General features: G+C 45.1%; 3 protein-coding genes across 5 annotated transcripts; 2 read left to right on the forward strand and 1 right to left on the reverse strand.

Moving 5' to 3' along the window:
• Positions 1 to 11,546: 11,546 nt before the first annotated feature.
• Positions 11,547 to 14,313, forward strand: RPL29 (ribosomal protein L29). Its single transcript, XM_054281036.1, has 4 exons — positions 11,547 to 11,622; positions 11,811 to 11,855; positions 13,076 to 13,140; positions 14,064 to 14,313. Exons 2-4 carry the CDS (start codon positions 11,819 to 11,821, stop codon positions 14,187 to 14,189), a joined length of 228 nt encoding a protein of 75 aa, XP_054137011.1. The 5' UTR covers positions 11,547 to 11,622; positions 11,811 to 11,818; the 3' UTR covers positions 14,190 to 14,313.
• A 5,697-nt stretch (positions 14,314 to 20,010) lies between these two features.
• TNNC1 (troponin C1, slow skeletal and cardiac type) lies at positions 20,011 to 26,133 on the reverse strand. The gene is made up of 6 exons (XM_054281075.1): positions 26,110 to 26,133; positions 22,566 to 22,596; positions 22,125 to 22,271; positions 20,840 to 20,954; positions 20,598 to 20,734; positions 20,011 to 20,050 (listed from the first exon to the last, which is right to left on the reverse strand). Exons 1-6 carry the CDS (start codon positions 26,131 to 26,133, stop codon positions 20,019 to 20,021), a joined length of 486 nt encoding a protein of 161 aa, XP_054137050.1. The 3' UTR covers positions 20,011 to 20,018.
• A 5,129-nt stretch (positions 26,134 to 31,262) lies between these two features.
• NISCH (nischarin) lies at positions 31,263 to 60,748 on the forward strand. 3 transcript variants are annotated; one of them, XM_054280793.1, is made up of 21 exons: positions 31,263 to 31,429; positions 36,888 to 36,971; positions 37,697 to 37,879; positions 41,171 to 41,219; positions 42,837 to 43,000; positions 44,347 to 44,442; positions 46,023 to 46,118; positions 46,433 to 46,588; positions 47,866 to 47,934; positions 48,382 to 48,567; positions 48,776 to 48,904; positions 49,315 to 49,428; positions 50,271 to 50,379; positions 52,940 to 53,061; positions 53,913 to 53,968; positions 54,450 to 55,757; positions 56,170 to 56,344; positions 57,536 to 57,689; positions 58,227 to 58,355; positions 58,715 to 58,876; positions 59,352 to 60,748. In XM_054280793.1, the coding sequence occupies exons 1-21, from the start codon at positions 31,343 to 31,345 to the stop codon at positions 59,978 to 59,980; spliced, it is 4,257 nt and encodes a 1,418-aa protein (XP_054136768.1). In that variant the 5' UTR covers positions 31,263 to 31,342; the 3' UTR covers positions 59,981 to 60,748. The 3 variants fall into 3 exon arrangements, with proteins under 3 accessions (XP_054136768.1, XP_054136769.1, XP_054136770.1); XM_054280794.1 differs by lacking the exons at positions 53,913 to 53,968; positions 54,450 to 55,757; positions 56,170 to 56,344; ... (2 more) ...; positions 58,715 to 58,876; positions 59,352 to 60,748 and having other exon boundaries at positions 50,271 to 50,387; positions 52,940 to 53,028; XM_054280795.1 differs by lacking the exons at positions 50,271 to 50,379; positions 53,913 to 53,968; positions 54,450 to 55,757; ... (3 more) ...; positions 58,715 to 58,876; positions 59,352 to 60,748 and having other exon boundaries at positions 52,940 to 53,029.
• The last annotated feature ends 7,367 nt before the right edge of the window (positions 60,749 to 68,115 follow it).

Here is a 68,115-nt window from a genome sequence, read left to right on the forward strand (position 1 = left end):
CACAATGGGGATGTCAGAAGCCTCCAGAGGAACAGAAAGGCTTTGCCCAGGCAGCAGTAGGAGCCCTTCAAACCTGCAGCCAATAATCGTTGCCTGGAGCTGGTCCCTTTGGCTCCAGGCACTGCTGAATTTGCTGGTGGAGAAAACCACTGCTTTGGATCAAAGCACTGTTAAAGGAGACTTCACAAAAGTGAATAGCTCGTGGTCAAGAAGAGCTGCCAGACTCCTGCTTTCTCAGTAACTAATAAAAGTGCTTTTTAACACAATTAATGTGATGTCCTGCTAAAGACCGAGGGAAATTGGAATTGAGACATTTGTATTTTGACAGACTTTGTGGAAAACTTCTGTTCAGACTGGTAGGAATGAAACCAATAAATTTCTGAAGAAACTTTCTGAATTGAGCCTTCAAGATAATAGATAGGCTGTTCTAATAGTGGATAAATAAACTCTGTTTTTATAAGTGCCCAAAGACCTTCAGGATGACGAAGTGGAACATACTTCAAGCCTCCAAAGATGGGAAGTGGCTTCTGAGTCAAATGCCCTCCCGTGCCAGGGCTCGTATTTTAGACTGAGATCACTCTTTTGTGACTTGTTGACAGGTTTTTTGTTGTACTTTGAAAAAAAAAAAAAGAAAAAGGAAAACGTCCCAGGCTGAAAATAGCAGTGAAACATTCCCCAACTGGCCAACCTGTTCTTCAAGAAAACTTCCCAGGGAACATAAAGCTCCAGCTGCAGCCCCAAAAACACTGGCTTAGAAATGGCACCTTAAGTAATGATTACAGTGGAAAAAACCTGTTTTGGGTTACTACAGCCCCTGCCTGAGCATTGCTCATCTCTTATCTTGTGGTGCAGGTGATCACCTGCAGGAGGAAGATTTGGTTCCCACCAGGAAATGCTTAGAGGGTGGACTCTGAGCATGGGAAACTTAACTCACTCTCTTTTTGCCTCCCCCTCTCATGAAGAACAGCTCTCCTTGCAATTCCTGCCCTCCCTGGCAGCCATCCCAAAGGCAGGTGGTAAAAAGGCTGGATCAGAGCTCATGGCATTCTGGAAAATCAGGGCAGGTCTCTGCATCTGTGCAAGGCCAGGGCTGAACTCTGCAATGAACCCAAAGGAGATGCAAGCAGGGCCATGGGTGATGAGCAACATGGAACCCTTAGCACCAAACTTTGCTTGCTTTGTACCTTCACCTGCCTGCTGATGGGAACTGCTGGATGCCTTGGCCAGCAAGATATGCTTTATTTGAAACAAAGAAAAAGTCAGTGGTGAAGGAAAAAAGAGATGTCACATATTCAGAGTGGAGCCCAAGCCAGGCTGATGGACTCTGAATGGGTTCCTGCAGTGGCCACAGGATGGTCCTGACACAGTGGTGGGACACTGGAGCAGTGTGCCTCGGGATCAAACAGCAGTGCAATGGCCAAGGAGCTGAGGCTCAGAGGAGAGGCACCAGCACATTCTCAGAGCTGGCTCAGGGAACTCTGTTCCTCTGGGTTCAGAGAGAAAATGGTGGGAGAGCAGGTCAGGGCTTGTGATGTGCAAAGGTGATGGAAATGGGGGAGTAACGGGATTCAGGAGAGTAAGTCTTATCAGGTGGCAGGAAATGGGCACCAAATGAATCCAGTCCATGATAAGGGCTCTACTATGTAAAAATCATAACCCAGGGAAGTAACTTTGCAAAGCTTATGCTGATCCTCCTCTTCTGAGAATGTTTTGATCACGACCGGTCCCTCCCCACCAAAGCAGATTCTCTGTTTCATGTGGAAATGAATTCAGGCCTGAGTTGCCCCAGGGATGAGCCTGGATAGCTGCAGCAACCCACCCTGCCTTGGAGCCTGGATTAGGGAAAGGCAGCTTGTCCTTGCCAAGGAGCCGAGGGGGATCAGAAGAGGGTTTCAAGAAGGGGCTGAGGCTTTGATTCATGTGCAGAAGATTTCCCGGGAGCAGCCAGACGCGGCAGCATCCCTGCGGCTCGGCACTGCGCTGGTGCCCAGGCGCTGTCTTTGGCCCTCCTGGGCTCTGGCTGCTGGGGGTGGGGAGGGCAGAGGGCGGCTTTTTTCTTGCAGGAGAAAAAAATCAACCTGCTTTCAGTTCAGCAGCTCACACTCGGGCAGGCTGCAAGAAACGTGTGCTCTGCCGCCAGAGACACCGCAGTTGCTACAGCAACTGCAGAGCGAGGAGACACCCTCCCTCTGCCACCCTCCGCTCCCCAAAATAGGGCAGAGCAGGGAAAATGATGGGGGGGGAGCCAAAGGGACTGGCGGGGACGAGCCACGGCTGCTCCGCGCTCTGCTCCCGCCCCACCGCGGCCGGGGCTCGGACAGCGCTGTGTTCCCATCCGTGCTGACAAGCGCTGCCTTCCCAGGTCATTGAGATTCCATCAGCACATCTGCAGCCCGGGACGCCCTGGCAGAGCCCGATGGCATCGCAGCCAGCCCACCCCACGCACCGCATGCAGCGGGCCGGGGCCGCGCTGCCGGGGATGCTGCGGGGAGAGGGGGAGCAAGGGGAGGATAAAACCGAGCTGTGCTGCCATCTCATTACTATTTAAATCGGGCTCCGTGTGGTTCCCAGCACTGTGCCATCCTGCCTCCATAAAAGCTCATGGTTTCCCCTGGTGCTGCTCTCTTAAATATTTAATGACAGGAGGAAGAGCTGTTTTAAGAAACACTTCAGTGCTTCCACCCGAACAGGAGGTTGTTTCAGGTGGCCAGAGCAGGCAAGAAAAACCTTTAGCTGTTAATTTTTCAGGATTCTGCAGCAATTGAAGGGGTGGCAGCATGATGACGCAGACATGGGGGGAAAAGAGAGATATTCTGGAGACAGTAAGGACTCCTGAGGTCTATCCTGCATCCTCTCCCTGACTACCTGTCAGCCTGGCTTGATGTCTTATGCTAAAACACTTAAGGCTGCAGTTTTGGAGCTCTAGTGAAAAATACTTGCAGTTCACCTGTCTCCAGATCTTAGCCAGGCACTCTGCCCTCCCCATCCCCTCTGATGTATCAGATTTGCTGAGTGCCAAGGATATTTGAAGGTGTCCACCTGCCAGAGACTTCCGAAGGATTTATTTGGGTTCATGAAGTGTTTGAAAAGCTTGAGTAAAACTGCTCTGGAAGGAAATGTGTTTTAATGCAAGCCAAATCATAAATCAGGCCATCCCTAACACAAGTGAGACAAGGCTGATATGGGAGGGGAGGGCTGTGCTTCTCCTTCCCTGGCAGCCCTGTGTCCCAGGGCATCTCTCCTGTGTGGACCAGCTCAGTTATTCTGGTACTCAGCTGTCAGGTGGTGGGATGGCAGCAGGGCTAATGGAAGTGTTGCCATAACTCATATTATTTTCCTAATAAAGCCCGTTTTGTCATAGGGATGCAGCTGGTATCAGGCTGAAATCAGTGCCTGATATAATCAGTGACTTATATTTTTTTTATATTAAAAAAATCAGAGCACCATTTCCAGAACAGGTTGGGCACATGCACTATTTAAAGCAGTCAGGTGTCCCAGGCACAGCCCCTGAGGTGTCCTGCACCTCACTGCTCCTTGGTGGGAATGGGGAACTCTGCACCAAACCTGTTTGCCAGCCCCAGTCCCTTCCCCTGCAGCCGTGGTGCAATTAGATTTTCATTTGAATTATGTAAAAAGGACAGTGTCAGTCATTTCTCTGCACTGATTTTGTGGAAGGGCAGCTCAGTAATATATGTGTTTAATATCCAAGGATAGTGTTTGTGGAACCTTCTGTTGCTGCCACCCAGGATGAGAAGCAGCCTTTCAAGAGAGACAGGGTGGCTGCAGTGGGCCCCAAAAAGGTGCAGGGAGCACCAACAGGTGTTTGCATTTGTGGTTTCAATGGGGACAGGATTTCTTAATTAGCAAGACCTTCTGAAAAGATCCTGGTACAAAACCAGGGCTAAAATCAATCAGCAGACAAAGCCAAGTAGATTTCTGCACATCTAAAGGCAGGAAAAGAAATAGCACAAGATCCTCTCAGTGCTGCAGAGAGGAGGATTTTACTGCTGCTGAGCAAAGCCTGTGTGCAGCATCTCTGCATGCCGGCAGAGGTGGGATGGCCCAGTGGCTGGAACAGGTAATGCATCCAAAAGAAAGCGGGGAGGGCTGGGAAAGGGCAGCCCTAGTTTTGTGGAGGGTCATTAATTCTCTCCCACTTTGAGATGTGCTTCAAGAGTGCTGAGGATTACTGGTTTGTGTTCCTTGCCACCAGGTGCCTGGGTTAGAGAGGCAGGAACTGAAGGCAGGGCTGGGACCCCCATGCTCTGCCTCCAGCCCTGGCTCTGCAGCATGGCAAGCCTTTCCCTAAAGGTGTGGAAAGGGATTGTGTGCAAGTTCTTTCCAAAGCCCCCAAATCAGGCTGCTAGCCAGGGTTTTAACCCTGCTCAGAGGGCAGAACACACAGAACCTGGCAGGATCAGGCCCTGCTTGTCTCTTTATCCCTCCCCAGCTCTGTTTGAGCAATAACCTACTTTTTTTGCTTTGCAGAAAGAATATCTTGGATTAGGTTGCTGCAAATGAGAGGTTTCAGTCATGGAATGGGATGAGCTGCAGGTAAGCAGTGGGTTTAATGTCAGCTTTTTTGGCAGCTTCTTTATTCTCTCTCTACTTTGCACAAACAAACCATCTCTGGGAGGAAGTTCATTTTCCTTTCAGCCACAGCATTTATCAACATGGCTTCCCAATAATCCTCCCTGTGCAGATAAAGGTGAGCTGGCAGCACACCAGAGCCCTCACCTAAAGCCTGCTGCCCACTCTGGTTCTTTAAGGGATTTTCCCTCTTCTTGCAGGGCAGAAGCTGTGCCTACATGAGGGAGCCTAAATCCCAGCGTGACACTCAGCTACCCTTAACTCCATCCTAATCAGCCCTGTGCAGTTAAGGTGCCAGGGAACAAAACCCCAGGCCCCAGAGGGTGTGGGATGTAGGGCCCTTCTGCCTCATTAGGCAATCTGGGGTATCACCCACCAAAATCCAGTCCAGGGTATTGGGAGGGAAAGAGAAACTTCAGATCACTTGGGCTGCCTCTGTCCTTTCCACGTTCATTCTTTTTGGCCTTGAAAGGCTCTGGGACCAAAGTCGCACTTTATATTAAAAACAGCTACCACAAAGCCCTTCAGATCAAAGCCTGACACGGGCCAGGCTGCACACCCTGTGGGCTGCCAGCACAGGACCCTGCCCAGGATTCACCCTGCCCCAGTTTAACCAGTGAGGGCAGAGAAGGAGCTGAATGTGCCAGGGAAGCAGCACCTACTTTCCCAGCCCCACGCCCAACTGTTCCCCTTCAGTGCCTGCTGCTTTGGAAGACTTTAACTTGCAGCCTCCTTGACTGCTTCATTTCTGCTATTTTGCACTATCCCACTCCCAGCAACATCACCAAACTCTCCAGCAGTGTGAAGGCGGGTGAGCTGAGATGCCCCTGCTGCCAAGCTAAACAGCATCAGGGCTCATTTTACTGCTCAGAAATCTGCAAGGAATCAAGCAGGTCGATGAATAATCCAGTTTAAAAATCACAACAGAGGGGCTGGGTAACTGTATACAACACTGGCCTAAATTCATACATCAAGTGACAAACTGTAATGAAAAATTAAAGGGCCCTGCTTGGCACAAGGTGGGTGCTGCATGATTTGAATCCTGGGAAGGTTCATATGGAGCAGCTCTGCCCATGTCCCTCGTGCCTGCGCAGAAATGGTGCAGGGGTTCAGACAATCTGCACAGGCATCAATTTTTTTTCCCCTCAGCTTGTGGCTGTTCAAGCTCAGCAGTGCTAAAACGTGACATGGGCTCGCAGAGGACACGTGCAGCCCGTGGGGTGAACTGCAACCTGAACAGCTCTCCCAGCAGCTGAGGCTCCGTGTCCTTCTAGTAATAAATTCCTCCTGGACAGTGTTTCAGGGGATTGCTAGGATTTGAGGAGAGAGGAGGCTGGCTGGAAGCAAGAAAGGCTCCAGGTTTATCCTTGAAAGCCCCTGTGCTGCAGAGCCTTGGGCTGCCTTTGGCAGTCTGCCTGGAGGAAGATGTCAGTGGAGGCTGAAGGCTGCCTCGTGCTGTATGAGCCCACCAATCCCCTCCTCGGCCAGCTAAGTTGGAGATAAATCTCCCTATTAGCAATGCGTAGAGCAGGCCAAAATTCGAACAGCTTCTTAAGCAGGAGGTGAATCAAAAGCTCAAAATAACTTTAAATAAGTCCTTTCTGTGCTCCGGGCTAGAGAGTGGTTGTTTTGGAGCTTTCCCATAGTGTGCCTGGCCTGCCTGCCGGGAGAGAGGGGTTGCTGAGCAAGGCAGCAAAATCAGGTAAAAAATAACCCCATCCCCAACGTCAGCAGCAGAGCTGAGAGGAACCAGAAGTCCTGAGCTGTTTCGAAGTTGTGTTAAATAATAAAGCAGAGAAATGAATAAATTAGCTGAGCATCTATTTAGGTCAGCCCTCTCCGTTTCTCCCCGCCGCCTCCGTGTGCCTCCTCCCCGCAGCCATCAGCTGCTCAGTGCCTGCGGCTCCGCTCCCTCCGCGGGAGCCGCCGGGCTCTCGGCAAGTGCGGCTTCAGCAGGTGCCACATCGCCTGCACACGTTCCCCCAGCCTTCGGAAGCGGCAGGCCAGCTCCCCTTTCCGACACTGGGGCAAAAAGTGCTTTGGAAAATCCCGTTAAAGCAGCACCAAGCGTGGGCAGCGCGCACGGCTGCTCCCCTGCTGGCGCTGTCCCCGCACGGAGCTGCAGGTCCTGCTCCTCCCGGTGCAGCTGCATCTCCCTGCCCCGCCTGCTCCACTGCTGGTCATCACCCAGCTGCTTCCATTCCCAGCTTCCAACCACAGCAGCACCTCCACCTTTGCAGGCCATCGGTACCCCAGGCTCAGTTATGTGGTTGTAGTTGTCACCTTTTGATTTAGGGATGACCAGGCTGATTGACACAGATGGAGAATCAGCTTTTAAACCTCTAAGCTCCCCTTAAATCATTCAAATGCTTCCAGAAAAATGGAACAACCATGCAGTCCTGTATATATGTCCTTATTTACATGTTTCCCAAGCATGAAATGCCAGAACATGTCATTGGTTTCGGCTATAAGCAAGCTGGATAAACACTGACCAAGATGGAATTATCTACATCAAGGGCTGCTCCATCTCAGCCCAGCTCCTGCTGGTCCTCCCAAACCCCACAGGTAGCTGGAGAAGGTCTCCAGCGATGAACCCAGTCAAAAGCAGCATCCAGGGTGTAGGCAATGGAAAATGAGATGTTTCTAAGTTTGGCCAGGCTCAGCTGGCTCCTCGCAGGTCCCAGCCTGTGAGTCACTGCTACGTGGGCCACCAGCACGGCCTCCCCTCTGGAGGAAGGAGTGGAGGTGGAAAAATAACAAGAGGAAACCAGTTGTTAGTAGTGCCAGCTCCAGGGAGAGTGGGAGGAGGTGGCAGTCCTGGAGGAAAAGGTCAGGGCTGCATTGCAGGCTGCTGCCTGATTTTAAATCCTGCCCTCATGCTAGGAAACTGCTTACAGGAACACACTTGTGCAATATGTATGGAGGGTCTGGGCTGATCTGAGGGGAGAACGAAAGCCTCCAACAGCAGCCAGGGGTGATGAAGGATTTGTTTCTGGTCCCTGCTCACTCATCTCCTCTGATTTCTACTGAGCTGTACCTGAGTACCCTGTAAAAACCAAATTTTGGCCCCTTGAAAACATTGTAAAAGAAGATGCACTTTTCAGATGTACTGGGAACAGGTACATCCAAAATTAAAATAAAAGAATGCAGGTGTCCAGCCTCTTCTAGTGCTTCAGTTCTCCTAACTGGTGCTAAGTGGAATGCACCAGAGGGGGACACAAACCTCAGCTACTGTTCCCTTGTCCCTGCCATCAGTCCAGGAACACTTGGCAAGGCTGTGCTGTGACACCTCCCCTTCCCACAGGGATATCTGCAGCTGTGGATCAGCACTTCTGTTCTCCATTGACTTGCAAGAATTCCTTTTCTCCTGCACCCTCCCATCTGACAATTGCCACCAGTTGCCAGTGATTTTTCTCACCTCCTATCCCAAATGCTCGGAGCCAGCTGTCTCTCTGCTGGTAGACTGGCACTTCCCATCAATGAAACCATTTCTTTATGCCTTCAAGGAAATGATGAAGCTGTCGGGGGGGGAAAGGCACAGGTAGGATGCCAGGTCAAGGGGGAAACTGCTGTGTGAGACTTGCTGTTGCTGGCTGGTGATGCCCCTGCTCCCTGAGCGGGACTAATTCTCCCACTTAGAGCCAGAGCTGGATCTGTTATGCTCAGGCTCCCTCTAGTGCCTCCTTATCCCGCTGTTCTGCCTTCTCTGGACGTGTATCGGCCATTTGTCCCCACGGAGAATTTCTCCCATGGCACTCGCTGCCCTCGGACATCGCTCGGCTCCACGGCACAGTCGAGCCCTTTTTGCTCACAGGCTGGGAACAGCCCTAAAATCGCCCCAAAGCCACGGGCACTGCCAGGGCAGGGACTCCTGGGGGGCTGCCAGACAGCCCAGTCCTGGTCTGCTCGCTGGGGTGAAGGAGGGGCTGAAGGAGCCCATATCCCACGGGGTGCTCTCCCTGACAAGGCACAGCCCCGCACGCTGCAGCTGCACTTGGGTGGTGTCCGCAGAGCGAGTGGGGATGGCTGGGGATGGATGAAGTGCCCGAGCAGCCCAGGGTAGGAATCCTCCGTGTAAGCCATCAGGAATAGCCAGAAGCATCCCTGCACTCTCCCCACGGCTCAATGGCTCCCCACTGGGGAGCAGTTTGTAGGGTCTGTGCCAAGCAAAGTCAGCTGGGCTCCTGATCTGCACTGGTTTTGTGTTCACTGGGGAGCTTGTGCTGTCACACTGTGTCCAGCATCCTACATGAACATGGCCCTTCCTTGTCTTCTTCTGTGGAAATGGGGAGGAAATTTCTTCACGTTTTGGGAAATGACCAGAGCCAGCCTCTGTTCAAGCCCCTGTAAAACTCAGCCTGGCTCAGCTCTGGCACTGGCACCGTGCTAGAGCACAATGCACAGCCCCTGGCATTACTGAATGGGGCAGCCCCAGAAATTCCTTACCCCAGGGCAAAGTCACCTCACAGGGAGGGAGCAGGCAAGCTGAGGAGGCTGCTGCAATGGGGGTGTCAGCATGAAAACCGTGACAGACCAGAGATCAAACAGCATAAGTGTGCACGATGCAAGGACAGTGACCAAGATACAGCTGTCAAAGGCACTGTGGGATTTTTGTGTTATGATTTTTTCATCGTTGTTTTGCAGCTGGAGTAATTACCATCCTATTCAACGAGCACAGCTCCTTTAATAGAGGACACTTGTGCTAAGGTGCACTAATTAAGTCTGTAATCACTAGAAGCATGACTAAAGGTTTTGAACTGGCCAATTGATCTCAGTAACAGCACAATTAGAGGCACAGCAGCTCATCAGGGCACGGGAGAAATTCAAGGGGGTTGATCATCCAGCAGTGTACACAGGCCCTGGTCCTGCCTTGGATCCTCCTTTTCACCTCGTTCTCTGCATTGGTTTGTAGTGATTTATAAACTCCCCTGGATATGTTACACTCAGCCCCATGAACTGAATGTTCTCCAGTTTTGTTTTATTAATTTGGCTTATGGATCTTGTCATCACCTGGGCATTAAGCACAGCTTCTCTAATCCCCACCTGGCTGACTGCTCATCTGAGTGGCCCCAGCAGCAGCTGGGAAAGACTCCCAGGGAGATCCAACAGCAATAATTGCAGCAAGACCCTGAAAAAACTTGGAAAGGTTGGATAGAGCCCTAAAGTAAACCCTTCTGTTTCTTCCTATGGAGGAAGGCTCAGAAATTAGTTAAAAAGACCGAGAGCTTTCATAATCTAATGGCCAAGCTCAGGGGGCTGGCAGCCTTTCTGCCTTTTGAAATGCAGTGGAGGCAAACACACCTCTGGGATTCAGTTCTGTCTTCCACTGAGCTTGGCTCTCTGTGTTATCAGGAGTCAGGGCTTCTCTCTACTGTTGGCTGCAATTAGCTGGCCACAGTGACGGACAAATATTTTAAGACTGGAGCTCTCTTCAGTGGAAGGAATTTAAAAATGCAACAGTTTAAAAAGTCAGATGTTTGCATATCAAGGAGGATTTTGAGCAGACCTTCATATTCCAGCTGCAAAATGCCAGTAAAAGAATATTGTTATTTTCATCTATTTTTACAAAACAGCTGCCCAGAATAGGGGTGGGCCTGGGAAATGAAGCCAAATACACTTTGCATCTTAGGTCTTGCTCAAAATAAGAGAAATACTGAAATTTAATAGCATTGTCTTTCTTTTCCCTGCCTATTTTTATTTCACTCTCATCAGCATTACCAAGGACAATCTATTTCCCCCTGTTTTTACAATAGGAAGAGCTTGTTTATCTGAACTTGGGGCAGAATAGCAATTGCTCTGCAAGCAATCAGCCACTGAAACAATGTCCAGTTCACTCTCTGTACTGGCCATGGGGCATTTGGTGTCTGGGCTATTTTTTCCAGTCTGGGTCACTTTAAGCAATTCACTTGTGCCTCTCACTGTAAAATAAAGGCAACACTATCAAAAGGTGGCAGTCTGTTCCCACAGTGCAGAAGAGCCTGAGTCTTTTCTGCTCATTTTTCAGAGGTTCCCATTTGAAATCACAGCAGCCTTGGCCAGAAATGCTGTAATTGGTCAAGAGATACAACCCCAGGGGCTTGGGCAAGCTTGGCCTTCCTTGTTCCCCTTATTCCAGTGCCACTTCACCACAGGAGATGCCCCAATCCATGACCACAAATCCAGTCTTTCCTTGGACACCTCCAGGGATGGCGGCTCCACCACCACACTGAGCACACCATTGCAATGTCTACCCTTTCCATGAGGAAATTTTCCCATCACAGCCATCATTTCAGTGTCTTTCACAGACTGAAATACCAAACTTCAGTCCTTGTCTTTTGCAGGAGTGACACTTTAACCTCTCAGCATGGTCAGAACACAAACCCCTGCACTGTGCCAGGTCTTTGCTGGGCATGGGGGGTTGTGGGGGTCACCAAGGTACCACAGCTTTCTGTCTGAAAGCAACAGAGCTGTTCGAGCCCCTGGTGCTTCACACAAATAAAGATAAACGGCATTGAGTGAACCTGCCCTGAGGAGCATTGCCTGTGCGTGGCTACATTGCCCGAGCACGGGGCAATGCGCAGATGAACCGAGCCCGGACTCCGACGGGGCCGAGGGCCTCAGGCTCCCGCGGGGGTCGGGCAGGGCCAAGCAGGGCGGCTTCGGCTCCCTCAGCCCCCGGCTCCCTCGGCTCCCGGCCGGCAGAGGCCATGGTCAGGGGACATGTTAGTGAGGGGACCGTGTCGCTGGGAACCGTGTTGCTGGGGGAACCGCGTCGCTGCGGGACCGGGTCCGCCACGTCGCTGGGTGTTGCGGCCCCGCCACGGCGGGGCCCTCCCAGGTCGGGAGCGGCCTCAGGCCCCTCACGAAGCCGGAGCGGGAACAGAGGCCGCAGGAGCCGGGGCGGTGCGGGCACAGAGCAGCGACTCGGGAAGGCAAAGGGAAAAGTGCCGGGCGGAACTGCAGGACACGGGGTTCCGGCCCGGCCCTGATTCCCGGCAGCCCCCGCGGTGCTCTCTCTCTTCCGGTCCGGAGGCGGCGGCGAGCGCGGCTCCGGTAAGGGCGGCCCCGGCACCATCCGCGCCCATCCGGCGCCATCCGCGCCCATCCGGCGCCATCCGCGGGCTAGGCCGGGCGGAGGGGCCGGGCCGAGGCTGTCGGAGCGGGGCGGTAACCGGGGCTCGGGGACGGGCGGGCTCTGTGCGGGAGCCGGCCCGGCTGAGCCGTGTGTGTTTCTCCCGCAGGTGCGACCATGGCCAAGTCCAAGAACCACACCACGCACAACCAGTGTGAGCGGGGCGGGGATCCCGGCGGGGTAGCCGGGCCGGGAGCGGCGCGGTGAGGGCAGCACGGCCTGCCCGGGGGTTTGTGGCAGATAAGGTGGTGCTGCATAGGGATCCAATGGGGGAGGTTAGGAGTATGATAAGAGTGGGGACCTGTTTTGGCTCAATGTAGCATTAATATGTAGGTAGAAAAACAGGAGCTTTTATATTGGAAAACTTGTGGTCGGCCTCTTATCCCAGCTAACCAGCAATAGGATGAGAGGATGCAGATTTAAGCTGTGCCAGGGGAGGTTTGGGTTGGACATTAGGAAGAATTTCTTCATAGGAAGGGTGCCTGGACATTGAAGTGGGCTGCCTGGAGAGGTGGTGGTGGTGTCACTGTACCTTGAGGTGTTCAGGGAAAGGCTGAACGTGCCTTAGTTGAGTTGGCTGGGTGGTGGTGGTGGACTCAGATCTCAGAGGCCTTTTCCAACCTGAGTGATGCCATGGTGGTCACACCAGCTAAACAGGCAGAGGGACCTTTCACAAGAGCAGGCAGTGGCAGGACACAGGGGAATGGCTTCACACTGACAGAGTAGGCTTAGGTTGGATATTAGGAAGAAATGCTTCCCTGTGAGGATGATGACACAGGTTGTCCAAACAAGCTGTGGCTGCTCCATCCCTGGAAGTGTCCAAGGAGAGGGCTTGGAGCGTCTTGGTCTGGTGAGAAATGTCCTTGCCTTTGGCAGGGGGTGGAACAGGATGGTTCTTAAAGTTATGTCCAACCCAAGCCATCCTGTCATTGTGTGGTGTTCCTGAAAAGCTTCATCCTGGGATCCTGTGCAATCCAGAGATGGCCACAGTGATGAAATAGTTCATGGTTGGGGTCTTTCATCAGTGCTGTGATTAGCAGAGGTCACAGATGGGTTCTGCTTGGTCCTGCACAGTGAGTGACAGTGCCCTGTGACATTGACCACAAGGGCTTCAGTTTATTAATGAGTGAGGTGGTGCTGTCAGGGTGTCATTAGTTAATGAGCTGCCTGAAATCTTTGGCTTGGAAGCCCATGCAAAGGGATGAGCATAGAGATGTGTTTTTAATTGAAATGTAGTTCGGAGAGGAAGGGTCTGGAAATTGTCTATTCCACATCATTTTGATTGTCAGGTACACTTAGAAACTAATGCAGCTGCTAAATAATAAAAAAATAGCAGAAACTGGAATTTAAGTAATTGTCTCGTTTTCCACACAGCCCGTAAGTGGCACAGAAATGGCATCAAGAAGCCCAAAACCCATAGATATGAATCTCTCAAAGGGGTGAGTATTTCTGATGATATTCCCAGGCTGTTGAGTCACTGAGGCTTAACTGTGAAAAAAACCCCAGAATTTGTATTTTTTGACTGACACTTTTTTTGGAGACATGCCTATGTTGCAGGGGGTCAGAACCACTGTGGGGTTCAGTTCTTTCACTTGCCTGACATGCAGCTGGGATATTTCTGACCCACATGAAATCTGCCCTTATATGTCTATAAAACTGCATTTTAGTCAGTGGCCAGTTTTGTCCCTGTCCTGTTCCGGTGGCTGTCACTGAGTGCTGTTTCCAGTAAAACAAACACTTTCCAGTTAAATGGTTCCTTTGCCTTTTGAGTCCTGCTGGGTCTCCTCCTCCTCTCCTCCTCTTCTCTCTCCTTCAATATTGTTTTACTGTCCATACTAATCCAGATAATTTTATTTACAAAATAAGAGGGATTGGCATTTCTGGGCAAAATACATAAAAGTGACAGTATATTGCTTTTTCTGAGATAATCCAAATGGTACAACAGGGTCTGTTTCTATTTCATTATGAAATGAAAACAGTAAATTTTTTGTTATGGAGGGTTGTGATTTTATTTGTTTTGTAGATGTCACTGTCTACAAAGCCTTTTGGAAGTGATGTAAAAATTTGTCTTCTGCAAAGCTCAGTGAGGGTTCAGTCCTGCATCTCCTGCAGCTTTGCCCATCCTGTTCTTTCTTTATGTTTATTGATGGGGTTTGGGATTTTTTGTTTGTTTATGGTGGTTCAGGAAAATGGATATTAAAGCCTGGTTGCAGGTGACTAAAATAATCTTGTTGAAAAATCAGAAAAGAAGTGTGAACCAGTCACAGCCTGCATTTGAGAATAATTGGAACAATATGGAGCTATAATTGTTTTTATAGATGTCTCTTCTGCAACATGGCTTATTTTTCCTTTATTTTTATAGGTTGATCCCAAGTTTCTGAGGAACATGAGATTTGCAAAGAAACACAACAAGAAGGGGCTGAAGAAGATGCAGGCCAACAATGCCAAGCAGGCAGCTCAGCAGGCTGCTCAGCAGAAAAAGGACTGATGTGCTTTAACCAGAAGACCCAGTTTTCTTACTGGCATGTGTGTTACAGCATTTTTTAAAATAAAATTGTATGTAACAAAGCCTTCACCTCCTGAATTTGAGGAGAGGCCTTGTTTGAGTTGTATTTTAGCTACCAGCTGTGCATCAAGCCTGTGAGTAGTGATCCAGGGGAGCCTGACTGGCTTGCAGGTCCCTGGCTCCTCCTGGTGCTTTTGAAAACTGGGCTGACATTTTCTTTCTCAGGTACCATGACTTCAGTGATAATTCCTGGTGCTGTTACAACAAGGTGAAATTTCCAAGGGCTGTTACATGTCTGCTGCTTTGCTGTGTGGTTCCCTGCAGCTGTGGGAATCCAGGGAAATTGGAGGGGAGGGAGTGCTGGCTGTGGTGCTGGAGACCACAGGAGTTTGTGCTGGAGTTGATGTGTGTTGTATCCTGAAATATTTGTAGATATTGAAGCATTAATGGAGCTACCCATGGGAACATGTAAGGCTTTGGGAATATACAAAATGCACATTTTTTAATAGTGACTGATTTTAGGGAATCACTCCAGTAACAAAAGTACTGTGATGAAATGTGCTGGCTTGGGGAGATGAGGGGGATAACGTGAGAAATCCCGGGAGGAGCTGAGCCCGGGTTTTGCTCCTGCTGTTTTGTCCATCAGGAAAGGACTTCACTCTCCAGGGCTCCCCCAAAGCTGGCTCAGGCCGAGCTTTGCACTTCTGGCATGAGGCACCTGTTGGAATGCAGCCGGCTGCTCTGAGGTTGCAGTTCCTGTGCGTGTCCACCCGGTGGGGTAAATCAGCAGAGCCCACCGGGGCTGGGTGTTCACACAGACCTGACTGCAGCAGAGCAGCAAAACACTTGCGGGATAAAAAACAATTTTAACTAGAACATCCAATCCATATAATTTATTTTTTTAATAGTTTAGACAGTTACCAAAACTATGCGTGTTAATTTGAATTCTTTCTGGCTTAAATTCAAAAATTTTCTCCCAGTTCCCACTTTTTAATTGTTATTGACTGATACGGAAAACCCACCTACCCCTAAACAAAGCAATATAAAGAGATTTACTAATTTGAAACTCACAAGTCAAGAGGGTTGTAAAGTCAGGGATGTCTAGCCCTTAGTTATCTGACTCCTGCTCTGTGCATCTCTTGGGCTTTTGTGGAGATTGGTGTTTGTCAGCCTGTTACAATCAAGTGTTTGAGGAGCTTAAAGGATCACCAGCAAAGGTATCAGTAAAAAACAGATTTAATATTGAGCAACAGCATGATAGAGTTCATTGCAAGGTTCACTCCACTGCTTGCTAGATGATTAGGGCACACAGTGGAGTTGTTGCTGGTACTGAAGGAGATGGGAGTGGCTGGCCCAGCGAGGGTCAGTGTGGTCAGTCTGGTGTAGATGTGTGTTAAAAGAGCTTAAGGAAAAAACCTCTGAACAGAGCACTTGGTGTTTGTCAGTCTACACCTTTACCTGTGTGTCTGCAGATTTTCTACCCGGTGTAAGTTGTGCATTTTAAATCTCTAGCACTAAAACCTTTCTGTAAGAAAAAGGAAAGAAGGGAGATTTCATCTCAGTCCCCTTGATGTGTTCCCCAGATTGCTTGTGTTGTGGGTAGCTCACCCACATGCTCACCCACAAGATGCAGTCTGAGGGAAGAGAGAGGCAAGGGTCAGGCTGAGAAGAGGATGTTGGAATGTTAAGGAGAAGCAGAGGGCAAGATTTGGGTTTCCTGTGGCTCCAGGCAGCTCCCCCAGGCCTGCCTTCAGAGCAGCCTTTTCATCTCGCTGCCCTTCATGCTGCCCTTCAGTGGGACAGCTTCCCAAATAAGGCCTTGCTGACTTTCTGACCAAAATAGCGGCTGCGTGACAAAATGCAGCCCAGAGGAACGTAACCTTAATCCAGGCATCATTGTGTAGCAAGAGACAGGAATTCTGTGAGCTTCCACAGGTGTCAGGTTTGTTGTTGTGTGCTCCCTGCTCATGTGGTGGCTCTGCAGGGCACTGCCTGGACATTAGTGACCACCTGCTGCATGTGCTAACCCTGTGACACCTGTGTTCACAGCTCTCCTCTTTGTACAGTCACCCCAGCCCTGAAGGGGAAGCTGTGGGGGGGAGTTGGTGCTGACTCTGCCTCTGGGTGGGTCTCCATCCTCTTTCTCTGGCCTTGTGAAATCATGAGTTCTGTAGGTGAAGTGGGGTTGGAGATCCTTTTTGGGGGCATTACGTATACAGAGCCCAGGAGGGGGGACCAGCAGCTGTGGCCCACTTGAAACTATTCCTATTACACAGAGCTCTCTCATCTTTGACATTTGAAAACTGCAAAACTCTTGTGATGAAGTGTTTGGTATTCTGCAAAGAGCTCAAAAGCATCTCAATGCTTAACAACTGCTGTACATCAACTTATACATGTCATGCTTGCTGCTGCTGTATGTCATACTTGCTGCAGATTATTTCTCCCTTTTGCAATTAAGAGGACTCAGTATCAAGTTCCAGTTTGGCTCCTTTCTCTGCTTTGACTTAAAAAAGAAAAAAGGCAAAGGGCGTGTAACCAAATCCCAAATCATCTCGTTTGGCAATGGTGAGCCATTGCTGTGAAAGCCAAGAGCACAGAACTGGGGGGGGGGGGGAAATCAAAGCCCTGCAAAATGCTCTGATGGGGCAAGGTGTTCACTGGGGACATTGATGTTCACAGTGATGACCAAAAGTAGGGCTGGACACGTGTTGCTGTGTCCCCCTTTACTGCCTTTGAATAATGTGGTCAAAAAGAAGCAGTAACAGAACACGAGTTCTGCTTTGCCCAGGTTTCAAGGCTGTTGCAGGTGTTTCTACACCACAGGGGCTTTGGCTTGGTGAAGTGTTTATCTGATGTACCTTAGCTCATGTTACATTGCCCCTGCCCTGCTGGCAGATTTAGGCAGAAGTTTTATTAGGGCAGTGAATACCAAATCTCATCTGAGCTTCCTGCAGTCACTTGGTTCACACAGCAAAGTTTTATTGAGGGCTGAGGAGGGGCCCCAAATATGCTGATAAAGCTGCAAACCAGGGCAGGAGTTTAAATCTACAGCAAAGGCAAGCAGAGAAATGGCCTGAGAGCTGTGGCAGTGTCCAGTGGCATGGGCTGCTGTCACCTGCCTGCACAGCTCCCATCTCTGCTGGGGAGGTAAGAGCACACAGATCTAGGGACTATTTTAGACACTGATAAATTACTTTTTGCTTGATTTAGAAAAAGTTAATTGCTTTTTTTTCCCCAGACAATGTGGACTTGTGGCACATTGCTCAAATGTTTTTGGACACCAGAGGTTCACTACACGTGCACTGAAAACTGTGAACTGGTTTGGAGTTGCACAGATCCATGGATTCCTCAGGGTGGTTTTCATTCACTGTTAGCACATCCCTGTGTGGGGGCTCAGCCAGGCTGATCCTCCAGGGGCACTGTTTTTCCAGCCTGCTCACCCACTCTCTGGCCTGTCATGTCGTGTTACATTCCTCGTGCAGTTGTTCCCGTGTTTTAGCCAGCAGTGAATCCACCCACAGCTCCTCACCCTGCAGCATTTGCTGTCTGACTGGGAGGACAGGCACTGTGTTAAGACAGGCCAGCCTGGCAGCAGTTTTCCTGGCTTCCCAACCTCCTGTTCTAAGGAGGGAAAGCCTAAATAGTCCCAATGTATCTGCTTTTCTAGTGACAAGTTTTGGCTTCCACAAAACCTTTGTCTTCTCTCTCCTGCTTTACTCTTGGAAAAGGGTGGGCAGCAGGCGAGGCTGTGGCTTTCTGCTGCCAGTGCCATTGAGCCAAGGGGGAAGAGCCCAGACACAGGGGCCAGGTGGCTCTTCCCAGCCATCCTTTTCCCTGGGTCACAACACAGTCCAAGCCACCAAGATGACTGAAGGAAAGGGGTTAACCTTATTTTCTCTCTTGTTCACCTCCACGGAGCCAAAGCCTATCAGTAAGCAGTGAGGAATATTTTGAAGTCCTTTTTGGATGCTGGGATTTGGCCAGGACAGAGGAGGATAAGGGGGCTGTCAGTGGTGCCTGATGTGATGTGAGTGCAGGTGAGGGTTGCCCGTGGGGTGGGTGGCCATGGGTGTGGGGACAGCTGGCATCACCTCAGCTCCTGGCTGAACCCCAGCTCTTGGCAACTCTGGAGGCTCCCAGGCCTGGGGTAAAACATGAGGACATGCTGTGTCCTCACAGGTGGGAAACAACTGCTGCTGCTACACTGCAGAGGTGGAAAATGTTTCTTTTTCATCTCTCAGCTACAGATTAGCTGGAAACAGAATCTGTTAACACCTGGGAGCATTTCCTGTCACAGGGTTCTCAGACCCATATTTCCATTGCCTTCTGGTGCACCTGTAGTCCTGCTGAACCTGCAGTATCTATGGTATCAAGGGCTTGGATCCCTTGGAGAGACCCCTTTGAGTGGGTCAAAGAGATGTTTGCATTAGAGCTGTTTCCAAAATACTCTGGGTTTCTAGCTGACAGGTTAATTTTCCTAGTTTTTCTGTTGTTATAAGCCTTGGTTTAGCAAAATGTTTAGTGCTGCTTGTCCAGAGGAAAGACCCAGCCATGTCCTTGCAAGCAATCAACCACCTCTCTCATCCCTGTTTTCCCTGAACTGCAATATTTCATCATTGTTATAAATGAGATTGTGTCACAGCTGCTTTAGGGTGTTATTTCCACAGAAGTGGGGAAAAAATAAATCTGGTTTGGGGAGGAAAGGCAGAAGGAAAGTAGCAGAGCTGGAGCACTGGCCCAGCCCAGGGCTGAGGGCAGCACTGCCCGGGCTTGCACCTGGACTGTCCCGTGCCTGCCCTGCCAATGTTTGTTTTGCTTGGGTAAACGATTGACTTTAGCAACACGACTGCAATGTGGGAGTTGTGCTGGGGCTGTAATTCGATGGGAGGAGGCAGCTATGTGCAGGGAGAGCTGCTAATGCCACAGGAATGCTGCACTTCCTTGGGGTGAGAGGAGACACTGCTCTGGCTCCTTGGCCCTGTTGTCACCCTGTGCCTGGGAGCTGAGACCCAGAGTGGGCTTGTGCATTTCTCAGTGGCCCAGATCAATGTGATTTGACAGGGAAAATTAGGGGTCTCAATTTTTTGTAGTGAGGCTCCCACCCAGGGCTGCAGGGGGACTATGAGAGGCCGGTACCTGCCTCCCACCAGGCTGGGAGAGACAGGAAGGAGCATCCAGTCCAGCTCAGGAATGGCTTTTGTGTTTCCAAAGCAAACTGAGGTCTTCTTTGGACATTACAGGGTACCAATCAGGCTGGCAGGGAGGAGGAGGGGGTGTACCCTTGGCATAACCAGGGTGAGAGTAGGGAGGAGAGGGACTGTCCCTGGCACATGGATCTCAGTGGTGGCTGAAGGGGGTTTTAATTCATATTTCATTGCTAAAATGCTGCCAATGCTGCAGTTGAACCAGCAGGCACCAGTGCCAGCTCCCAAGCCTGCTCACCATGGGAAGGTTAGGAGATGGAACATGCAGCTCCCCACGAGCACCCATGGCTCTGTTGGATGGACTTTGCTGTTGGGCTGGCAGCACAATACCTCCTTGGAGGCCTGAAGCTCCATCTGTGATGTCACCTTGCCAGAAGTAGTCCCCAGCAGTGGTTTCATTAATCATGAGCACACAACAGGGGTGAAGCTGTCACTGAACCTCCAAGGAATGAGCAGCTGAGGCACTGGGTATTAACAGGTTTTATTTCCCCCTGGCCACCCTTCTCAGCACTCAGTCTTCATGCTGGTAGCCAGGGGACTGAGTCAAGGAGATGAGATGCAGAGCTGGAGGGTTTAGGAGATTCAAGCTGTCCATCTGGCCTCAGATTTATTCAACCCCCTTCATAAACTCCAGGAACTCTGCCAAGGGGAAGACATTGGAGACAAGAGGTGTGAGGTGAGACTGAAGTGCCCTCCCAGCTGTCAAGTGTGCTCTTGGCAGCTTTTCCCAGCCCTGTCTCCTGTTCCACCCTCACGACATGTGAGAGGCCAAGGGGGGGATGACTACTGCTCCTCTGACTGTGGCAAGGACTCCTTGTGACTCCTGCTGGAAATGTCACTGGAGCCCAGCATCACCCTCAGCTGCCACCACATGGCCTGGGCATCATTTTTTCAGCACCACATTCGAAGATACAGCCCTTCAGAAATGGTGCTGGTGTTAATGGGGGCAGGAGGGGACTGGTGAAAAGTGGCAGTGCTTCAGTGCAGCAAGGGCGCAGGTAAGGCAGCCCCAGGTCCTTGCTCCCATTTCACAAGTGTAAGAACCCCCCCATCCCTGTGCACATGCTCATGTCAGAGGTATTGCCCAGCACTGCCTGCATGAGCTGTGCTCATCCAAGACCAAGGGAGCTGCCCAGGGGCATGACCAAGGGCTTGTGACCAAACCACATGCAAGAAAGAGTCCTACCATCATAGTCAATCCTGCCATCATTGTTTTTATCCCCATCTTTCATCAGTTCCTCTATGTCATCCTCGGTGATGGTCTCTCCTGTTGCCTGCAGCATGATCTTCAGCTCCTCAAGGTCGATGTAGCCATCAGCGTTTCTGTGCCAGGACAGAAGAGCTCAGGACCAGACAGAGCTGCTGGGGAGGGGCCCAGGCTGGCTGCACCCTCCCACCACCCCACCCCACTGTGCTCATGGCTCTTACTTATCAAACATCCTGAAGAGGTCAGAGAGCTCCTCCTCGGTTTTTCCTTTGCTGTCATCTTTCATACACCGCACCATCATCACCAGGAACTCATCGAAGTCCACGGTGCCGCTGCCTGAGGGGAGAATGGACTGTCTGGGGCCAGCTGGCCAGCAATGGGACCCTGACTGAGCCCCACACTTCATGAGCAGCTCCACCAGACTGACCCACCCAGCTTCCCTGCACAGCCACATGAATTCAGAACCCCAAAACCTTAAGTCATGGTGTTAAACCTGTTATTGTTTAAGTTAAAAATCAAGACTGCCATCAGACAGTGTCTCTACAAGTCAAACTGGAAGAATATACAAGGTCTCATGCCTCAGTCTCTTCTCATACTGGGCTTGAGAAATGCAGGAAAGGGGAGCCCAGCTGGAGCCATCAGCTGGAGCTACAGGGGGTGGATGGGCAATGCCAATGAGGGATCACCCTTCCCTTCAGCAACCAAGGGCCAAAACTCAGGAGAGCAGCCCTGCAGCAAGAGTTAGCTCTCAGGATGCTGGAAAAAGTGACTTAGGCCTTTCTCTGACCTTGTAAGTGAATTTTTACCTTTCACAGTCATTTTGCCTTGGCAAAAGTCCTTCTGGCAGCACCAAAGGATGGAAGTTCCTGCTATGGAGATACCTGTCCATCTCTTTTAGGTATTAATATTGAAAGCTCCAGAAGGTATTCATGCAGTGTGCTTTTGCACTTGCACTACAGTAGTGTTGTTTTCAATTACTCAGATGCTTTCCTTTTTTGCCTGATTTTTAACTGCTTTTTTATTTTCCAGTTGCTTAGTGTGGTATTTCTGCCCAAATGCCCACAGTGGATTTTATATGTGATCATCAGTACACTGCTTGAATCAGTATTGACAGTTAGTTATGTGGGGGTGTGTACACTTGAGCAGTGAGAGACTTTCCTGATCAAATCCTCTAAGTGGCATTTCTGAAATGGCTGTTCCTACATTCAGCCTATATTTGGTTTTTTAAAAGGATCTGTACAATTTCACAGTGCCCCCCAAAATCAGTTCAAGCAGTCTTGATCGCTGTAGGAATAAAAATTTCTATAGTTCCTCTTTGCCTGGAAATTCCATAAAGGAGCCATGCTGAGGTCTGGTGGGTGTTTAGTGTCCTTTGAATTCACAGCAGGCTGCACCCCACAGCTGTGACTGTCCCCAGCACAGATCCTGCCAGCACTGCACAGATGGCCCCACACCCCCAGATGTGGGGATGGTTCCTGGAGAGTGGAAGAAACCCAAACTTCTCACCATCTTCATCCACCTCATCTATCATCTCCTGCAGCTCCTCAGGGGTGGGGTTCTGCCCCAGCATCCTCATCACCTTCCCCAGCTCCTTGGTGCTGATGCAGCCATCCTCTGCCCCCAGCACGAAGATGTCAAAGGCAGCCTTGAACTCTGGAGAGAGAGGGGACAGGAGAGGACAGGAGAGGTGAGGGGGGTCCTGCCCTGCAGGCAGGGGCTCATCCCAGGCACAGCCTCCCCTGACTGTGCACCCAGCACTGCCCAGCCATGGCCTGTGGGACACCAGAAACTGCCTTGCCAGCAATGCTGGTGGATCAAATCCCTGGGCCATGCCCTGCCTTGGCCAGTCTGGCCAAAGCATTTTCCAGAGTGTTCTTGGGAGGCAGGCAGGGTTGATGCCTGGGAGCTCCACTTCAGGCTGTGGTGTCAGGTTGAAGGTGCACCTACCATTTTTTTGCTCTTCTGTCAGCTGCTCAACCTGTAAGGAAAACACAGACACCAAGTCGATTTAATTTTGTCAGCATCACTAATTGCTAAAAGAACATGTTGTTTGTTCAACAGCCTTTGCCAGGGTCAACCAAACCTCACAAGAGGCAACCTCATGCATCAGGGAATGTACAAGCCAGAGGGTTTTGACACAGCAAGATTTTGGAGTCTAAGACATTCTCCCCTTTAAAAAAATTATTCACATCTCCTTTGAAGCAAACATAACTTCTCTAGAGGAGTAGATGCTAATACATGGCAGAAATAGCTTTTGTACAAGCAGGGAAAGCCCACTGGGAAAAGAATATGCCTCTGTCAACCATTTGGGGATAATTCTTGTTGTGGCAGGTTTCACTGCAGGATGGCTGCACTGCTGAGGGCTGCTCACATGTGGGCCAATGCCAGATCAGAATTGAGATGTGCTCTGGGGAGTTCCCTGGGGAGGGAGAGGTACACAAGACTATCCCTGGCAGTTGATTTTCAGGCCTAGATTCAGGGAACTGCTGCCCTATCCAGAGCTTAACTGCTCTGCTTCCACCTCAGCCAGGGTTCTTACAAAGGTGTCTGGCTCTGAAGGGAGTTGCTATTCCCTTTATTCTGTTTTGGGAATCTCTGAGGAATGGCCTGTGGAGCCAACAGGCATTAGCTGGCATAGGCTGGCAGACTGTTCCCAAACTCTGCCCTAATTCAATCCCCACAGACCATCAGTGGGAGTTTATTAGATAGCAAGAATTAATGAAAATAATCAATGAGGAGAGCAAAGGGGAATCAATCGGCTCTGTGCCATACCTGTTTAAGTGCCTTTCTCTCTTTGGCTTCATTCCAGGTCCTGCCTAGCTGAACTTGCTGCCCTCACCACCATGTCCAACTGCCCCTTTGGAAGCATCCATGAGAACATCAACTTTTCCTTCCTATGCTGGTCAACAGCCTCTCTATATCCAGCCAGGTAGAACCCCATGGCTGCCCTGTCTGACCCCACTAAAATCTCCTTGCTGCCACCCCCATGCCAGTGGCCCCAACACCCATCCCTGCCAGGTTTTGTCTGGGGCAGGACCCCACAACCCAGGTTGTGTCTTTGAGTGAAAGCTGATTCTTTTGCCCCAAAGGGCAATGGTTTTGCAAGAGCAAGCTGCTGGTTCTTCCTGCTTGCAGCAAGAGGCAGAGAAAGCACTTTTCCTTAGCAGGACAGAGCCTGTGGGGGCAGGCAGAGCATTTTATCCCACTCCCCATGCTCCAGGAGGTGAGGACTTGGCAGAAAGTACTAAGGATGGTGGCAGGATTTTTCTCCTCTGCTGGAGGAAAGCCAAACCCAGTGTGTTCCTGGTGCTGCTGAAGGCAGGCAGGCAGGCAGCTGCTGGCCCTCTGTCGACAGTTTTTGGGCAGAGCAAGGGCAGCCACCACCAGGATGGCCACAGCCAGTCCTGCTCTGTAACATGACACCCCTGGTGCTGTCGCTATTTATAAGCCTGGGGGGGGGAGAGGTGCTGGAGATAAAGATGAGCTCCCTGATTGTTCCCAGGCTTTGGTATTTATCCTTGCAGCCCTTTATCTGGACACTTGTCCCTGGCACTGTTCTAGGCACCGCTTAACAGAGCCTAAAAATATTCCCAAAATAGTTTTGTGTTTGCACACCCTTATCTAGGCATGAGTGGGTAAGATGAAAATCCATGGGGTTCTCTGGCTGTATGTAGAGGATTTGGCATAAATGCAATATTAATAGATGCTATCAGCATGCAGAAAATATACAACTATTCTGTTTTGAAGCCTCCTTGAGTATTGAAGTGATAGATGTGGTGTATATAAATTAAATGCATTGTAGCTATAGAGTGGCATTTTTGTCACAGAAATGTCTCTTGAGCTGTTCATAGTTTGCTCTGGATATGGGTGCTGTTGCTGCCTTATTCATCTTTTCTCTCCACATCATTGCAGGAACAGGTTTTTCTGCCTGCAGTGTGGGAAGGCAAGCTCTAAGCTCACAGCACTGCAGCAGCTGTGATAATGCCAGATCTGCTGTATTTTTCTTTTATCAGCTTCTCTCTCCATCCCATGGTTCCGTTTGAAGTCAGACAGATGAAGCTGAGATTCTTAATTTTTTCCACAGGTAAATGTTTGCTTTTCAGTCTAAATTTTGGGAATTAGATACACAAACAAGCTGTCTGTCTCAGCTGTGCCTGTCTTGGACTTGTTTTGCCTTTGTAAAGGTGTTGGGAGTTAATGCCCAGGACTCAAACCCTACATTTACCTAATTAATGGCCATGTGGTCCCTATACAATGAGGAAAGAGCCTGTGCCTTGAGTCACAGAGAGCTTATTTAATTAAAAACTCTAATTAGAAAGGCTTGGATTTCCTTTGATTTTACAGGTTCCATTTTTCTCCATTTTGAAGGTGTTGGTTGGGGGACTCAGCCTTTCCTGAACCTTTTCACACTATCAGGATCACTACAGGGGTTCCATTTCTGAGGTTCAAGGTTGACCAAAGGGCAGGAGATGTGTGAGCATTGGGGGTTTTTTCTTCAGTTACCTACCAAGGACTATATTTCTTCCCTCTAAAAACCTTGGCATAAAAATAAGACTGGTATGATGCATTTTTTGTGCTCTTGCTTAAAATCAAACTTGATTAGCTGTATATTTAAAGGGGGAAAAGCACCAAAACCCTCTTACTGTAAATCCAGTTATGGATGCAATAGCAATCCACACAATCCAGAATCTATTTTCATCCTTATTCCACTTGCACATCTCTGTCTGTCGGCATTACAGAACAATGCAGAGTTCTTATTACAGACCAAATAGTTTGGGTTTACACAGTGAGCACAGCCTGCAGCTGTGGAAGTTAAAATAGCCAAAGGATGCTCCACGTTCCCCAGGGCATAGCTCACATTCTGGATTCTGCACAGAGCAGGAGCAGCAAAGGAGAGCAGGAGGTTTGGAAAGAACTGAGAAAAAACCAAGGGTTTTTTAAAATCATCCTGAAAAATATTCAACTAAGGAGTGGGGGAACATAGCAATGGCAGAGTTGTAAAGCACCAGAAAGAAAAGGGTGAGTTTGAACCCATACAAATAATGTTTCTTTCCTGAGAAATCCTCCTCTGCTTTGTCTGGGCTAAAACCAAGAGCCATCTCTTATGCCATGCAGGTTTTGTTGAGATTTATAACTTCACCTAGGAGTCATCTCCCTGCTTTACAGCGGGGAACCAGGGGGTCATTGTAAGTAATTTAACAGCAGGTTGAGAGTTTCACACTTGTAAGAGGAGTGTGAAACTTCCAGAGCCATGAGAGGGAAAGTCAGTGTCCTGGATGAAGATGACCAAAAGTTGCTGCCCTATAATTATTTCTCATTTCCATTTCTCCACTGAATTATTGCCATCGCAGCTTTGGGGAACCTATAACGAAACTCCTTAGGTGCATTTCAGACCCAACAAAAATCCTTCGATCCATTTCAGACCCAACAAAAATCCTTAGATCCATTTCAGATCCCCTCCCCAGCCCAGCGCCCCAGGGGGAGCACTCACCGCTGCCTTGTAGATGTCATCCATGGCTGGGCAGGGTCTGTCGCTGTCGCTGTCACTGTGCCGGCGCTGCCGGGGGCAGGGCTGATATAGGGGCTGGGGCCGGCCCCGGCAGCCCCGCACGCCCGGCCCCCCAGGAATGCCCGGCCCGCGTGCCTGGGGACGGGGACACGGCCAGCCCGGCTCTGGCACGTCCGGAGCCAGCCCCAGCCCCAGCCCCGGCCCCGGCCCCAGCCCCGGCCCCAGCCCCGGCCCCGGCCCAGTCCCGGCCCCGGCCCCAGCCCCAGCCCCGGCCCCAGCCCCAGCCCCGGCCCCGGCCCCAGCCCCGGCCCCGGCCCCGGCCCCAGCCCCAGCCCCAGCCCCGGCCCAGTCCCGGCCCCGGCCCCAGCCCCGGCCCCAGCCCCGGCCCCAGCCCCGGCCCCAGCCCCAGCCCCGGCCCCGGCCCCAGCCCCGGCCCAGCCCCGGCCCCCTCGGCGGCAGCTGGAGCGCTCCTCGTGACTGTGTTGTGGGATCAAGGCACCACTTTTCAGCAAGACCCACCGAAATTGCTGATCTATTGAGGCTCTTGGCTGTCCTGGCTCTTGGAGCCGTGCCATGGTGTCACCTCCACCTCCAGAGTGTTCCCCCTGGGAGCTGCCTTAGAAAGATTATCCCGTGCCAAATAGGATTGGGTATTGCAGGAAAGGTACATGTCCCAAAATATCCCTGTCCAGTAGCAAATGTCCCCCGGGGTAGTGGGAACAGGGGGTGTCAGGGCCCCTGGTCCCCTCTGGGTGTCCCCAAATCCATGGGGACCTGCAGCTGGGGCTCTGGGGGAGCAGGGGGTGGATGTGTGAGAGCAGACCAGGAGCATGGGGGGAGTGTGCAGCCCCTTGCGATGGAGACACACACGGAGCTTTGCCCCAGGCTTCTGTTTTCAGCTAGGGCTGCAAAATGTGGGGACCAGCCACCAAAATGGGGGTATCAGCTCTGTTTGATTCCAGGGATAATTGCCAGTCCTTTGGGAAATCATGACTCACTTCACCCAGCCAGCTCGCTGACCCGTCCCCACTGCAAATAGCTCAAATCCACACCCCTGGATTGGCTGTGGATTTACCACAGATTTACACTGCCACGGTGGAGAGCAAAACACACCAAAGGCCTCCGAGGGATGAGCAGTTTTCTCAGTGCAGTGAGAAGTGTTTTAATCCACAGGAACCAAAGACAAACCTCTCTTTTTAAATGATTCAGGACTCCCTCTTGTGTCCAGAGGGGCTACAGATGGCTCTGGCACCATAGGGTGGCAAAGTCTCACCTCCAGCTGGCTCATGTGAGAATTAGTTTGCAAAACTAAAAATACAATTAATACAACCGTTATTTTTCTACTTTTCTACAAATCCTCCTTTAAGATGAATCATGCTGCATGGAAAACCTGCAGTCCCCATGGAATGCCCAAGCCAAAGCAGCATTAACCAGGAGGTGTCAGCACAAAGAGGAGAGGCAGGTGAGCACAAAGCCATCCCCACATCACACCCTGCCAGGTTTTGAGTCCTGAAGGATTAACTCACTGCAGAGGCTGATAGGAACTGTGGTCCTGTGGGCACCCAGGCTTCAGCCCAGCCCTGCCTCTGCTCAGCATAAAAAGGAAAATTGATACATTTAAGGAATTGATTTTTGAAGCAGTTAGTCTTCCTAATTTGAATGTATTTAATATTTTGGTTGCCTTTATCACAGGAACGTCAGAAAAAGCAGCAGAGGGAAGCAGTTATTTTGTTAAAGGGCACTGGAGCCTGTTCTTAGGGAGGGCACAGGCTGGGATGGGAGACCTGCTGTTCCCCAGAACCAAACCACCACCCAAATCCTCCTGGGCAACCCCAGAGAGACCTTCCCAAGGAAATGCTGCCCCGAGGCAAACCCCAGCCCCTGGCTGCTTCTGTGGCCTTGGGATTCACTGCAGAGACAGTGGGTGGCAGGTGCCAGCTCTGGGCACTACCAGGACAGGGGCTGAGGAATCCTGCCTGCCCTGTCCCTCCATCCTGGGAAGGGATGGCTCTGAGTCACCCTGAAAACAGCCCCTGGGATGCGTCAGAATGTATTTAGGGTCAATGTAGCACAGGAGGGGTGGCTCAACATTGCCTTTAAAAGGTCTGCTGGAGAGAGCTGGGGTGAAATTCAGGCTGGGATGTGGAGGAAGGGTCTCTGTGTGCTTAGGGAGGGGAGATCTGGACAACTGCCACCCTACACTGGCATGGGAAAGCTGCACATCTGAGACTTAGAGAGCAGAGCTGAGCCAGAGGAGAGGATGAAATCCCATCTGGCAGCAGGAGGAGGTGATGTTCCTGCCGGGGAAGGAGGCACAGGCGAGTGGCACAATGCCAGCCCTGCCTCCCTGCTGGCTGCCTGGAGACAGAGCTTCCAGCATCCCCTGGCTCTCCCAGGCTGTTTGCTTACAAAAGAACTGGGAATTGGGGTTTTGTAGGGAAACCCAGACCTCTGCCATGCACAGCACAGAGAGGGGCTGCTGCAGGTAGGGGGTGTTCTGAGGGAACCACCCTGTCCTGCTGAGCCCCATGGCAGAGGGAGGGTGGCTATCTATAGCCTGGGGAGGGCTGCCAGCACAGTGCCTTTAATCTGCCACGGCTGTCACTGGGGTCAGGCACAGCCTGTTAGCTCCAGCTGCATCCTCACATGCTGTCCCACTTGTCAGTTCCTCCAAGCTACCAAGACATCTGGGAAGCTTTACTGAGCTTTTCTCCTCCAAAACTTCATTTCAGGTTGTCACTTCCAAGCAGCTGTAACCCGCTGCAGAACTAGCAGAGGAATTCTGGAGGTCAATTGTAAGGAAATAAAAGGCAGAAGCCTAACTAAGTTGCAATTCTATTTGAGATTAGGGATGTTTGCAGGGCTGCTTTGGCTGTGTCATGGCTCCAAACTGCAGCAAAATGCTCCAGCATCCCTCTTCCCTGCCTTGGGCACCTGGCCCTGAGAGAGAGTCCAGACCCAGCAACAGCAAAATTCTTTAATTTACGGCTTCCTAAAGCCTACTCGGAATATTTTAGCTGAAGGAGCCCCCATTTCCCCCTTCCCCAGGCACATTGCTCTCTCCTCTGTGGGCCAGGACGGGGCTGTCACACCCTGAGCCACCGCTGTGCCTGCGGGCAGGAGCTGCTTCAGGAGGCGGGGACGGGCCCTGATCAAACCCGACAGCCGCGACAGGGCTGCAAATTTTTATTTAATTAAGGAGACAGGACATTCTGAGGAAGCTTAATTAAAGTTGCTCTGCAAACCCACTTATTATCTCATGAAGAGGCTGAGCCAGCAGCAGTTTCTGATGCTGGGGCAGCATTAGAAAATCCCTGTTGGGTTGCCTGTGCTCTCTGTGTTTTGTCCTTGTACACATCATCCTTTGGCTACATCCTGACCAAGGAAAAACATTTTTCAGTGAAACCCCTCCCCCAAAATGGTTTTTTCCAGTTCTGTTTGCAGAGGTGTGTTTGCTTATCTACCATTGCAGTCCTGGTGGCATCTGAGACACCAGCACTGCCCCTGCAGCCCCACACATCCAGCCAGGGCATTTGCACTCCTGTTGTAATTCATACTGAGCTAATTGCATCCTCTCTTAGGTAGCATAATGTAGGGCAGACAGATGTTGCTTTCATTTTACTGGATGGTACTTTTAAACAAAATCTCCTTGATTTGACAGTCCAAACCCTAATCCTTCTGTGTGTATATGTAGCACAGAGTTTATTTCAAAGCCTTGATGGATGCTTGATGCATCCTTCTGCCAAAACATAATCTTTCTAGATAACCTCTCAATTTTAATACACTCAGATACTTCTAAAGAAACTCATTATATCCTCTCTCCTGCAATTTTCTGTTCCTGGGGTGCACACTGAGCCTGTCAGAAAGGTTGCCATAGCATGACTTTCCCTCAGGGCAACTCAGGTTCAGCTCAGGGAAAAGGCTGAGGAGAGTTTGCTTGCCATCTTTTAGATTCTCCACTTCTGTTACAAATTCCTGGCAAGATCCTTCAGTGTGTACAGGCTTGAAACTCTTCCCATGCTCAGTGGGACAGTGGAAGTAAAGTCCATGCTGTCAGTAAATCACCCCAAACAACAACCCGAGTTCACCCTGGGCTCGTTCCTGAGTGAATCAGCCCAGGTCCTCAGCTCTGTTTTGGGGTGGTCAGCTCAGTCACAGAACCACTGGGGTGGCACCTCAGCCTGGTGTGACAGTGTCCAAGCCTCCAGCAGCCCTTGGTGGCCACAGATGTGCACCATGACCTGCCAGCAGCTGGAACAGTGTCACAGCCACAGCACTGGGAGGGGGCTCAGCCCTTGGCAGCTCCGCACTGCTGGGATTGCATCCCTCTGGATTGCACTGGATTGGGCTTGGTTGGAGTCACTGGATTGTACTGGATTGCATTGTATTGAATTGGACAGCATCGGATTGGGTTCTATTCCACAGGATTGCATTGGCCTGGATTCTATTCCATTGGCTTCCATTGGATTGGATTCCATTCCATTGCATTGCATTGGACTGGATTCCATTCCACTGACTTCCATTGGATTGCATTGGACTGGATTCTGTTCCATTGGATTGCATTGGATTGAATTCAATTCCATTGGATTCCACTGGATTGCTTTGGACTGGATTGGACTCTGTTGGCCTCCACTGGACTGGATTTGATTCCACTGGATTCCATTGGATTCCGTTGGACTCCGCTGGTCTCCATTGGACTGGATTGGATTCCGTTGGATTCTGCTGGACTCCATTGGATTCTGCTGCTTTCCATTGGGTTCCATTGGACTCCATTGGACTGGATTGGATTCCATTGGACTGGACTGGATTCCGCTGGACTCCATTGGATTCTGTTGGATTCCATTGGATTCCGTTGGACTCCATTGGATCGCACTGCACCGCACTGCGCGACGCCCCCCGGGCACAGCCAGCGCGCATGCGCGTCCGGATCGGCTAGACCCCCGCCCCCGCGGGCCATAGCCACGCCCCGACGGCACCACGCCCCGCCCCTGCACCGAGCACCGCCCTCCCGTGCTCAGCCCCCGCCCCCTCGCACCGGGCCCCGCCCCCTGTGCCCATAAAGGGGCGCGGGCGGAGCGCGCCGCGCCCTGAGGGGGTCGAGCCAAGATGGCGGCGGCGGCAGTGCGGGCCGGACGGGCAGCGGGTGCGGGTGGCGGCGGCCGCGGGGGAGCCGTGACGGCCTGAGCGGCTGCGCCCCGGCGCTTCTCCCGGCGACATGGAGGCGGCGGCGGGAGGCGAGGACGGCGAGGAGCCCCCGCGGGAGGCCCGAGTCCTGGGCTCTGAGCTGGTGGAGACGTACACGGTGCGGAGCGGTGAGGCCGTGCGGGACGTGCGGGGATGGGGCAGCGGCCCCGCCGCCTCAGCGCTGCCGGGGAGCGGGTGAGGCCGGGCTCGGGGCCGGGCTGCCGCCGGCAGCTGTGCCCGGCCGGAGCTGTGCCCACGCTGGGGATGGAGCGAGGCATTTGGCACAAGTTTCCGAGGGGCCTCGGGGAAAGGAGCCGCGGGGGAGCGGGGCTCCGCCGGGAGAAGCGGCCCCGAGCTCCGCGTAGCCTCGGTCCTTCGGGAGAGGCGGAGGCTCCGCGGGCAAGTGTCGTGTTCTTGCCCGTATATATCTCTGTGTATGTGCCTATGTTTATGGGAGATGGCTGTCGAGTAAACATAGCTTTCAAAGCTGGACTAAACAAAGCAGAAAATCTTTCCTTTGCATGCAAGTATCAATAAAAAACCCCTCTGATCTTATTTCCAGAGGAAATCAGCTGATTTAGGATAGACAGTTTTTCTTTTATCCCACCAAAAAAAAAAAAAAATTGCCAGCAGTGTTTCATTTGGGGAAGGAATGAAGCTTTTGATATATAACTTGTTTTTCATCTGGTCTCATTCTACCAAGAGTTAATTGGTCTGTTTTTCAGGAAGAAGCTCATCCTAAAGCAAACCTCAGTGTAATTGCACATAGAAAATGCCTCGAGCACACCACCCTTTAGTTATATAACTAAAAAATGTTTTCTCCTTCTGCCTTTTTTTAGCGTAATTTGAAAGACCTTTTTTTGGTAGAATGCTCACGGATGACAGGCTTCCTGCTGTGGGAAAGAAAAGGGAAAGGGGAGCAATGGTTTAGAAAGACAGTATTTGGAAAGTTGCGTGATGGATACAAGTAATGCCTCATGCTCCTGCCTCTGTAAAGGTATCCAGGGAACACAGAGCAACAGGAGAGTGGTCTCTGAGTTGTTAATAGGACAGAGCTTACACAGCTGAGGCACATGAAGAGCCTAACTCCTTCCCAGGTGATGCCTATTGGAACATGATTGTGGCAATGACTTTCAGGTGGTGAGTTGCCAAATTTACAGGCAGAAACGTGTGGAGCATTTGGTGAAGGAGTTGACTGCAAGCTTGAAATGAATTTTTGAGAAGTGTCTGAGCACATTCTCTTAGTTGTATGGTGTGTGTTCTCAGAAATGGTGCCACTCCTGCTGAGGTGTTACTGAGGGTGTGTTAGGATGTGGTTCAACCCTCAGTCACTGAGAGGCACAGTGAGACCTGTGGCTTGGGGACTGGAAACTTCCATGGCAGGTGTGAACCAAGACTCAGCAGTGCTGGTGTTGAGAATTTCAATCAGTATTATGCAATACCAGTGAATGAGAAAATCAGGTGTATTCAGGTGACAAAATGCTGGTGTCATCTGCCCCCTTATCCCTCTGGAAGTTATGGTGCAGGAGCTGAAAGGAGTTCCATTGCTGCTCCAGCCTGCAGACAAGTGCTGTGGTAGGGCCATCCTTGGGTGACACCATTCATGTTCCAGATTGAGCTGGAGTTCAGGTGTGTAACTCTGCAGGTGGTGTTCATCTCTCAGCTGATAGTTGAGGATAACGTTTTAAGCTGCTGCAGCTAAGCCTAAAGAAGTTTATTTTTTCCAGACCAGATTTCTTTCTTTAGTGGTTATGGAAATACCATGCTACTTTAATGCCATTTTTCTTAGGAGCTTTAAAGGTACAGTGTATCAAAGACAGGATTTACCAGTATTTGGTCCTGCTTTGATTCTCTTGCTGCATTTTTGAAGGCATGTTGGCACTAAGCTTGCCTGTGTGTAAACCTCCTGAAGCTGTTAGCAGGACTCCAAGGCTGCTTGTCAGCTTTGTGAGACAGGCCCAAGCCTTTAGAAATGTGGCACTAGATCTTTAAATAAAAGCAGAAGTATTACAAAATTTGTCACAGGCTGAAAAGTTTTTGAAAAAAGTAGCATGTGTTTAGTGTTCATAATTAGGTGAGTGGAGCTTAAGGGCATGACAAAGACCTGCACCAGGACAGAGACTTTTAAATGGTATAAAAGTCAGTCAAATTTGGTCAAGATAAGAGAGGAAATACAGCTGTAGCAACCTGCATCTTCATCCATTGCCATGTGCTCAGGTGGCAGTGATCCTATTTACATCCTTGTTTTTAAAAGATTGTTTTTCTTGTGGCAGATGAGCTTCCTGTTGCACTCTGTGTTTCAGAGCTCACTCTCAATAGAAGGGGGCTGCCATGACATCTCTTTGACAGTTGTGGTACCAGATCCTGTAGAATACATCAGGGAGCCCCACAGTTCTGTGTGATGTTGAAGGTACTTTTAAAAATATGATTCTCCTTGGAGTGTTTGGCATGAAAGGCAAGGTGTGGGTAAATCCAGCAGGGAAAATGCTGCCCTGGTTGATGTGTTTGCTGTTGGGTTACTGAGCTGTGAGCATTTCTCCAGGGTTTCTCCTGGGTGTGCTGCTCCAGCTGATGCTGACTGAACCCTTGGTTTGAGTAAAAGGCCTCAGGGCTGTCAGTGCCTCATTTGTTTCCTGCTATGCATTTGTTTGGCCTAAAATTCCCTTCCTGCTTTTCCTGCTTTTTGCAGCTGTTTTTAACATAAATACTAACTTTGATATTTAAGGAAATACTCTTGCTTCCTTGAATGGCTGTAAACTGCCTACATGATGAGGCAGGAGGAGGAGATGTGGCTGCATCACTGCTCTGGAATTTGGGACCTGCTGGCTGTAGTCACACCTGTGTCCCAGCCTTCCTGTGGAGAGCTCTGTCATTTAGTGTTGGGTTGTTATTTGGTTTTTTTGCAGTACTGAAGCATGTGCAGTGGGATGAGACACAATGTAGAAGTGCCAGTTCTCCATGTAAAGCAAGATGTGCAGGTTTTGTATAGGAAGTGAACAAAAAGCAGTCTGGAATCACTGTTGTTCATTTAATATCTGGTTTTAAAATGTTTAGTAGGTCTTCCAGCCCTCAGTATTTAAGAAGATGAAGGGATGCTGTATGGTGGTGTGGGCTCTTAACTGCAAAGAACTTGTAGTGGCATGCTAGAAAACAACAAAAAAATTCTATATATATAGCATTGCAAATATGTCAAACACCTTGCAAAGTAGAACATAACCAAAAGAGCTGATTTATAGAAAGATGGACAAAACTTTTAATGCAGAAGGGTTTGGTAGAGACAGGTGGAGGAGGAAATCCTGTGAACATAAAGGGTTCTGTGTTTTGGCTCAATAGAAGTGTGGTTTGTGGTGTAAGGATGGGTGGGGATTTCACATGGTATATTTATTTATGTCTGCAAGAAAGTGCAGAGTGGGGATGTCATCATCTATCCCTGTATTCCTTTAGCACCTGGTGTGACAGGCAGCCCTTGGGGGACCTTAACTTCAGCTGTCAGCCTTGTTGTATTAGTGCACTCAAAATTTGTTGGTGATGAACTTAAACTCCTAAAACAGTGACATATCTAAGGGGATTTTTTGCTTCAAAATGATTTATTTCTATATTAAGACAAGTCTCATACACACATCAGCATATTGCATTTATATATTTATTCTTCAAGATAATGGCAGCTTGTGGATTGATGTGAAATCAGTTGCTGTCTCTGCATGCTGGTGCTGTTTGGGGGGTGAATATGTACTGCCTGCTCTGGCTGCCTTCTAGATGGGAATGCTACAGCTTTTTAAAGACTTAACCTAAGGAATTGTATCAGTGCATGCAAACACTCACTTAAACAGGTAATTTCCCAACCAGACTGTCCATTTCTCTAAGTTTCTAGAAGTGGTCAGTGCTTGCCATTTCAGCAAAAGGATATTAAACCTTTATTACAAATTTACTCTGTGTTTTATACAGGGAGGAGGGGTTTGCTTGCTCACCTGGTGAGTGTCAGTTGGGACATGTGAAGTTACTGAATTTCCAGTGTCTAATCTTAGGTTTCATGCCTTGTGTACTCAATGTGCATTGCATTTAGATGTGCTGCTTGCTCTGCCATAGTTTAGCACAGTCATCTTTTCAAAACAATTGGTATTTTTATTATGGCTTATAAATGTAGTACTTCTTTACTTCTGAGTTTCTTTTCTTGGAGTTTCTCCTTGCTTTCCTCTGGGTTATGAGGTGCTTTTGAGTGCTGGTGTTATTTCTGTTCTGGTTTGTCACCAGCACAGTGATTAATCCTGATCTGCTGTTTCCCAACACAACATGACAGGAGAACAGGCACAGGCCCTAATTGAGTCCATAATTCTGTGTGGGCATTCTTCTGTGTTTTCAGTGCTCATCCCAGCTCTGATGTGTCACTCACCGCGTGCTCGAGTCAGACATCTTGGTTTGGGGTTTGTTCAGTGAGCCAGTGTCAGATGCTTACAAAAATAAAACTGGCATCAACTCTAGTTCATCTTCTAAAATGCAGGTGGCATTCTATTTAATGCTTGACATTGTGCTGCTCTGTACTTGCAGTAAGTGAAAACTGGTCTTTTATGTAACAGATTGAAGCTGTTACTGATTTTTGTTTTCTCATGTGGGTTTAGCAACTAGATGTGTATCATCCTCATAGCAGCTATGAGTCAGCTCTGGGTGATCTGTGGTAGTAAGCAAGTTCTTAACTGTATTAAATGCTTTCAAGATTTGATTACAAGTTGGTGTTTTCCTCAAAGAGTACAGTTGGACTGGATAATATAGTTTATTTAATTTGTTGTATTCAAGTCGCTGTGGAACTGGTTTTGCAGAGCCTTGTTTGTTTTCAGCTTGTGTTTTAGCTTGTACCTCTAAAATGTCTTTGGGATGGCTTTTTTCTGGCATATCAAAAGGTAGGCTGAGTTTTCTGCAAAACCAGTACTGTTCTATCCAGAAAGTCACCTAGAATGAAAATCTTTGTTTGGTGCATGCATGGCTAAAAATACTTATTTTTGTATTAGATGTTTAGTTGCTTTAGATAATTGCAGTGATTCTTTGGGCTCAGTAACTCTTCAGGGAGATGTCTTGTGTGCTTTACCCCAAAAGGAATAAAACAGCATCCACCCAGCCAAAGGATTTGTTCTGTTTTCTCAAGGGTTAAGCTCCAGATTTCTGCTTAACTGAAGTGACAGCAGGATGCTTGCCAAGTTCTTCTGCCCATTGTGGAACTTGGTAGATGAAAGAAGGGATGCTGCTGTCTCAGGCTTGTGGGTAGCTATGAGGACCAACTTCAGTTAGCAGAAACTTTTGGGAAAAGAAGTAGCTTAGAGCCCTTGGTCATTAACCTTTGGGTTGCAGAAAAAAACCCTTTGCTTTACACTGAGGCATCTGCATGTTCTTTTTATGGAGCACCCTTGTAGTGAGATCAGGCATCCCCCATCAGCAAAGCCCCCTCACACCTGGGGTTAGCATTTCCTTAGCTCTGATCCTTGCAGAATATCTACCCACCTTCAGTGCTCCATCAATCAGCAGGTCTCACAGGCAGCTTCTCTTTAATGCTTTGCAGTGTCCTTACTTGAATTTCATCCTTTCAGGTGTACATTATTCAGGTCAGTGTTGGCAATCATCAGTGGACAGTCAAACATCGTTACAGTGATTTCCATGACCTGCATGAAAAGGTAAGAATGTTAAAACTGTGACCTTGGTATCTTACAAAACTTTGTACAGTTCTTGTAGTTCTGTTTTACAGAGTGATTTACATAATTTCTTTCTTCAATAAAGAGAGAGAATATGTGCCAGATGCCATCTGAACTGCAGATTCAGTCCTTTTTGTGAGAACATTGTTACTTGCCCCTGTTACACTCCCCTCTTGAACTGGGGGAGGTTGACCTGGACAACTTCAGCCTTGGTTGGAAGCTGTGTCAGAGAGGAGAGTTCAGGCTGGAGTCAGTGAACTTTTTGCTAAGGATGTTTATGATCAGCTGATTTGGTGGCCAAAGTCTCATCACAGTGGATGATAAAAACATCCTTAAAGTAGCATGGGATATTTACCAACCAGTGCTGATAAAAAACAAAAATGAGGAAAAGTCTACTTTGTTCAAGAGTGTTCTGCTTTCTCAGAAATGCACTGGTTATTTTGTTGTTTTATCACATTTGTTGCATTCTGCCCTGGTACTGAGAGTGATTCTTTGAGCTGACCCTGTTATTACACTCTGATCATTCCATGACAAAATGTTCTTTCTGAAAATACCTAATACTTTGAGGGCAGTAGACAAATTTACTGAAGTAATTTTATTTTTGGATCTTCCCAGCATCAGGCAACATGCACTTATTGTGTTCCATTGCATCTTTTGTGCAAGTTCAGGTGGTGTGTCAGGTATTAGCTCTGGTCTTTGTCTTTCAGCTTGTTTCAGAGAAGAAAATAGATAAAAATCTGTTACCTCCAAAGAAGATGATTGGAAAAAATTCCAAAAGCCTTGTGGAGAAAAGACAAAAGGAACTGGAGATCTACCTGCAAACTCTGCTGCTCAAGTTCCCTGTTACTGCACCAAAAGTTTTGTCACACTTCCTACACTTTCATTTATATGTAAGTTTATGTTTTTAGTGTCTGAATAGAGGCCTGAGTCTCTTTCCCTAATTCTCTGACTTGGGGAGAATTCTGTGGAATCTTCATGAGTTTGCTGAAATGGTTCTTTTTCAACATTTTGCACAATATAACAAAGCATATTTTTAAGGTTTTTGACACTGCTTTTTATTGCAGTAGACACTGTGCTGGGAACTAGTGTGGGCAGGGACTCTAAAAAGAAAAAAATAAATGCTGGCAGGAGAGTTGGAAGCTGTGAATAAATGTGAGGCTGAATTGGTTAGGCTGAAGTCAAGAGTGCTGGCTCTCAAATGAACATTGCATAATGGATCCACACCCTCCTACTTAGTGGCTAATGGTTGGAGCTGTGGTTCACACTGAAACAGTTTCCAGTAGCCCAGATGAAGAGAAATGATGCCTCTCTGTGGAAGCACAGTGATGGAGTGGCCTTTGGAGAAATAGCTCCAGCAGACAGAATGTTACGGTAAAGGATACTTGAAGCAAGAAGCAATTACTTGATTTCATGTTCAGATTGCAATTTGCTCATCTCTTGTGTACAGTTAGGCTTTTTTTGCAATATGGCATCATGTTGTAAGGGGGAGAAGGAATTTCCTCAAGAGGAAAAAGCACTGGAGAGCTGAGTGGAAAGAAGGAGCAGTAACTGCTTTGGGGTGGGATGTCTTGAGAAGGCCCTTCAGGGTTTCATAGCTTCAGAAATTAGTCACCAGTGATCCATTAGGTGTTAATTAAGTTTTAGCAACAAAAGAAAGCCTGGTTTAGTTATGTTACATGAACATAATTATCCTGGTGAGACTTCAGAGTTTCTTAGATAAAAATAGTTGAAGGTTTATTCCACAGTGTTGCGATTGCCTTGCAGACTTGAGAGAGAAGCACAGATTTGTAACTATCAAGCCCTCTGAAATGGATTTGAGGTTTTAAATTTATTCAAAATGTCTGACAATGTAGGGAGAATTCTGTTCAAATAAACCAAAATTCCAGTGATCACCAGCAAATTGCATAATTTTTCTGTTCTGTGCTCTATCTTGTAGATGACATCTGTTTCATTAAAGTTTCAGTGTTGTAACTTCCACATGGTTTTTATGCAAGCAGAAGTTCTTCCTTGCCCCTGACTTATTTCTCAGGACTATTTTTTTATCTCTTGTAATGTAATCTTTTTTTGCTTTTCCAAAGAGCTAGCAGTATTTGGATATGAATGCTTCCCTGTTTCTAAATGCTCTTGGATATTAAGAGCAAAGATGTTCCTCAGTCTGCATTTCTTTGCTTTAGGGGGATCTGACTTAGTTTTAAACTCTATTGTCTTTTTCTTGGAACTTTAGAATACTTTTAAATATTTACCAAAAATGTGTTAATTATTCAGGAGAAAAGCTAAATATTTACCACAGTAATTCTACTGGGAAAAATGACCTTTCTTCAGAACTTTGATCTTTTAAAATATCTTCATTACCAGACAACCCATGTACATATAGAAGCCATTATAATCCCTGATATTGCCTTATTAATTTATGTAGGAAGGGTACAATATTTTTGTCTATTCTTTTTTGCAGTATTTCCAGTAAGGATTATTTAATTTCATTTCCCGTGTTAATAGAACTAAATGGAGTCGAAATACCAGCCATTGATACATTAAAGTCACTTTGAAGCCTTTTGTTGTTCTTGGGTGCAGCCTAGCAAAGAGAAACAGTTGCATGTGACAGCAATGTAGAACTTTATTGTTACTCTGACATTGAAAAGGATTTCTGCAGTGACATGGAGATGCTTATTTTATTGCATGGTCTTTGTCATCTTAGAAGATTGGGTTTGTTAACTTACATGTAGAAGGTTTTGCAGGAAAAGCATTGAGTACCCACAAACTGCTGTTCAGACACCTGCAAACAATGGACTTCTGTGGGTGTGATGCATTGAAGTAGTTACAGCTAAGACAGAAGTCTCTTGTAGATCTGACAGAGGAATAGAGTTCCTTTTTTTTTGCCTACTAGTCACTGAACAGTGTAAGTCATAATCTTGTTCCAGTTATAAATGTAGGAAAAAAATTTTGGCTCTGTGTCCCAGATGACAAAAGAGATACAGAGTAGAGTTTTCAATTAAGTCTGTGCTTGCCAGATCAGTGTAAGTGGCTTATTCAGATGTGAATCAGAATTGTTTAATTTTGTTTGGAATACAGCTTTGAGCTTGTTGTTCTCAAGCTATGGCGTGGAGGCTTTGTTCATCCTCAGTGAATGGGGTTTCAGTTGCACTAAGAATGTGATGTTCTAAAATCCTTGTCTCATCAAATGAACTGAGCTGTCTGCTGCAGATGTCCTGTGGTTGTATTCCCTTGGTATGAATCATGAGGTATTTGTCAGCAAAGTAAACTCATGAAATATTCATGTGGCAATGATCCATAATATCTGTTCATACTTTGCAGCTACCTTAAAATGAGATGTTTCACTAGGGGAAGCTTCACCCTCACAGTTTTATTTTGTTCTTTTTGTGGGCCTTTGAAAGGGAACAGTTAGGAGTGCTCAGAACTATTTCTGGACTTGCACAGAGAGTTTACTTTTTGTGGAGAGAGGTGTGCCCAGGTGGGAAATACTTGTACTCATCTTTGTGCACCTGCAGATTCAGGAAGTACAGATCCCTGCACTGAGTTTTCAGCCTTTCATGCTGGAGCCATCAGTGCCAGGAATGGAGGCTGAGCACCTGGGTGGGGCCAGGAGGGGAAGAGGGGTGATGGGAGAGGAGGGGTTTGCTTTACCTTGCAGCAAGCATAGCAGAGTTGAAGTCCAGAAGACTACTTACTTTTTACATCTCTTTTTTTCTGTAGACCTGTTAATCTAAAGCATTCTCTGTGTTAGTGATGTTCTGAGGAAATGTTGAGTGCTTGTGGCATTAGATTGGTCTTAATGTTAAAATGTGAAGAGCACTAGACTTGTAATATTTTCTTCAAAAAGAGCTTTCTTCCAAGTTGGGCTAATGATGGCTAATAATAACTTGTTATAGTTGCTGCTGCCCTTTTATTAATGTGTGCAGAATGAATTTTTTAAATGTAATTCACTTTCTTTCATCTTGTAAATGAAAATCCTATGAAATAAAACAATGTCAAGTAATTTTTAGGAATCATTTTCAAGTTACAAAGAAATCTATAAAAAAGTCACCCCTGATTTCAGTTAAAAAAAACCCAAAAGACTGTCCTCTGCCACAGTTAAAAAAGGATACTTCACTAAAGGTCCAGATTAAAAAATTGGAACCATAAGTATGTAAATAACACTTACTGCAATGGTTTATTGTTTGCAGGAGATCAATGGGATCACTGCTGCATTGGCTGAAGAACTCTTTCACAAAGGTAAGGAACTTGCAGCATTCATTCCAGGAATGTTTTCCTCTCTGTTCATGCATTCACATATCTTTCATATTTTACCTCCAGACAATGAGAGATCTGCTCTTCCATATCCAACTGATACTTTTTCTCCTCCTTCTTTCTTTTTGTCTTTTTTTTTTTTTTTTTTACTGCTTGCACTTTAATTCAAGCTGTGTTTTGTGAGGAGCTGCAACAGTCTTGCAGGCACTGTTGGAAACAAGAAATTAGTGAATGTATGTTTTGCAAAGGGCCTCCTAGTCTGTGTCCTTAAGGGACAGCATGTGGCAGTGGTGATCAGGAGCTTTTGCTAAGCTCTGTCTCACTGTGTTTTAGTGTAAGCTGTAAGGAAGCTTGGTCTGTGTCAGTGAGTCCTGACAGTCTGTGTATTAAATGCAAGAGATCACTTTGGATACCTAAATATTATTCTTCCAGAATTCAGGAAACAGGAGACCTTCTGGTCAGTTAATTTAAGGGTGGCTTTTCTGAGGCTGGCAGATGAAAATGAAATGCTCTTACTGTAACTACAACAGCTCCAGCTGCTCCATTAACAGCAGGAGGCATGTGAAAGGATTAATCCCTGCTATTTTTGTTTTGAAGGACATGCAAGATGCTACTTTATAATTCCAGTTGGCTGAGGTGTGGTAGGCATGAAAGGTGAAGCATGTTTTAGCAATGCCATTTCAGATTTTCTGCCAGAAAGTTACCTTTAGGTGAAGCCACCTCAGAGAGTCCATTCAGTGAATTTTGGAATATCTAAAGCTTGTGAAGAAATCTTTACTGGCTTTCTAGTGCCTGCAGTCTCACTGATATGAGAATTGATGTGTCCCTGACTGCTCTGTTTTAGTGTAATCTTCCACTAATGTATGTGCAGCTGGACTCTTGATACCACTGAGGCTGTAGGGAAATTTACTCCTCAGAGCATTTCTGAGAACTCTGCTTATCACAAAAGCTGATGCTTTTTTGTCCATGAAGTCAAACTGGTGTCCCTAAAATGGAGAAAGATATTCATTCCATGTGTGTGTTCCAGCTGCTGTACCCTACATCAAGCTTATGGTGCCTTCAGACAGGCTTTTATGTGCTGCTTCCTGCTGTTCCTACTGTTAAATTGGATTGTGAAATTATAATTAGATAAGGCATTTTCTGTTCTGGGCATTTGCTTTGGTACTAGCATGCAGAAAATCCCCATACTTTCAAAAAAACATTGTTCACTACAGTTCTGCATTTAGCATAGCAAAAGATCTGAGGTTGTGTTTTAGATAGCAGGTGCTGTGTTTTCTTAATAGAAAAAACCTAACTGCTATAAACTCAGAGATATCTCAGAAAAAGTTTCACAACTCTTACATTATGTAAAGGAACTTTGATTCCAGTCCTGTTAAGGCTGAGGGAAATTTGCCATTAATTGCATTAGGAACTTCAGGCCTGTATCATGAGTGCCCACTTGAATTCCTGAATTATTTTGGTGTTAAAAAAAGTTATTTTGCTTCCTCAATTTGCATCTTAGAGTACAAATGACAAACCTGTATCACTACATTTCCCATGTAGCATTTACTCCTGTGTGAGCCTTGCAACATTGTGTTTGATCCTGAGCTGCTCTTTTTCCAGGAGAGCAGCTCTTAATGGCTGGAGAAGTCTTCACCATCAGGCCCTTGCAGTTGTATGCTGTCACTCAGCAGCTGCTGCAGGGCAAACCTACCTGTGCTAATGGAGATGCCAAAACAGATCTGGGGCATATTCTGGATTTCACTTGTAGACTCAAGTATCTAAAGGTGAGGTCAATGTTTAATAGGTGTTTATGCTGCCAACCTTCAGTCCATGCTGTCCTCTAGCCAAGGTGTTTGTGTGTGATGTTGTGGTCTTTTCAGCAGTGTCCTCTGTATAGATGCAGCCACAAAACCTTACTGGGTGCCAGTAGGGATGGGTAAAGAAATAAATATTGACCTCTCCAACCTTGCTTTCTGTGCAAGCACTAGGGGTAGGCCGCTGTATATGAATATATCTGCATCTATATAAATCTTGCCCCCTTTCTCACTGTCTCACTGCATCTGAAAGTTAAAAATAAAACCCTAAAAAGTGCCTCAGTTTCATAGGTGGCCCTGAATTTCTTGCTAAAATGCCATTTCAGAATAAATGTAAAATGGCCTCAGAACAGAGAGTTTTTGTCAGGAGACAATTTGAATTTTTTTTTTCTACCAAATAAATGAATTAGACTTTCCTTAAAGTAATTTTTTAATACTGCTTGCTATGACTCAAAAACTCATTTTAGCCCCTTTATTGCATGAGGAGCTGCCTTTTAACTGTGTCGTGTGTTCAAAGCTGAAATAAAACGGTGGATCAGGGAAGCAAAACCACAGCTGTGCTGGTGTTCCTGGGGCTCCTCAGTTTCCTTTGTCATCCTCTGTCTGTATAGAATCCTCTAAAGGGAGGATTTTCTGGCTGGAGAGGAGCTTATTGTTCAGAAAAATGGGCATCTGCAGAATTTCTAACCCTTCTGAATGCCTGTGAGTGGGCACATTCAGAACTTGTAAGATACATAAAACCAGAGAAAACCCTTTGAGTTTTCTCTCAAAATTCTATTCACAGCAAACATAATGAAGCCACCTGCTTTTTATGCTGCTGACATGCTCTGAGGCCAGAATCCTATGACCATATGGAAATACCAGATGCATTTTTATTGATGTATCAGTTTAATGCTTGTTTTCTTCAAACCCATCTTGAACTTCATTCCTTGTAGTGGAATTAAAGACAGCACTGACTTAGAGGGTTCAAAGGTTTCATGGAAGTGATTTTCAGTGAATTTTCTCTGATTTTCAGCTAAGAATGGAGCCTTGGTCAGCCTTGCTTATGATATTGCTTTTTTGCATGCCCCATGTGCTACAGAATGCAAGCACAAGGTGGCACTTCAAGTTCAGTGCACTTAGCTGGAGCAACTAGTATTTGTTTTCCTGAACAGTTAACCTGCAAGTGTCATGAATCATTTCATATTTGAGAAATTGCTTGGAATTTTGGCTGTCTTTCCAAGCCACTGCCCTTGGGCCATTGCCTGTGTAAGACTGGAATGTGAACAAGTTGGATTGTGTGCACTAACTCAGTTCTTTAATGTCTTAAATGCCAGGTCACTGGAACAGGGGGACCTTTTGGAACCAGTAACATTCAGGAGCATCTCTTGCCTTTTGATCTGTCTATTTTCAAATCACTTCATCAAATAGAGGTAGGGCTGAGATACTGCTCATATGTGCTCTGCAAATGCCAGGCCTGCTGCCTGTATCTCAGAATTGGTGATTCTCTGCTTTGATTTGCTGCTGGAGTTGGGGAATGCAGAGTTTAGGAGGACTGTTTCATTTGTGAAACAATGTTTTTTCACAAGTTTTGGAAATAAGGACACAACATTTAAATTAGAAGACCTTTCACTGTGTGTATTTCCAAAAAATCACTTTTCAGTATTCACACAAAACCTATGCCTGAGTGCCTTTCCACTGCCATGAAGAATTAACAAGTGGTACTAGTAGGATCCTCTATTACAAAATGCTTTTTATTTGGAAAAAAAAAAAGTATGTCAAGTATTTGTGAAAATACACTGACATTAAGTTTTTGGGTGTAGTGCTGCTTGCTTCATAATTTACAGATGTTTTTCATTGCTCTGCTTGCAGTATAAATTCCAGGGTTTCTAGCAGTTTTCAATGGATATTTTTTTAAATACCTTCTTGACCACTTCAGGTCTTTCCAGAGAGAGACTATCCAATTCTGTCACACAGTCTGTGCACTTTTGGTGGATGCTGTACTTTTTCTAGTACGTGAATGCTGTTGTGTCATTGATATGAGACAGTTGCTGATTGAGAACTGAAGTGTATTTCTGAAGTCAGTGATTTATTGTCATTCTCATATGGGAAAGAAGCTACAATAGAGGGAGAGAGTCTAACACAGCAGAGAGGATAGTGCAGAATTGTATCAATTTTCCCCTTTTCTGTGAGCATGAATGTGAGGAAAAGTGATTTTAGATCTTGAAGACTTTTGATATTGTATGTTCATGAAAGGTTTTGGATTGACTGACACTCGATGAACACTTTCATCCCAAAGTAAGCACTGTCCAAAAAGTAACAGTGGTAATCTGGGAAGAATTTTTTTCAAGAATGACAGAGATTTTTCAATCTCTGTCAGTTCATTGTGGTTTCCCTGATACACCAGCAAATGTGCCAGCTCTCATGGTTGCACAATGTGTGTGACTGTCTACAGAGGAGGACCTGGACAGATACTGTAGCAGATTTTCAGTAATGTTGTTTGAAATTGAGCTACAGAAAAAGAGACGTTGTAATCTTACACTTAGTCTGTGTAATTAGCTGTCTACAGGTCATTAGATTAGTGTCCTCACTTTCTAGGCATTTCTTTTTTCTTATGATAAAAAGGCCATCTGATACCCAAATGAACGTGTCTGCAGGTAGAGTCATAGCTGGAAATAAATCTCTTTTAGGTAACAGTAAAAATGCTGTGAACTGTTAAATCACCTGGGTAGTTTCACCTTGAATACATGGGACAGGTGGAAGGTCAATGGAGAAGCTTCATTTAAATATATGTTGGAATTTCACTTTTCTCTAGTTATGACTCTAATTTCTTGCTTTAGCTTTGCCATGTGTCAGTGTTTCTGACCTGATAATCCCAGGAGATTTTAAGAAAGGGCTGTAACTACTTTGCAGATCGCTGTAGAATCTGCTGTTGAAGCTTTCAGCTACCTCTTTTGTGTCTCATTTGTCTGTCTTAACATTTCTGACTTTGTAATGTAATTTTTTAAAATAGATCAGTCATTGTGGGGGAAAGCTTATCAAAGGGCTGACTTCATCAAAGCATGCTCTGGCCACACTGAGTGTTCGGTTTTCAGCAACATCAATGAAGGTAAGAGCAAGTTCCTCTTTCTGGTGAGTGTTCAAAGCATGTGGAAAACCAATATACACAGTGGGGAAATATCCATTTGGAGTTCATGGAGTTTTCTGTACTGCCTATTGCAGGTTCTGTTTTTAAAACCATGGAACTCTAAGGGTTTTCTAACCTTACAGAAATCTCAAGTTCCAATGAGAGAAGTGTTGGGATGTGTCCCTTCACAGGGACACTTTTGATGCTTGCTTACATGGGATTGTTGGCATAGTTTCCAAAACCATTAGCTCTCCCTGAAGATGTAAGCCAAATGTTGGTGTCCCTCTCTTAAACAGGAAATCCTGGTGCCTGAGGCCTCTGAGTTTGATCAGTGGGAGCCAGAGGATGCACTGGATTCAAGTTGTCCAGTGACAGCAATTATTCCAACCTGGAGAACTTTAACAACTTTGGACATGAGTCACAACAGCATCTCTGAAATTGATGACTCAGTGGTAAGAAGTATTTTTAATTTGTGGAAAAAATATTTCTTATCTGTGGCATATTATACACAGCAAGGATTTTGGATTTGCTCTACTGCTTTTCTGGAGAATTTTCAGTTGCACTTTATGTTGGTTATCCACCCAAGTTAGTGCTTAGGAGGTTTGTTCTATAAGAACTTCATTTCCTTTGCTAAAGGAGAATACTTTTGTCATTTTGTGTTCTGTAGGCATTTCCATGAATTCTCACTTTTTGAAATATGCTTTTACTGTTTGCCTTGGCTGTAGGAGCCAATTAGAATTTTTTTTTAATTTTTTTTGAGGAAAAAACACCTCATGGCTCAACTTTGGAGCAGTTATCAAGGCTGGAGTTTCCTGCATATTTAAAAACCTATGACTTGCTGGCAGCTTTCTTGACATCAAAACAATATGTAAAGCATGAAAACAAAATTTTGGAGTATTTTGCCAGTACTTTAGAATTTTGTTTTGTAAATCAGCTATTAAGAAAAAAAATCGACATTCATCACAAGAGCATGGTAAAATATGAAGATAGCTTTTTACTTGAGCTACTCTTGTGAAGCAGGAAATAATTACATGTATAGCTCAACCAGACATCATAGACTTGGAGCATAATTATCTTGTTCATAATTTTTTGTGATGTGGATTTAAGATGCTTCAAGTCTGTGTGCAGGTCTTAACTGGCCTGTCAAGGCAAATCAATTCTGAGATACAACCAAATTAAAGCAGATGCAAAACACTGATGTCAGAATTCAGCATCAAGTTCAAGGTTTGAGACCTCCAAAATAAAAGAATTTCTAAGTTAAAATGCATTTTCTACAAGTTTGTGTGACCTGACCTTGTAGTTCTTGGCTGGTATAATCAGGAATGGATTTACTCTGGGTTTTGGTACTACTGTCTTTATGCAGGTTTGTGTGTAGCATAAATCCCCTGGTTTATCTGTTTGATAAGACCAAAGCAGCATTAGTGGGTTTTATCTATAATTAAAGATAAAGATAAGCTAGGAGAAATTATTTGTCTTCAGTAAGAAACCAGGTTTTAGATTAAAACTGAATGGTGCCTCTCAGAGTAACCTGGTTTTCTTAAGAGCAGGAGTCACCCCTTTTTTTGACCCTAATCACACAGAATGTTTTCTTAATGCCAGAAGCTAGGAAGAGAGACTGTGTTGGACAAGACCTTTCCATTGCTTTTGTTGGTCAACAGATACTGAAGAAGGTGTGGCCTGACTTAAAACTAAAGTGCATTTAACACATGTGGGTTTTTTTCCCTTCTAGAAATTAATTCCAAAGATTGAGTTCCTGGATTTGAGTCACAATGGGGTGTCTCTAGTGGAAAATTTACAGGTAAGTGATGCATTTGAAGGCGAATTTTTTACCCAACTGCCCGAGACCTTAGAACACAGATTTTCATACTTCAAAATTTTGTTGCTCATCTTCATGGAGAGTAGTTTCAGCCCAAACAGCTGCTTCTTTGTAGCATCAAGTACTCTTTTAGTGATGCATTTCCTAACTGCTCCTGGATATTTTAATTTCTTTGCCAATATTGACATACATTTAGTTCTTAACTAAATTCATTCACTGCCAGCTGTATGTGTGGGTTAAAAATGCAGTGGAGGAAATTCCATTTCTACAAGCTTTAACCTTTGTAATGAACAGTTTCAGGTCATGTCTGTCATGCTATGTAGTGTCCAGCATGAAAACACTGTTGCACAATAAAATGAGCCAGCCATAAGATAGCATCTTTGTTCAGCTTTAATTGGTGTATGACATGAATTTTCTGTGCTGTTGTAGCATCTGTACAACCTTGTTCACCTGGACTTATCCTACAACAAACTTACAACACTGGAAGGTGTTCACACAAAACTGGGAAACATCAAAACTCTGAATTTAGCAGGAAATCAGCTGGAAAGGCTGTGTGGTCTTAACAAACTGTACTCATTAGTCAACTTGGATCTGAGCAACAACAAAATAGAACAGGTAACTGTTGACTTTTGGTGTCAAAATGTGTGTTAGGTCAGAAGCCATTTATTTTAGTGGATCAAACTGCAAATAAATAAATAAATGTGGCTGTAGTGATTTTTCCTGGTTGTTGTTTGTATGTAATCTATGGAAGAAATGCTCAGTCTGTGTGCTCATTTTCATTTTGCCAGTGTGTATTCATGCTTTTATTCTCAAATACTTTCAGATTGATGAAGTAAAAAATATCGGCGGCCTGCCATGCTTGGAGAAGGTGATGTTGTCGAGCAACCCGCTGAGCATCATCCCTGATTACCGCACCAAAGTCCTCGCTCAGTTTGGAGACAGGGCCTCAGAGGTGAGCCCAGGGCTACCCTTCTCACCCTCCCTTCAGCCTGGGCAGGGAAGTGCTGCAAATGCTCTGAAAACCTGAGGAGTTTTTAGTGTGCATTGGAGAAGGTGTTTAGAGAGTGAAACCTTATTAATGTTATTCAGCAGTGCTCCCGGATCTAAATGAGATTTTACCCTGCCTCATTGGGTAACAGTCTGTTAATATTGAAACACTGTTGTGCTGGAATGGTGTTACACTTACCAAATGTTGCTGAGTTTGCATTAAAGTGATGTTAGCTCAAGGTCTAATGTGGTAATTGTTTCTGTGTAATAGTTACATGGTTTGCATTGAGCCATGGCAATTTTTCATTATTCCATTAATAAAAATTGGAGAATGCCTCATTTGCAGTACTTTTAGCTATTTTAACTTTTTTTTAGGTTTGTTTGGATAACATTGTTACCACAGAAAAGGAACTGGACACAGTGGAAGTGCTAAAAGCTATTCAAAAAGCAAAGGAGGTGAAATACAAACTCAGCAACTCTGATAAAAAGGTGAGTCTGGTGCTGTGAGAAGAGTAGAATGTGCAGCTTACAAAAGCTTACAAAATTACTTCTACAGGTTAGATGTAAGCAGAATGCAGTGAATTTTCCTTAGCATTAAAATTTTTATGCTTTGTGTTTTAATGTGATATGAACTTTTAATGTTACCTCTTTTTCCTATTTAGTTTTCAATGCATTTTTGGTAGTTATCTGACCTTCTATTTGTGGGCTGGCTCAGGAGAGAGGAAGTGGGAGGAAAAGATAAAATTACTTAATCGTGTACACAGTGAATTCACAGTTGACCTTAACAGCCATATTTTGTATCTTACACAAGTATTTCAGAGCTGTGATTTTACTGCTTGTGTTGCAGAGTACTGAAATTACTTCCCCAAACTTTCTTCCTGTGGGTATTCAGCAGTGGGACAGAATCAGAAATCTGAGTTCTCCTTGCTTTCCCTCATACCTGGCTGTGTGCTGTGTACTTGGTTAGTCTTGGTTTGGAAGTCAATGTAGGGACAGAAGAGGTTCTGTCCCTACAATGTGGAAATCTGATTTGATTCTTTCCACTTGTGACACTGCCAATTCTGTCAATACAGTGATTAGTCAGTGATCAGATTGACTTCTCTAAAAGAATTCTTAGTGGAATTCCATCTGGTGTGAAAATTGAGACTTAGAGGAAGTGATCACCCCCACCACCCCCCACCAAAAAACCAAAAAGAAAAATAAAAAAGCTGGCACTAACTTTCCTTTTACTAAAATTGAGAAAGGTTGTGTGGGCTTATTTTAGTTCAGGATCTCATGTGTCCTGTGTATTTAGTTTTTTTTCTTTAATTGCTGCGTACTTTCTTTATTAGATCAGTGAGGACTCCAGGCTCACTGCTGCCAGCTCCAAATCAAACTGTTCTTCTCTTACTGTTCGTCCTTCCTCTCCCTCTCTGCCTCGTCCTGTCAGCTCCAGCCAAGGTAATCATGTATGTATCGTGCTGCTGGGCTGAGCCTCTTGGTTCTGCTTTTCTAAGCTGCATTGATATACATGAATATTATGTGCATGGATTTAGGGCTTTCAAGACAAGAACAAAGACACGGTAGAATTGGCTTTGAAAGTGAAAGTTGTATGGAATGTGACTCAGCAAAACCTACCTGTAGTTCCCAATAGTGGTTAAATATCTGGAGTGAGAATTTGGGTACAGGACTTTTACTGCATCATCCTGCAGAGGACTAGATGCCACTTCCAGGTTTAGAGTCATGCTTTAATGGAAAACTGTGGCATAGAGAGAAATATTTTAAAATTGCTTCACTACTCATTCTTGGTCTGCAAAATGTGAGTTCAAGCAGCATATGTTCCATTAGTGCTTTTTGCAAGAGCTGCATTTCTATCACACCAGGGGGAAGATAGAGAAAAGAGATGAGTAAAAGACACCTGTGGGATTAGTGCTCTGGCTGAGCTGGTGATTTCAGCACATCTGTTGTGCTCTATAGTACCTGCTGACCTCACCTCAAGTTTTTTTACTCTGTGTTTCAAATGAATGTGCCTGCTGCGTTAGGAACTTAGAAGAATGACTTAACTTTCTTCTTTAGCCCATAGGACTGACTTATGTGAATATTCACTTGTGACTGAGAAAAAGAAATACTTACTGGTTTTGGCTTTTGTCTGATTGAAAAGTGCAGTAGAATATGCACAGTGAGAGAAAACTTCATACCCATCTAAAAGAGCTGGGATTATCTTCTCAATTTCTTGGCATGGGGCAGGGGGGGCACAGCTTCCTCTTACCATTAATCAGTAGATTGGTGGATAAGGGAGAGAAGCATCCCTGAGGAGCCTGATTTTTGGAAAAAATCCATTGCTGTGACTTCTGCAGAATCAGCAGAGGTTTCTTTGTTCACTCTAGAAAAATGAAACTGTTCTGACAGCATTTGATGAGGGGGCAAACACCTTGATACACATTTGTTGCTATTTATGTACTTTGCTTTTGTAGCCCTTCTAGATAATTTTTCATCTGCAGAAAAAATGCCAGTTTTTCCAAAATCAAGTAAATGCTTGCTTTAAAATATTAAGCACTTGACAAACTGTCTCAGTTCTGTAAATATGTAACAACCTGCAGTTTTATACAGGACTTGCTGTAAAAATATATGTCAGCAACCCCTGGGACTGTTTAAATTATTTATCAACAAATTTTTTTCTACTACAGTAAATGTTTAGAAGCAAAAAAATCTTGAGATAAAAGAAAATATAGATCTTTCTAAAGGACTTAGGAGTTCTGTAGAGTGGTATAAGGGTCAAGGCTTATTTACTGTAGTCCTTTTCCATAAGATTCCTTCAGTAGAATTTTGGGGAAGGCTTTTATAAATAATGGGAAAATGAGGGCTGTGCAGGCTATTTCTCAGCTTCAACAATAAAAATTTATTATTTGCTACATATCTAACTATGAAGGGTTGTTTTCAAAATACCAGTTTTGAGAAATCTATTTTAAAGAAAATGGAAATATGCTGAGCAATTAGTTTCACTGATAGACCTTAAGTCATGAATAATGGAATTAATTTCCTGATGTGCTGTTTCTATGAATTGTTTTCTCTGCATTTTCTAGACACCATCTGTTTCCGTAACATATTATTCATACTTAATGTCATTGGGAAATGGCTTATGGAAAAAGATTAAATATTTATATAGGAAACAGAAAATCAAAAATAATGCTGTCATGTTCTGGTTTTCCTGTCAATTTGAGTTTCCTTCTTGCTAACACAGTATTTTGTTCAAGTAATAAATACCTCTTGTGTTTCCCCTGACCATGAGATGTCTTGGTGTAATCTGCTGAACTTTACCATCAATCCAGAAAGATAACATACAGGTTTTTTATGCTCAAGCCAGAAACATGTCCACACTGTAATTTTGTTGGTTATTTTCATATTTAAGTACTTGAGCTGGCTGGTTCAGTGGCAATACTGAAAATTGATTTGCTCTGTTGAGCCAGTTTGATGCTGTGAATATCAAACTGGCAAAAAGTCAAATGTCCCTGAGAATGTTGCCTTGTATTCGCTCATTATAAATTTTTGCTGATGATTCAGCTTTGAACCCTTGAAAAAGGTTCCAAATAAGGTGAGATAATATCTTAAGTGGCATTTGAGAGGTCACAGCTTCTCTGGTTGAAGGATGTATTACAGATATTGTTCGATTGAAGCTTGCAGAAATTTGAGAGTGTGCTATAAAGTTCATGAAGAGCACTCTGCCAGCCTAGCAGCTGACTAGTTCTGTTAAAACTGAGCTGTGTCAAGATTTCTTACACCAGAATTTGAGGTTGAAATTGATTTTTAGTTTGAGAAAGAAGCTGTAGCAGTCTTTTTCAATTAAACTAAAATTCTGCTTGCTTTTTTGTCCTGGCTATTGTGTGAAGATATGCTTTAGCTATACTGATTTATGATTAGATCTTGATTATACAATTTTAATCCCACTTGATTGGCAGATACTATAAGATATTTATTTTTGCTTTGCTTCAGTGATTTAAAGAGTTGTTTATGTTTGTTCTAGAAATAATTTGTGAAGAAACAGTCCTAGCCAACAGTTTTTTGCAATCCAGTGATTTGACTCCTACAGACCATACAGTTCCCCAGAGATGCTTTGAAATACCAGACTCCAGATGTAAAATTCAGGTAATTGCCACACTTTTGTTTATATGATAGTATTTTTAAAAGCTTTTGCAAATTTATTTCTGATGTTATCATAGTAATCCATAGCAAAGAGTTTTTTGCTTCTCAGAGCTATTTTAGTGGAAAAGGAGGCAGCCCCAAAGTTGATTCAAGGGTGTTCGGTCCAGGTTGTAAATTAAATGCAGAATCCAAGTTTACCAGAGTTGCAGAGAACTGTTGCTACTATGGCTTTGAGATGTTTACCCAGTACTACTATAACATCATTTAACAGCCATTTAGATGCTGAGTGTAATAATTGTGTCTCATCATATTACAGTATCAGTTCTTGAAAGGCTTTTCTCTTGCTGGTAGAGCAGAAGAGCCTTCTCTCTGTCAATAGGCAATGGCCTTAATTTGTCTTCTTCAATCTCCTCCTGTCTGATAACTTCTGGTTTGTGATTTCATTTGTGGTATTGGAAGCACTCTTCATATGCATGGCTTCAAGGAATAAGACAGGAAGACTTGGTGTCTCTTCGTTTGCTACCAGTGTAGTTGGTGTTTGTCAGGTTCCCTTAGTGTTTGGCTTCATGTTACACTAATTCACTAAAAGTTTGTAGAGTACTGAAATGCCTGGGTCACGGGTTGGATCTGTTCTCAGGTCAGCAGCAGAGTTCATTCTTCTTCTGCCTTAGCTGAATGCCCAGCCTAAAGCAAACATTATTTTTGGGTCCTCAAAGGGTGGCTGTTAAACTCCCTGTGAGAACAGCAGGACTTGGCCAGCTTTAAAAACCATGAGCCAGCATTAACTTTGCTTCTCATGTGTGCTGGACTCTTAAGTAGTTTACAGCTTCCTGATGTTACTTTCTTCTCCTTAGGCACCTGCCTCTTCATTGGCTTCATGCAAAGAGTATGGTGGTGGTCATCATGTGTGGTAAGCTACATAAATAAATTCTAGTTTAAATCCTTGTTAGCTTTTGGGTAATAACAGTAGATACTGTTGTCTTAAACACAGCCTTTAAGGCAAAACAGTCTCTTTCATTGTATTCTGCCTCTGGGTTTTTGAACCAAAAATATGTTTTTAACCTTTGAACCCTGGAATGCAGCTGGTGGTTTCAAAACCAGCAATAGCTGCATTGTCTAGTCATTTAGCTCGTGAGGTTGTGCTTACTGGGGATGGGAAAGGAAAGAGGAGTTAAATGTTTTAGTTTTTACTTTCTATAGAATTACACACTACCAGCCTTTAAAATCAATGGCTGTGCAGCACAAAGATGTTCTACAAAATTACACTGATTTAACTGTATTAGCAAGAGCAAATATCAAAGTTCTGAGAAGCAGCACCATGAATTGTAGGTAGCCATAACTGTTTTTAAACTCAAGTTTGTACTTATTGTGACTTCTTCTCTCTTTTGAAGTTTGGAGAGAGAACACTGTGCAGTGCCTGACCCCTCTAACACCATCATCTTGCCTTTTAATTGTATGTCCTACACTGCCACCAACCAAGACTTTATCCAGCACCTTTCTGCCTCGATAGTGCAGGCTGTGCAGAAATCTGCCCCCTCTCCCACAGAGAATAAAGGAAGCCCTGTGGGTACTTCCACAGCCACAGACAAAGCAGATGGATATTTTGAAATGGGACTTCATGAAGGAGATCAGACTTTTGAGTTCAGCACTACTTTGGATGCTCAATCATCTGACAACATAGCAGTGGAGAGTGTTGACATAGTCAAAATTCTCTGGAGCTTTTCAATTCACATTCATAAAGGACTCAGACAGTTTGCTTCCTGTTTGGTTTTGACCGATGAGCTGCTAGCTGTGTTTGAGATTCCTCATCAGGAATTGAGAGGAAATTGCCAGCACATCCCTTCTGCCTTGAAATTAACACTGTGTTTTCCCTACACTGATCTAATAGAATTTGGCTTTCTCCTGCCAGAAATCTGTTTAACTCTGAAGCTGAAAAACAGTGACCACTGCTTGTTTATTGTTTCAGACTCCCAGAATCTTCAAGACTTTTATTCCTGTTTACAAACGTGTTGCTCTCAACACTACACATCAGTGTTACCAAGCTCCACATGGTACTGTAGAAAAGCAAATCTCCAAGAATTTCTCTGTCAGCTCATGGAATTGAATTGCATTTCAGCTGAAGATGTTGAAATAAAAGGTTGTTTCCCAACATACCTTGTTTATGGGTATAAAACCAATGTTCAGAAAGTCTTGCATCAACCAGAGTCAGCTGGCAATAACAAGGAAAGGTCAAAGAATGCTTTGTGTTCTGCACTTTATTCTTCAGTTTATAAATCTTCTGACCAGAGTCCCTGTGTGGTCCATCCGTGTTGGATATTTCTAACGCCCCAGCATTTGTACATTGTAAAGGTGGATTTCAGCTTACTGCCAGGTAAATGGGCAGGCACAGAGGAGTTGGGAAGTGTATTTAAGCTGAACAGAATTCCATTGGCATCACTTGTGCTGCATCCAACTCACGGTGCCACGCAGCAGAAGGGTTCATTTTTGGATGGGCACGTGCTGGAGTTGCTTGTTGGATACAGATTTGTTACAGCAGTGTTTGTTCTACCTCATGAGAAATTCCACTTTCTAAGAATCTACAGCCTTCTAAGGACACTGCTCCAGGATGTTAAGACTATTATTATTTTCAAAGCTTCAAGCAAATCGGATGCCATAAGAAATCATGCTGTGGAGGCAAACAGACACAGTCAGGCAGCCAGGTAATGGTTCCTGTGAAAGGTCTCTGGCACAGTGCTTGATGTGGCCTGACCCCTGTGTTTGCTGCTGTCATTGTGGTTGGGTTTGGACTGTAGTATTGATTACATACTTCTGCATTGTGATAGTCTGGTGTAAGTGTGGTTATCCTGGACTGTAGCAGTCCACCTTTTTTTTTTCTGTTTTGTTGCTGCAACGTAAAATGTAATTTCTGATGGAAGGAAGCTTCCTATTTCATGTCCCTGCAGGCTGAAATTACAGCAGATTGATAGCTATGGTCAAGATATAAATAATAATAAACTACTAAAAATGGAAGTTATCTAGTTTTAATTTTTGAATCAAATACAAATATTTTTGAAGGGAAAAAGCTGTGCAGATCTTTACATTTTGATTATTTATATTCTGGATCTTTTCTAGTTTCTGCAAGCCTCATCTGACATTGTCATCCTTATACCCATCTGAGCTTCTTATGCAGAAGATAACAGAAGACAACCAGATTCCTGTTCACATTCATGTTTCTGTGTCTCTGCAGTATGTGGCTGGGCTGAAGGGAAGAGCCCTGGTTGAATTTTTCCATAGCAACATTGCAGAGGTATCATGTCTATATCAAGTGTACAAAAACATGCTTTGTGACCTTTCTGTACTACACAGTATCCATAAAAACTTTCCTGAGCAAATTTAGCCACGAGAATTAGGCTCTGGGAAACCTGAAAACATTTTCATCAAGAATCTGTGTGTTATTCCATTTTGGGTTCCCTGCTACAACAATTGGGATACTGCAAAGCATATTTTGCCTTCAGGATCTGTGGTGCTGAACAGGGGAGTACACTAATTATGTCTGAAGATATGATTGCTCCAAGAATGTTCCTCTGTTTTCTTTAAAGTGGAAAAAGGAAAGAAAATCACAAGAATGAAATTATTTTGGGATGGTTCTTAGCTACATCAGTAAATAAGTGTTCTGACTTGTTTTTGTAGTACTGTGCATGACTGCAACACATGTACATGGCTGCAGGTACTCCAGAAACATGAACAGATAAACCTGATGCTGAAAAACATTTAAGTGTATCTGGGGAACATCAGATTAAAAAGTAAAAACATTACCCAAAATTTATGATGTGGCTTTTTGAGTGACAAATCACTGTGATCTGAGTACAAATTGAAAAGCTTGAGACATAGATACATTTTTCTTACTCCCTTACCTCTCTTCCAAATGTTTTAAGTAAGCACAGTTACAAGCTGTACTTCTCTTTTTATATCAGGAGAAGCTGATAAAAAAAGCAGGTGACTCATTTAAGGGTTCACAGTAAGCCCACCAAGTTAGAAGCTGGGAAGATGCTGAGTTGGAGCAGCAGCTGCAGTGGCAAGCTGTGCTCCTGTCCTCTCTCCAGAGTCTTTGAATCCAACCCTCAGAAACACCTAAGGCCTCAACAGACTTGTGGTTTGGAAGGCCACTGCTCAGCTGGTGAATAAAGTTTTGCCTGCAGTGTTTGCCCTAAAAAGTCTTTCTTATAAATGAGATGTTTTTCTGTATTTTTCTAATTTCAGTTGGAAAGCAAGGAATAATTTGTTTATAACAGAAAAATAATTTTCTTACATAAACACAAGATATTTTCAGTGGCTGCCATTGTGGCCTCATTTAGCACTACCTCTCTTTAACCAGAGCATGTTCAGATGCTTAATATTTTGTAGTTGTTTCTCTGGGGGTCTAAAGTTGCCTCTAAGGTGATGAAACTGTCTGAAATATCAAAGTTCATGTGTTTATGAAATAAAATTTACATCTTAGGTGGAAAATGAAGAGTTGAGACACCTCATGTGGTCTTCAGTTCTGTTTTACAAGACTCCCAGTGTGGAAGTGATGGCTTGTGTGCTTCTCTCAACAAAAGCTATTTACTTTCTGTTGGATGATTCTTTCATTCATGCAGATGAGCACCAATCAGGTAAAATAGTTACTTTGATCCTTTAATCATGTTACCAATGTAATCCCTCTCTCTGTGTTTGTCCTCAGTCTAAGAACCAATTTTGATCAATTTTTTTAATTAGACCTCCTAGTTAAAGGGGTCAGTATTTGCATAAGGCTTTTATGTTCATAAAAACAGAGTCTTGAGTCATGTCTGCTTCTCAGACCCTTTTAGCTGCCATGGGATCCATGCTGTTCTCTGATGTTATTTCATGGTCCCTCTCATAATGAAAATGGAAAGTGAAGGGTAATGAACCTCATGGTGGCCATTCAGTTAAAGTATGTTATTAGTTAGTGCATGTGCTGATTTAAATCAGGCACAGGACAAATACTTTTTTTAAAAGCTCCTAATAAAAATTGCTTGTATTTTGCTTGAGAAATTTTTAGCCACTGTACCCAGTTTTTTCTTAATGTCTTTCTTCAAGTGTGAGATAAGTGTTAGATTGTAATATAAAAATTATGCTTATGGACAGAGCAATCTTTTTGTTTTGACCTTTTATGTATACTTCTTTAACAGATTTTTGGAACAAAGAAAACTCAGACTGTGAAAACAGTTCTTTCCACCTCTCTTGCTGCTTTGTGCTAAAACTTAATGACCTGCAGTCAGTAAATGTTGGCCTGTTTGACCAATACTTCCGAATTACTGGTGAGTACAACTTGTGCTTTAAGCTTTTCCAGTTCCATTTTGTTCTAGTCTTTTTTAGATGGATCCATGTCTTTATTAGTGAGATGGAAGAGAGGTTTTCTGTTTCTCCTTTTTCTTGGATACCTAGAGCAAGATTTGAATCATAAGTGTGCATTGTATTTTAAATGAAGAGAAATTTTTTTTGAGGGATTTGTAAGGAATCCATTATTGTTTTCAAGAATTTGAAAGATTTCTGAATAATAATGCATGCTCTCAGGAGAAATAATAATTTTAAAAAAATTATTTCTGATGACAGTTGCATGCTGGTTCAAGAAATGGTAATGCCACAGTGAGTGAACCATGTTCTGTGTTCTCCCCAGGGCATTCTGCAGATCACATTGTCACCTGCCTGACAAGAGACAGTTACAGCACTCACACCTTCATCCAGCAGCTTATGGCAGTCCTGTCACTGCTTGCACGCACTCCTTCACCTGAACCAGTAGACAAGGACTTCTACTCTGAATTTGGGAGTAAAAACACAGGTGAGTCTTTTCTACATGCCATGACTTATTTAGGCATCATACTTTAGGCTTCACCTAAACTGTACTGATTAAAAACTCTCTTGAGGTACATTTATGCATCAGTCATTACCTATTTGATACTTCAACTAAACTCCCTGATTTAATTATCTTAGATGTGCCTTATGTGAGCAGGACTGTTAAAAGTATGTAAGAGTCTTGCACAAGTGAAGTTACTGATGGCTTCTTGCATTCACCTGGACTTACATGGTTAGAAATTTGCAGAAAAGTGTGTTGGTAATGCAAGAAGGGCTCTGGCAGAGACCTGCAATCCAAATACAATTATTCCAGTATTGTTTTTAAGCAAAAGCCATGTATCAATAGATAAAAAATTCTTCCAGCTACAGCCAGCTATCAAGCTGGTTGTTGTTTATCCTAGTACATTGAGAAATTATTGTATAGCACCAAATAGAGATGTAATAATGTATGTTTCTTGCAGGAAAAATGGAGAATTATGAACTGATTCACTCTAGCAGAGTAAAATTTATTTATCCAAATGAAGAGGAAATTGGGGACCTTGCTTTTCTAGTGGCAGAGAAGATGGATGGTTTGACCAATCTTCCATCCCTCAACATCCTTCTGTATGTGTTGGCATTTCAAGTAAATCACTTTGAAGGATCTGCTCAGAACACTAGTTCACTTCAACCTAAAACACTGATCTTGACCAGCTCTGATTTGTTCCTCTTTGATGAAGATTATATCAGTTACCCACTACCTGAATTTGCTAAGGAGCCACCAAAGAGAGACAAGTACCAGCTTGCAGATGGAAGACGAATCCGGGATTTAGACAGAGTGCTCATGGGGTATCAGACATATCCACAGGCCCTTACATTTGTGTTTGATGATGTTCAGAATCAGGACCTGATGCAGAATTTAACCCTGGATCACTTTGGAGAAACTGATAGTGTCCCAGAGGGAAATTCCAAACAAGAGGGCAGCAGGAACAGAGAGATCCAGTGGTACGTTTTTATCCCAAGTGCAGAAAGCAGGGAGAAATTAATTTCATTGCTTGCAAGACAGTGGGAGATCCTGTGTGGTAGGGAATTGCCTCTGGAGCTCACTGGGTAGTTACTGCACAGCCAAGTGATTTCAGTCTGTATTACAAGGTAAAGCACAGTGAGTAAGTAGATAGCACCTGTCAAGTTCTCTTTGTTGTCATGAGGAGCTGACCTGGACTGCTTTGTTTCCTGGTGCAGTGAACATGTAATAGTACATAGAAATATTCTGAAGTGTTAACTGGGGACTGACCTTCTTGTACAGTCTATTTTTATGCAATAGTATATAGTGAAAAAAACCACATGAGACATCCTGGGAAACTGTATGGAAAATTTAAGGAGTCAACACTAGATATTCTGTCGTCTGGGGCTGTTAAGGTTTCCACTATTTTTCTGTATATATCAGTCTTGCTGTTCTATACAAATTCTAAAGTGTAAATAAGGGTAAATGCTTGTGTATGTTCAAGTGCAATGTTCTTTGTACAAGAAGTATTTTGGGTATGCTGCTAATGCTTATTATTTAATGATCTTACAGTTTTACATATGTTTTTCTTTGAGGCCAAGTGTAATTATTTGCTGCCAATCATTAACTTAACAGTAAAATTTGAGCCACAAGCAGGTAACAAATTTTCATATGAAACTATTTTCACAGGCATTCATTTTCCTTCTCCAAGGATAAAAGAGTTGCTTGGTAAAGATCCCCTCAGTATTGTCTTGAAAGTGGAAATACCCAATGTGGGAATATTGGCATTTTGTCAGCAAATAATGGATTTGTATCTCTGAACACAAAGTCTTTCTTTTGCCTATCTTGTCAATACAAATAAAGTGTAATTTGACAGTTTTCTTTTGGCCTTGTCTTTATTCAAGTTTATATCTTGTGTTTCCAGGATACCATATGGCAGTTCAGCAGCACACATTCTGTTCCTAGAGTGCATTGTAAATTATGAAATGTGCAGCAAGATGAAAGAAGAAAATAGTTCATTCTCCTACAAGACTGTTAGTCCAGAAATACAGCTGAGTCATGGAAACTGAGGATCTGCAGCCTCTAAACACAATTTGAGGATTTATTTCAAGTACTTTTGCTTATCTGTTAGATATTAGGGATTTTCATTCTAAGCTGTTGTGTTTAACTTGATGGTTACTGTGCCCAGCAAGTTTCAGCATTCCCCATGACAGTAAAATCCCTACTCACTATTATGAAGACAGATATTGACATTGAAAAAGAATGTATGTATAAGTTCTATATTCAGTGGGAATAAGAAGGGAAGAACAGTTTTGATATTTATTTGGTAGCTGATGCTGCTTAAAATTGGTGCCCCTTAAACACACAGAGAAATCTGGGTTTGGAAGAGACCTTGGGACATCCAACTTTAAACAGGGCAATCTTCAAGCAAGTTGCTCAGGGCCTGGTCCAAACAAGTTATGAGTTTTCTCCCAGAATGGCATGTCCACAGTGGTGTTAGGAATTTGGTGGGTTTCACAGAGTATTTTTCCATGCTGTTGCAGAGCTTGGCTGTGCTTTTTGGATTTCAGAAGCCAGGAATGTTGCAGTCAGTGCAAGGATGACAAAGACAGAGGCCGCCAAAGTCAAATTGTATTACAGGATGCAGTGGAGTTCCCAAAGCAAGCAGAGATGAGGAACATAACTGGAGTGCAGCTCTGCTCCCTAACTCCTTAAACTTAGACTGAACTGAACAGTTAAGGTAGGTACTGCAGGTTCTTGGAGAAAACTGAATTTTCCTGTACTTTAGAGCTCTTCTATTCTCTGAAATCTCAAGGTTGCTTATGTTCATTTAAGTTTAATTATCATTGGGTAGAAAAAGCTAATTTCTAAGTTAAACATCCTAGGAATAAAGTAATAAAAAGAAATCTTATGTCTTCACTAGTTCCTTCTGAAGTAGCTCTGTTAATCGCTTACTGATAATTGTCCAGGGTAACACTTGAGGAGCCTGTGGCAACTTAAACAGTCTGATTTTCAAAAGCATTTGAAGACTTACCAGGTGAACAGATAATTTATAAATGAATTATTTGTAATAATTCATTTGTAATAATTCCTCTGGAAGTGAATATAAAGGGAGTCTGTAAGGATTCCTCTGGAACTGCCTGGGATTTGAGCCAGCATGGACCGATCTGTCTCTCAAATGAGGATTATACTTGTCATTGCTTCTGGATAAGTCAGCCCTGCTTCCATCTTATTTGTAAGGGTTGTTCTGGGTGGTGCCCTGTGCTTGAGACAGACATGAGTTCTGTTTTAAGCATCTTTTGTAAAACCCAACTGTTTTAAAGGTATTTTAAAGCAGTAGTGGTACCAGAGAATCTTGTATTAGAGTAGGCAGGGATAACCCCCTGCTTGTCACATACTTAGAGCAGGTAAGGCCTCTTTTTCATATTTTATTGTAGAAAAAACACATCTCTGGTTAAACTTGAAATTCTTTTTAGGTCCACAGCTGTTTAAAACATAGAATCTGTGGCTTTGGAACAGATTATTAATCCAGGAAATAGCTGCAATTCCTCCTTTGTATCTTGGTAAGCATTGATCACATTTCAAGATTAATGAAATGTTCAGTACAACTGCAGTATGTTTTGATTCTTCCATTAACTATCTTACTTGTGATGCTATCAGAATTGTTTATTTTCAGAGCATTTTTTCAATAAATAATCTTTTATTCTCTGCTAAGTAGAGCGTGGGCTGTACAAAGCTTTTTCCTTGATACTTCACCTCTTTTTCCATTTTTACCTGGAAAAAAAATTAGAAATGACAGCCCAACCAAACCCCAAACAAGAAATCCCCTCTTTTTCCTGCAGCCAGATATCTAATCCCTTGCTGCTTTCATAGAATCACAGAATGGTTTCTGTGATTCTGCAATGGACTTTCAAGATCATCTCATTCCAACCCCCCTTCCATGGGCAGGGATGCCACCCATGTGATTGAATTTCCAAGGGCCCCATCCAGCCTGGCCTTGGACACTTCCAGGGGTGGGGCATCCACAGAATCTCTGGGCCACCTGTGCCAGGGCCTCTGAGTGAAGGATGTCTTCCTTACATCTAATCTAAATCTCTTCAGTTAAAAAACATTCCGCTGGTTGTATCACTGTCTGCTGTGGTAAAAAGTCCCTCATTAAAAAACCCTTTAAATCCTGATATTGCTGCAGTCAGGTCTCCCTGGATCTGTTTTTGTTCCAGCCTGAACAGCTCAAACTCTCCCAGCCAGTCTCCAGAGGAGGAGAGATGCTCTGTGTTAGAGCCTGCTGGAGTCAGTGCTTTGTGGGTGTGCATTTCTGTTCATTTAAGTGCAATATTAAGCTGAAAATTTTCATAAACTGTCATTCTTCAGTGCCAGCCTGTTGTCTTTATTGTGTAATTTTAATGTAGTCTTTTGTTCTTAAATACAGGAACTTATGTGGGGTTTTCTTGAAAATGTACAATCACTTATCTTGCAACTAAACTGATTGCTTCAGTTCACAAAGATTTCCCAGAACTTTCCACATTTAGTTTCTACAGAAAGCTCTGCAGAATGAAGTCACTGTCAACAGCTGAGCTCACATAGAATAGTCTTGATTTCTGCCTCTTTTTTTGCAAGAGCACTACAAAACCCTGCAGGCATATTCCTCTTTAGTAACTCTTTGTCCTCAAATTCTCTCCAGCTTCCAACCCTTGTTCAACATTAACACAATATCTGAGTAGCTGAAGTTATGACCAGAAACACACAAAGGCAGGTGGGGGGACCTTTGTCAGGAAAGCACCTCCTGAACTCTCAAACTTCTGTGTTCTGGCTTTACAGCTGATGTAGATTTTTGCCACCCTAGGAAGACCCAAACAATTATTTTTGTTCAGTGTCATCTGCCAAGGATCAAGGTTTTAAAACTTCCCTTGTATCACAATTAAAAAATTGTAAATGAACTTCATTAGGAAGGAAAGTAAATGAGGTGCTGACCTGGGCCACACTGTTGTCTCTGCAGAAGAAATGACAGTGTGACCTGCATCCTGTGTGTCCTGTGTCCATTCCTGTGCTGCTTTACAGAGCTCTGCTCTGCCTGGCTGTGGATGTGCTGCACAGTCATGTATTTCCATCAGCCCCTCACCTTCTTGTTCTTATCAGCCCTGATAATGAGCTGGGGTTTTTTAATTGGTGTAACACAAAGTGCTGCTGCATCTTACGTGCATTCTGATCAGAAAGTTTACTTGTGCAGTAGTAATTTTCAAACATACCAAATCTTAGGCAGAAAACAGCCACATGAGGAAAAGCAGGGAAGCTGTGGCTCAGAGCAGACCACAAGCTTCTGTAGCTTGATGCCCACCTGATTTTAAAGGGCATTTAGTAACTTGGAAAGCTAAAATTTGATGTGAAAAAGGGAGGATGGGAAATTCATTAGATCCAGAAAGACTGGCAAGACTGGCCAGCACTGGAAAAATCTGCCTGAATAGGTGCATGAAGAGCAGTAGCCAGAGTAGATGAGGTGGGCACCAAGCATCAGTCTTCAGGGTCTCTGAGAGGGGATGACAAGAACCTCTGGCATCTCTGAAGTTGCTGAAAATGCAGAGCTAGCAGGATTCTGACTCCCATCAGTGCTGACCTTGGCAAACTGTTGGGTACAGCTTGAGTCAAGCACATTGTAGGCCCTTTGTGTCCCTTATAGACAACAGGGCCTGAAGAATCAGCAGCACTTCATGGGAGAGCTCAGTGCCTCTGCCATCGTGCTCCTGTCAGCAGGTGCTGAGCTTCAATAGCTCAGCTATTGGAACAAAGAGCTTTACCCAGAATTCTAATTAATATTGGGTACCTGTGGGGAGTTTAGAGTCTGACTTTCCAGTACAATCCCAGATTAATAAATGGGAAAGGTACAAAAGTAAAACCAAGAGACAGGAAAATGTTGCTGTTTTTCACTGCAGCAGAACATATAAAGAAACTCTGAGTCAAGAAAAAGTGATAGGCCAGACTTAAAGCACTTATTTACTGACATTGGAACTGGTGCCCATAGGGGTTTTGAAGTAACCGGATGTGAGCAACCATGACAATTTCTTTCTGAATTGTGCCACAGCATTGTGCTCAGGCAGCCCTACTTGTCTGCTTGGAAGTGGACTACTGTGTGTGTGAGAAAGAGAAGGATAAACAGACTCTATTCTCTGTGCAATCCTTGCAGAATTTTTGCTTTTATGAGCAAACCTTAAAAATTCCAGTTCCTTCCAACTTGCCAAGAGGAAAGGAAAATTAGGGTTGTGTCCTTGCATCTTCACCAGGACCCTGAGGGTATGTTGGGTAAGTATGGTTCAGCTGGCCCCATTCCTACACACGAGCACTATTGGCTTGGCCTGCTTAATCCTTTTCAGACTCACAGCCTTACAACTCAAGCAAATGGACTTAATGTCCTTTCCCAGCTTTGCCAGAAGTGCAGAACAAGAGTCTTTTTCTCTCTGTGGATGTAACCAAATGGTCAGTTCCCAGAGAAGCTGTGTGGCAAGGTGGACTGGATGGCAAATCACTTGCCTTGGCTCTGTAGTTTCTATACAAAAGATTTCAATAGCAGGAAATTGCCCAATCGGGTCAGAGCTGCACACACTTCACAGAACAGAGCTGGTGACCCAGCATTTTAAAACACAGTGTGTGGCACAGGCAGGCAGGGAGTCTGGGAGGGTTTGTAGCCTTATCCCTTGCCTTTATCCAAGTGGGGGTTTGGTTTCTTATTCTGTGAAACAGGTTGAGTAATTTTTACCAGCAGATTCTCAACTTTAAATGTTAATGTGTGCACAATAAAAATTCCAGGTCTTACAAAAGTTGCTTTAGAGGACTCAGCTTGTCATTGATGCATAAATAAAAAGGGAGGGAATTTTTCCTTGAGAGAGAAAAATCCTGAGCTTCCCTGCTGCCAACAATCTGCTGATGATGGGGGAGACTGAGCCCACAAGGTAAATTTTAAATGTTTTGTAGCAGTCATCTTGAAGAAGTCAGGGTCAGAATTTGAAGATGTTTCTGAGACCCACGTCTGTGACTTCTGCTAAACCAGCCACCTTCTGTTATGTGGGCAAGAGACACTTGACAGATAAGTCAATCTCCATGGTTTCTAAAACAAATAAATCCATGTGTGAAACCTCACAGATAAACACACTGGCAAACAGTTGACAACTCCTACTGTATGCTTTAAAATTGGATTTGCACAATCCTATTTCAATCAAACATTGACTAGGACGTGAACAAAATCCTCCTACTCTGCCTGCACAGGGCTGTTTGTGTATTCTGTCATTAGATCTTTACAAGCCTTGCCTAAATTTTCTCTTTTGATGCAGGCTCTCTGGCAGATCTCAGGATCTTGCTTTATGAGATTTTGGGGTCTGAAATACTTTGTAGAGATGCCTCTGTGCATGAGTGGGTCTAATATTGAAATGAGTGAGCGAACTGAGGTTTCTATTTTTTGACAGTTTTGAAAAGTATTGGACTAAACAGTGGAATCAAAAAATTGATCCAATCCATTTTGCCTCTAAGGCATAAACTTTTTTATAGATGTCATCCATGAGAAAATAGATATATCTGCCTAGGAGGAATCCATCTATGAGAAGAGAGCAGAAACCATGAGTGGAGCAGTAATTTGGGTTTGTTTGGCTCATTTTTGATTCCTGTGCTGTTTCTCTGCTGGTGTTGCCATCTTTGATGACACTGCCAGCTGGAACTGCTGCTGAGAGCACTTTGGCTTCTGTGCACTGCACATTACTAATGGCTCTTGGCCACCTATTAATTTAGAGGTGGTCAGTGATTCACCTTCTTACTAACTTCCAGAATCATGAAGATCCAAAAGTGTAGCAGATTTTGGTGTTCCAGCTCCAGCAGCGGTGGTGAGCAAAGTTTCCATTCTCTCAGAGCAGCTCATAGGCAGTGGCTGAAACACACAGTGCTTATGCTGCTTGGTCAGGAAAGCAGGGTCTAATGACAGATGACCTTTTGATTTTTCAGTTTATTCTCTGCTGCTGTACAATGGCACTACTCACTGTTTACATTTTTAGCCTGTATATTGCTTTTGTATTGCTAGTCTTTAATTGAGGTGAGGTCAGATAAGGAAGCTGGCTGTGAATCTTTTGATGTTGCTGTGAATCTGATTTATTTAATTCAGACAGGAATTTCAGCAAGCATTTCTCTCCCTTCCTGGTTTCCCTGCAGTAGGTCAGATACACTGATGATAAGCAGCAGTGGAAAGCCCTGGAATTAGTCTTGGTATGTTTTTCTTGCCCTGTACCATTTTCAGTGCTGAGCCATTAAAGAATCCACTGCCCCTTCCAGTGCCCCAGGGTGAGCTATTTTCACCTTAAAAACTTATCAACTATTTGAGGATGGTGGCTTAAACTTAATCCCTGTGTCATCCAGCCAGTTCTTGGAAAACCCAACAATCTTCACCATCCTCCTGGGGCAGCATGGAGCAGAGGAGCAGCCTCATTCTTGTGTTTCCATGGCCAGCTCAGGGCCGTGACTGCAGGCCAAGAAAACACTGTACAGCTTTCATTCTCTCATTCAAATAAGAGTGTCCCCACTGCCCATTTGTGACTTTCCCATCCCACCAGAGCTGGCTGAGCCATGGTGCCTCTGCCTCATTTTGAAGACCTTCAGGGTACCAAATGGTTTCCAGAGCAGTGTGAGCCCTCTGACCCTGACAGGGTGGCACCAGCTGGGCAGTGACAGTCCCAGGGCTGCAGTTGTCCTGCGGCAGGACAAGTGGGCTGAGCTGTTGGGTTGAGCTGTGGGCTGGTGCTGCTCACATGGGTTGCAGTGGATGGTTGTGTGCCTTATCTGCTTCCTGTTAGTGCAGGATATATAGCAGGGCTGGCTGTTCATCATGCTGCCTTTCCCTGTAGGATGAAGGCAGAAGCAAAGCACAGCTAGCGGCAGCAGTAAGTACAGCGCTTCCTATGCGCCTCGTGTGTTACAGCCTGTGTGGCTTTGGGGGATGCAGGGACAAAAAGGTATTAATGCTCTCATTATTTATGTCAACACAAGAATGGTTCCATGTCCTGGTTTCATTTAGGCACCTTCATGTGCTATTAATGGCTAGAAAATATGAAGGTGCCTCATCGCTTAGTGAGATTTGTTGCTAACAGAAGCAGTCCTTAGACTGCTCAGGATAGTGGGCTCTCTTGGCAGGGCAGGGAGACAAAGAACATGGAAAATCTATCAATAATCAATTCTTTGTAAAATTCAAAAGGAGAATATAAATTGCAGACTGTACC

Source organism: Melozone crissalis, unplaced genomic scaffold, assembly GCF_028551555.1.
Source record: "Melozone crissalis strain CALT ecotype California unplaced genomic scaffold, PUWL_Pcris_2 ptg000029l_1, whole genome shotgun sequence".
Lineage (NCBI taxonomy): Eukaryota > Metazoa > Chordata > Aves > Passeriformes > Passerellidae > Melozone > Melozone crissalis.

Excerpts from the sequence above, each read along its gene's own strand:
- RPL29 (XM_054281036.1), top strand. The coding sequence starts at position 11,819 with ATGGCCAAGTCCAAGAACCACACCACGCACAACCAGT. Across the intron at positions 11,856-13,075 it reads CCACACCACGCACAACCAGT|CCCGTAAGTGGCACAGAAAT; the intron begins GTGAGCGGGGCG and ends TTTTCCACACAG. Across the intron at positions 13,141-14,063 it reads GATATGAATCTCTCAAAGGG|GTTGATCCCAAGTTTCTGAG; the intron begins GTGAGTATTTCT and ends TTATTTTTATAG.
- TNNC1 (XM_054281075.1), bottom strand. The coding sequence starts at position 26,133 with ATGGATGACATCTACAAGGCAGCG. Across the intron at positions 22,272-22,565 it reads GACAGAAGAGCAAAAAAATG|AGTTCAAGGCTGCCTTTGAC; the intron begins GTAGGTGCACCT and ends CTCTCTCTCCAG. Across the intron at positions 20,051-20,597 it reads TGGCAGGATTGACTATGATG|AGTTCCTGGAGTTTATGAAG; the intron begins GTAGGACTCTTT and ends TCCCCTTGGCAG.
- NISCH (XM_054280793.1), top strand. The coding sequence starts at position 31,343 with ATGGAGGCGGCGGCGGGAGGCGAGGACGGCGAGGAGCCCCCGCGGGAG. Across the intron at positions 47,935-48,381 it reads CTCTAGTGGAAAATTTACAG|CATCTGTACAACCTTGTTCA; the intron begins GTAAGTGATGCA and ends GTGCTGTTGTAG. Across the intron at positions 55,758-56,169 it reads AGACACAGTCAGGCAGCCAG|TTTCTGCAAGCCTCATCTGA; the intron begins GTAATGGTTCCT and ends GATCTTTTCTAG.